General features: G+C 43.4%; 1 long non-coding RNA gene across 1 annotated transcript; it reads right to left on the bottom strand.

The window, feature by feature from the left end:
- Positions 1 to 23,380: 23,380 nt before the first annotated feature.
- Positions 23,381 to 66,783, bottom strand: LOC143984370 (uncharacterized). Its single transcript, XR_013274813.1, has 4 exons — positions 66,616 to 66,783; positions 33,838 to 34,000; positions 32,305 to 32,389; positions 23,381 to 23,639 (listed from the first exon to the last, which is right to left on the bottom strand). It is a non-coding gene; the product is annotated as an uncharacterized LOC143984370 (long non-coding RNA).
- Between the last annotated feature and the right edge of the window lie 5,306 nt (positions 66,784 to 72,089).

Here is a 72,089-nt window from a genome sequence, read left to right as displayed (position 1 = left end):
CTGTAGTCCGGCGGCTCGCCTCTCTCTAATCCCCATGCACTGAACAGACTGAATTGATGGGCACTGATCAGGCTGCATTGATGGTCACTGGTGAGGATGTGCTGATTTGGTGACTCAATGGGCCACTTGACTGGACTTGCCCCATAGGCCTAAGGCTGCCAGCCCTCCCCTGACTGTCTATGGCTGGCCTAAAGAGGCTGTAAAAAAAATAAAATAAAAAAAAACCCATAAAAATACTGTAAGACAAAGGCATAATGAGCTAGTATGCATACTTCCCTTAGAATGAAGCCCTGCAGCTCTGAGAGGGCTGACATCTTCCCCAATGATTCTGCTAGGTTCGTGAGCCCCCCATGCTGTGATTGGTCAGAGCCGCGATGATGTCACTCGCGCGGGAGACCCGCTGTTCACGGCACAGGGCCCTGAAGAAACGTCATGGGCAGCCTTTTAGAGCGCATGCGCCTATGCTGGCAGTGGCAGCATGTATAGTAAATATCTACTAAACGGTGCAAGTTTAGGAGATTTTTACAGTACCTACAGGTAAGCCTCATTATACTTCCTCTTTAAGTTTAATTCTCCTTTCTGCTCCCTTCATAGAAGCTGTACTATAGTTTCTAGCCATGAAAAGTACCCTATGAATAGAGAACAAGTAGATGAAAAGTCCATAGTAGAGATTTTTATGAATGGAGAAGGGGGTTGGAAAGGGTGGGCAAAGTTAGAAGCCTTAAAGAGTTCCGACTATGCCCACCCTTGACAGTGGCTGTATTAACCTTTGTAGCCCTGGAACTATGGGGTGTGGAGGGGAACATCAAACCACACTGCACAGATGCCTAAGTGACCCCTTTGTTGGATGGTGGGTGCATGGCTAAAGGGTGGTGTTGAATATAGTAAAATTTACTGAAGTTCCAAATCAGCAGAACAGATACACTGACATTTCAGGGACTTGGCAACCCCCGTTCTCAAAGTGATAGTTGAGAGTCTCTACTTGTCACATTGAAAAATGGGTTCCCCGTGCCCCTAAAAGGTCTGTATCTGTTCTGCTAATATGAAACTTAAAATGATTGTAAACAATCACCTTGTAAAACCCATTCAGTTTAAATTTCACAATGAAAGTAAAACATTTGTGTATATGTATATGTATATATATATATAAAACATTAAATACCTTTTATTCCCTTTGTTATATGTGATCACTAGGGATGAGCTCAGGTGTGTTCGCGTGGTCCATGTGCTGAGCCCGCCAGGAAGTCGGCGCAGCGCTGCGCTGCGCTAATCACAGGCAGTGAGACATCGCCCGATCTCTGCAGCCACACATCGGGGCTGCAAAGATCAGAGCAGAGGGTTGAGAGTAGATTCTTCCCAATTCACATGGAATTCCCCAAGAGTAATCCAAAATGTCTCTGAAAACATCTAATGCCATATACACACGATCAGAAATTCTGCCAGAAAAAGTTGGATGTGAGCTTTTCGTCAGAAATTCCTAACGTGTGTATGCTCCATCGGACTTTTGCTGGCAGAATTCCAGCCAGCAAAAGATTGAGAGCAGGTTCTCCATTTTTCGGCCTATCCGAAAATGCGTTTGTCTGTATGCAATTAGGTTGCGCAAAAAAAAAAAATCACGCAGGCTCGGAAGCATTGAACTTAATTTTCGCGGCACGTCATAGTGTTGTATGTCACCGTGTTCTTGACGGTCGAAAGTTCAGAGAACTTGTGTGACCGTGTGTACGCAAGCCATGCTTGAGTGGAATGCCGTCGGAAAAACCATCCAAGTTTTTTTTCTTACGGAATTTCTGATCGTGTGTATGGGGCATAAGACATTGTAAAGATTGTAGTCTGAGTCAGCCAAGTATAGAACAGTATTATCTGCACACAGTGGGATACAGTCTTCCAGGGAATTTATACGTAGGCCTTCAAATGGGGAGATATGGACCAGGGGGCCACGGTGTTTCATAGGCAATGCAAAACGTAATGGAGGACAGAGAACAACCCTGTCTTATAGCTCTGAAAATGATGCATGGTTCAGAGACTGAGTAGCTGACCATGATTATGATCAGGAGATAAACATAAGCCTGACCCATAGGGCACACCCAAATCGCCCTGTTGTATGCAGCTTTTGCCTGTTTAACCCCTGGATTTTTCAGCAAAGCCCCCTAATGGGGCTCCTAAATAAAAAAAAACCCCCCACAGTAAAAACTACTGACCTTGTCCACTGCTCTGACACTGCCAGCCTATATACACATGCACACACTTATGTGTTTGAGCTGTGTGGTGCACACCCTAATGCAATAGGCTGTGCACACCTATGGCCTGACCCAACTGATTAGTTTAGGCCCAAAGCCATAGAAGCAAAATCTTTTCAAAAGATAGGGTCACTCCACACTAGAAGGGCACTTTTAAACTGTGGCGGGGGTGTCAGCGGTAAAGCCCCGCTAGCTTGAGCAGCGCTTTTTGGCCACTTTTTTAACCCCCGTTGGTAGCCAAAAAAAGGGTTAAAAGCGCCCGCAAAGCGCTGCTGATTTGATTTCAATGGCAGGGGCTTTGTAGGAGCGGTGTATACACCACTCCTGCACCGCCCCAAAGATGCTGCTTGCAGGACTTTTTTTTCCCCAGTCTTTTCACACTGGGGCTGCAGGGGAGGCGTTTTTTAAGGCGCTTTACAGGCACTATTTTGTGGCCTTTAGCCCCTGAAAAAGGCCTTATAGTGTTAAAGTAGCCAAGAATGATTTATGTGTGTCCAAGGAGACCACCTCACAGTGCCCAGAGTTTTCATGGGACTGCTGTAAATTAGTAAACAACCTACATAAATTGATGAAAGAAGCCCAACTTGCTAGTACTGGGTTGGACCCCCTTTGGCCTTCTGAACTGCCTAATTCTTAGGGGGTATAGATTCAACAAGGTGTTGGAAACATTTCTCAGAGATTTTTTGTCCATATTGACATGAAAGCAACACAAAGTTGCTGCAGATTTGTCAGCTACACATCCATGTTGAAAATCTCCCATTCCACCACATCCCAAAGGTGCTCTATTGGATTGAGATCTGGTGAGTGTGGAGACCATTGAAGTACAGTGACCTCATTGTCATGTTCAAGAAACCAGTGATGAGATGATTTGAGCTTAATGACATGGTGCCTTCTGGAAGGAGCCATCAGAAGATGGGTACACTGTACTCATACAGGGATGGTCTTGGTCAGCAACAATACTCGGGTAGGCCATGGCATTTAATCAATGCTCAATTGGTACTAAGGGATCCCAAGTGTGCTAAGAAAATATCCCTCACACCATTCCACCACTAGGGATGAGCTCAGGCCCGCCAGGAAGTCGGTGCAGCTCTGCGCTAATCACAGGCAATGAGACATTGCCCTGATGTGCGGCTGCAGAGATCGGCCAATGTCTCATTGCCTGTGATTAGCGCAGCGCTGCACCGACTTCCTGGCGGGCTCTGCACGTGTTCCATGCGAAGACGCCTGAGCTCATCCCTATCCACCACCAGCCTAATCCATTGATACAAGGAAGGATGGATCCAGGCTTTCATGCTATTTACGCCTAATTCTGACCTTACCATCTGAATGACACAGCTGATCTGACTCATCAGACAGGCAATGTTTTTCCAATCTTCTATTGTCCCATTTTGGGGAGTCTGAATTATAGCCTCAGTTCCCTGTTCTTAGCTGACAGGAGTGGCACCCAGTGTTGTCTTTTGCTGCTGCAGCCCATCTGCTTCAAGGTTCCATGTGTTGTGCGTTCAGAGATGTTATTCTGCATACCTTGCTTGTAATGAGTGGTTATTTGAGTTACTGTTGCCTTTCTATCATTTTGAACCAGTCTGCCCGTTCTCCCGACATTTTCATCCACACAACTGCCGCTCACTGGATATTTTCTCTTTTTCGGACCACTCTCTGTAAACCTTAGAGATGGTTGTGCATGAAAATCCCAGTAGATCAGCAGTTTTTGAAATACTCAGACCAGCCTGTCTGGCACCAACAATCATGTCGAAGTCACCTAAATCCTCTTTCTCCCCATTTTGATGCTCTGTTTCAACTTCAGAAAGTCATCTTCACCACGTCTAGATGCCTAAATGAATTGAGTTGCTGCCATGTGATTGGCTGATTAGCAGTTTGTGTTACCAAGCAATTGAACAGGTGTACCTAATAAAGTGGCCAATGAGTGTATATTGCTGTGACAGCAGCCTCAAATTCAGCCAAGTATTTTTTAATGTGCCTTGTATGATTTATCCTTATATAATAAACAAATGCAAACTGCAGAAAGACAGATCATAAGGTCTTTATTAATAATAGCAATAAAGTTAATTGGACTAATTTTTTACCAGAGCCACAGTGCAGTCATTATATAGTGACCCGCTGTAGTATAACTGTAATCAAACCAAATGGGTTTGGAGGTCAAGCTATAAAATGATAATGGCCATATGCAGCTATTAGGATATGATAATGGTTTGGTCGGTCTCCCCAAGTAATGTATTACTTGGCGGCTTCATCCCTCAAGAACTCTAGTGGAAAGATCTCACCACTATGATGAGGAAGGGGGATTCTTAACCACTTCAGCCCCAGAAGAATTTACCCCCTTCCATCCTGACCAGAGCACTTTTTGCATTTTGGCATTACATCGCTTTAACTGACAATTGCGCGGTCATGCGACGTGGCTCCCAAACAAATTTGACATACATTTTTTTCCCCACAAATAGAGCTTTCGGTTGGTGGTATTTGATCACCTCTGCGGTTTTTATTTTTTGCACTATAAACAAAAAAAAAGCGTCAATTTAGAAGAAAACGCATTATTTTTTTACATTTTGCTATAATAAATATCCCCCAAAAATATATAAACTTTTTTTTCCCGCAGTTTAGGCCGATATGTATTCTTCATATTTTTGGTAAAAAAAAATTGCAATAAGCGTCTGATTGTATTGCGCAAAAGTTATAGAGTTTACAAAATAGGGGATCGTTTTATGGCATTTTTATTATTATTTTTTTACTAGTAATGGCAGCAATTTTTTTTTTTTTTTTATCGTGTCTGCAACATTATGGGGGACACATCAGACATTTTTGACACATTTTTGGGACCATTGTCATTTATACAGCAATCAGTGCTATACAAATGCACTGATTCCTGTGTAAATGACACCGGCAGTAAAGGGGTTAACCACTAGGGGGCAGGGTAAAGATTAAGTGTGTCCTGGGGCGTGTTTCTAACCGTGTGCACATCACTGATCTCTGCTCCCGATCACAGGGAGCAGAGATCAGTGACACTGTCACTAGGCAGAACGGGGAGATGCTGGTTTACATTAGCATCTCCCCGTTCTTCCTCCCCGTGAGACGATTGCGGGTATCCCCATGGCGATCGAGTCCGTGGGACCTGCAACCTGACTCCCGGAGGTCCCGGCTGGCACGCGTGCGGCACAGCGGAAAACTTAAAGGGATGTACCTGTGCGCCCATTTGCCTGTCCGTGCCATTCTGCCGATCTACATCACTGCGTGCCGGTCGGGAACCGGTTAAAAAATACATTGTAAAATTAACAAGGGACACCAACATAGTTGTATCTTTGATATAAAAAGCTACGGGATAATGGTGTTGTGGTAACTTGACCAAAAAGATAAAATCTAATAATATTATTCTTGATCTCACTAGAAAAAAAGCCTTTTTAAATACGTTTGGCAGAACTCCACCAGTATCACCAGCAAAGCAGCTTCATTATTAACCCATTAAAGAAGAAGAGAATGTACACTGCATTTCGAGATTTCATAATTTGCCACATCACGGATGTTAAAGTGGGGTTGCACACCAAAAAAAAAAAAAAAATCATTAAAATTCATTAAAAAAAAAAAACAATTGTTTTTTTCTTACCTCTAAATGGCTGTTGCTAGGGGGTCCCTTGTAGTCTGCCTCCTTCAGTGCCTGGGCTGGTAACATCACTTCCCCTGAGCACAGGAAGGGCTCAACTCTGCCCCCTCCCTCTTGTCAGTTATCTGGGACACGTAACAGGTCCCAGATGACTGCGTGGCCAATCGCGGCACCGCTCGCGCATGCACAGTGAGTGCCCTGGCTTTGAAGTCACAGCCGGGTGCCCACAGTTATAATGCCGGTGCCGCCTAGCAGAGGGGGGGACGAGTGGGGCTTCATTCCACCGCATTGCTGGACCCTGGGAAGGGGAAGTGTCCGATTATTAAAAGTCAGCAGCTGCAGTATTTGTAGCTGCTGACTTTAAATTTTTTTGCTTTTTGTTTTTATGGAAACGCCTCTTTAATTCTCAATTAGGAACGCTAGTTTACAAAACCGACCGCTTCTGGCTCATCCTTGCTTCTGAGCATGCGGGTTTGTACTTTGGACGTTTGTCCGACGGACTTGTGTACACACGCTCGGAAAATCTGACAACAGACCGTTGTCCAGAAAATTTATAAACCTGCCATCCAACATTTGTCCATGGAAAGTTGGCCAACAATTGCCTAATGGAGCATACATTAGCATCTCCCTGTTCTTCCTCTCCGTGAGGCGATCATGAGTATCCCCGACCCACAGAGCTTGCTGCTGGGTGCCTCTTAAAGAGCCATGTACAGGTACGTTAGTTCGTCTGCACGAGCCCTTCTGCCAATGTATATTGGCGTGAGGCGGTCGGCAAGCGGTTAAGCACCGTACACACGATGCGAAAATCGGAAGTAAAATTTAATCCGATGAATGATCTGACGATTTTTTTGGATTGCTAGTACGGTACGTTCGATTGCCGATTCTGGTTTTTCATATGCCAAAAGCTGGATGTGCAGACTATATAAAATTGTAATCGTACGTGAACACAACGTTCAATTTTTATATAAGTAGTACTTTTTTTTTGTCCGGGAAAAAAAATCGTAAGAGCAAGACTACGCATGATCAGAAACAAAAGAATACATACAAAACTATTCAACACATTAAATCACTTCCGACGCTGTATTCAGTCGTACGAGAATTTTCGTATGGTGAGAAGCCTCTTCACTTTCGACATGAGACTAGCATGCAACAAAAAACGGACAAACGGTCATCCGAAAGTCTGATTGTGTGTACGAGGTTTTACTTGTCTTGCTGCATTCTTCATAACCTAAATGGGAAAAAAATAAACAAAGTGTAACCTGCATGTAAAAGGTTGAAGCAGGGATATACACCTATGTCAGTTAGGCCCCTTTCACATGTCTGTATTTAGCCATCCGCTTGCTCAGCAGGGATCGCTCCATTGATCCCCGCTGAGCCGGTGGATGACAAGTCCGTCTCTGCAGTCTGTGCAGGGATAGACCTGTCAGAGAGTCCGCTCTCCCCTATGGGGGGATCGGATGATTATGGACCGCCTGTCCATTTTCATCCCATCCAATCCGCCAGACTGATGGAAAATAGGGTTTTTCCATCCGTCTGGATTTTGCGGAGCGGACATCCGTCGCTCCATAGAACTGTATGGAGCGACCTTTCAGATCCACTGGAAAAACAGATCTGAACAGTCAAACAACCTAATATGTGGCCCATCGTTTGACACAAATTATACAAACAGAAGTTTTCACTTTTCCATACTTTATGCAAAATAAGAAAAACGTTTTGCCTGCAGCCAAGATTTAATTATGTTAATGTCTATGTTGCAACTACAAGGAGATGTTTCTGTTACACATAAATTACGTAATTGTGTGTGTGTGGATAGATATCTCTCCACACACCATGCGCTATATTACCAAAAGTATTGAGACACCTGCCTTTACACACACTTAGTCCGTAGGGTTCAGTATTGAGTTGGCCCACCCTTTGCAGCTATAACAGCTTCAACTCTTCTGGGAAGGCTGTCCAGAAGGTTTAGGAGTGTGTCTATGGGAATGTTTGACCATTCTTCCAGAAGAGCATTTGTGAGGCCAGGCACTGATGTGGATGAGAAGGCCTGGCTCGCAGTCTTAAAGTCATCCCAAAGGCGTTCTGTCAGTCAGTTCCTCCACCCCAAACTCGCTCATCCATGTCTTTATGGACCTTGCTTTGTACACTGGTCCGGCTCATTTGGTGGAAAGGGGGATTATGGTGTGGGGTTGTTTTTCAGGGGTTGGACTTGACCCCTTAGTTCCAGTGAAGGGCACTTTTAAGGCATCAGCATACCAAGACATTTTGGACAATTTAATGCTCCCAACTTTGTGGGAACAGTTTGGGGATGGCCCCTCCCTGTTCCAACATGACTGCACACCAGTGCACAAAGCAAGGTCCATAGAGACATGGATCAGTGTGTTTGGGGTGGAGGAATTCGACTGGCCTGCACCTTTGGGATGAATTAGAGTGGAGACTGTGAGCCAGGCCTTCTAGTCTACATCAGTGCCTGACCTCACAAATGCACTTTTGCAAGAATGGTCAAACATTCCCATAGACACACTCCTAAATCTTGCGGACTGCCTTCCCAGAAGAGTTGAAGCTGTTATAGCTGCAATATTGAACCCTACGGACTAAGACCCCATTAAAGTTCATGTGCATGTAAATGCATCCCAATACTTTGTGTGTGTGTGTAAAAAATAAATAAATAAATGTGAGCCAGGCCTTCTAGTCTACATCAGTGCCTGACCTCACAAATGCACTTTTGCAAGAATGGTCAAACATTCCCATAGACACACTCCTAAATCTTGCGGACTGCCTTCCCAGAAGAGTTGAAGCTGTTATAGCTGCAATATTGAACCCTACGGACTAAGACCCCATTAAAGTTCATGTGCATGTAAATGCATCCCAATACTTTGTGTGTGTGTGTAAAAAATAAATAAATAAATAAATAAATAAATATATATATATATATATATATATATATATATATATATATATATATATATATATATATATATATATATATATAAAAATGTGTGTGTGATTATAATATATTTTTTTTTTTTACTTGCATAACAGGTTTTGTATCATAAAAAAAAGGAAGCCTATGTGGAATGTGCTCTTAAAACATTCAAATGTTCTTCTGCGTCATCTGCTAAAAAGCCCCGAACGTTTCTTGCATTATTTTGATGACATAAGTCATGACAACACATACTGTACCTTTATAATGATATGCCGATCACTATTTTCAGAAGCCATAGGACGATCCAAGTTGATATGTAAAAGAAACCAATAAATCCATTTCCCAAACAGTGTTTCTGAACAACGGACGGTATGTTTATTAGACTTCAACATTAAAGGTACTCTCCAGTAAAAATGTTAATACTCTGAAATGTAACCAGACTAGCTGCCTGGGGCTTTGTTTTTTTGGTGCACCAGTCCAGTTCTTCCCCCTTTTTTTTTATTTTTATGTTGGTATATATATATATATATATATATATATATATATATATATATATAATATTATATTATATTACTCCTCTCCTTGCTCTCTTGCTACAGGTCTATTTATATGAATATGCGCACTGCGCTCCTAAAATATTCATAAAATAACCTCCTATCTCAGGTCTACTTGGTTATAGCTTACACAAGGCTAAGGACCATTCCACAACTGACAGATTCCAGGCCTGGAAAATTGTTGTTCATGCACCCAGTACTACATCATTGATGGAGGTGGGGGGGGGGGGGGCGAGTCCCATTCTACCATAAATCTGGAAGAACCAGTTATTTATTCTTAACTCCTGGAGATGAACCAAGAACTGGAAACACTTCCAAGGTCAAAAGCTGCAGGGACTGTTCTTAAAGCAGAGCTCCAGCCCCCCCCCACCAAAAAAAGTCAGCAGCTACAAATACTTTAGCTGTTGACTTTTAATATTAGGATGCTTACTTGTTCAGGGATCCCGTGATGTGGCACCCCAGCCAATTTTTCAATGGGCTCTTGGGTGCTGCTGCATCCATTTCTTCTGAGGGAAACCGGCAGCGGAGCCTTACGGCTTCACAGGCAGTTCCCTACTGCACAGGCGCGAAGCACACTTCGCTTTGTGAATGGCCCAGCGGCGATGGAAGGAGACTTCGCCACGGAGAGGTCCCCATGAAGTGGAGACAGGTACCTGTCAAAAACAGGTACCCGCTCCCCCCCGAAAGGTGCCAAGTGTGGCAGAGGAGGGGGAGAGGAAGCAATTTAAGTCAACACATCTGCCACATTTTCCTATATGTAATCTTGGCTTTCCCTGTGTTTCAGTTGGCCTTCTGTTTGCTGCTGCAGCTTGCTGGTTATAGGGCGGCTCCTTTGCCTTATGGGACACTATGAAGCCACCCTTGCCTGCATGTTCCCATCAGGAGCTGTGCACTAGGATGCTGTGCTACTAACTCACTGGCATCAAGAGTATGATGGCAAGCTTTCCTCTGCTCTTCCTTTCTTTAAAGTGGAAGTAAACTCCCCTGTCGTTTTCAGCCAAGGAAGCTGCCATTTTTGCCTCTGTTTAATCTTCAACTGCTATGGTGCTGCACATGTGATTCGTTATGATACCAGCCATTGGATGGTTTGATAGTTTGGCTGAGAGAACAGCCAATGTGCAGTTAGCATTCCCGGCATGTCTTTTTTTTTTTTAACTGTTTAAATCGATGGGTTTACTTCCACTTTAAGCTGGTAGATGAACAGCTACAGGCTTCTGCAACTTGATATTCAGTACACCCGCTTCCCAATTGGAAGTTCAGGGAAGCTGCACTGATGGATCTGGGCTAGTGACAGTCAGCTAGAAAATGTAAGGTTACTTTGACACTTAGGTGTTTTACAGGCGTATTTGCGCTAAAAATAGAGCCTGTAAATTGCCTCTTCTGCAGCCACAATGTGAAAGCCCAAGCACGTTCACACTGGGGCGGTGCGCTCGCAGGACGGGAAAAGTCCTGCAAGCAGCATCTTTCAGGCTGTGCGGGAGTTCCTAAACCGCCCCTGTCATTGAAATCAATGGGCACCGCTGAAGCACCTGTGAAGCATTCGTCAGTGCGCCTTTTGGACACTTTTTTAATCCTTTCCTCGGCTGCTAGCGGGGGTTAAAAGCATCCCGCTAGCAGGCGAAAAGTGACTCTATAACAGCAGTAGACAGCCGCTAAAATTAGAAGCGCTTTACCTCTAATGCCCCCACTGCCTCATTGTAAAAGCAGCCAAGTGTTTGTGCCTACTTATAGATGAAGATATTTGTCAGGAAATCTATACTAGACTGGGAAAATATAATGCTACTTTAAGATCATTTACCAATGTGCCTATGCAGCACACAGTCCTCTGATATTTGGATCTGTATTGCCAGCTGTCGTTTTGTTTTGAAAGAGTATGCAGATGAATCTCTAGGAGTAGATAAAGTCCCTCTTAGCTTAGAGGTGAACATACATCAGTTTTCTATTAAAGCAGTTCAGTTTGTAGGCAGGTGAAGTCTATTTTCTCTACATCAGGTGGCGCTCGGCCATAACGGCACTGTTGCTGGGTCACTGGGGAAGCTATCTTTAGTGGATGCTGCCACCCCATGTGACTCAAGCAGCCATCTTGGGTCAGGCAGAGCCTATTTAAGGCCCTGGCTCTAGAGTTTTTATGCGTTTTGGCAAGTGGACAGAGTAGGGACAGGTACTCCGTCTGAGGGACAGTAATATCGCTAAGAAAAGGTTACAGCTCAGGAGGGTAAACATAGAGCCTTCTCTACTCTGACAGCCTCCCAATTGGAACCAGACAGCCAGGCTGCATTTTGTCCCCTCTCAACAGACGCTGTCATTCCAGCTTGAATCTATTCTGTCATGCTACTGAACTTTGAGTGTGCCCAGCTGGGTGGCTGTCCCACCTGACTTGTTGTAAACTGTTGTTGCATTCCTTCAATACAAGTTCTATTGCACCTGCCCATTAAATGAGTAAATTATTGTCTCTGCACCATGCTGCACCCCACCTACAAGTTTTCCCCATTCTACGTGTAGCGCTACACTTAGAATGGGGAAAACTTGTAAGTGTAGCGCTACCCCCCCCCCGACCCAATGGTTGCCCTGACCTTGCAAGTTTCCCGACACCACCTAACACCCTGGTTTCAGACATTTCATCAATAGTAAATAGAAAGTAGTCTAACCAATAAGAGACTATGATTAAACTCTTCATACAAATGTATAAGACATTTATGGATATAGTCCTCAGGAGAATGAAGAGCAGGAATCAGTAACCTGATCAAGGCCTATGGCTGAAGGTCAGAAAAGGGAAGGAATATGACCAGTTTTATGTCAGACCCTCCCCCCCCGCCATCACAACCCCTTAAACTTGGGGGGGGGGGGGCAAAAGAGTCCTTTTGATGCAGGTGTCTTGTATCTTGAGCTAGGTCAAGTGAAGGGGCCCAATGTAACTTTTGGGTAATGACATCTGGACAGTGCAATTCGCAGCTTAGCTCGACTAGTGATGAAAGTGATAAAGTCGACCTCCCGATGGTCACCAGACCGACTGGACACTGCTGATGACGGATACGTCCACACTCACCCACTGAAGGCTCTCCTTTGCTTCCTAGGCCACAGCACCGTCTCACTGTCTAGGTCACTGCTTCCAGATGAAGGCCGTGGTCACAAGAGGCCTCCTCCTTCTCAACACATATCACCTCTCCCAGCGTTCTGTCCTCTCCATCCAGCAAGCTGGAACTTGTAGTCTACGACGATCGGTCCCCAATGTAGATTTGGGCTCTTTGGACTACATGTCCCAAAATCCGTCACTCCTCTGTAAGTTCTCACTCACTCTGCATTCAGGATGTAACAAGGCAGATCCCAGGCTGAGCACTAGAGAAACTGCCCTCACTATGGCTGCTGCTGCAGAGTGCCCTCTGATAATAAAGGCAAATTAGCCAGCTCCTGGCTACATAAGAAAGGACACGTTAGGCACCACAGTAAATTTTACTGACCTGTGAAAAAACGGGACAACAATTCTGTTCTAGACTACATTTTCTGAACCTTTAAGTTTTGTTTAATTTGCTGAACAGCAAGCATGTGTTGAAATTGGTGTTCAATGAAATTTTACACATAGATGTGTGAATGACCTTCTATTGTAATATAATTTACAAATTCAGTCCTGGTATAAACTGAAAAGCCATGGTGTAAATTACTTTTTTGTAGATCTGCACCACAGAGTTCTGGAGATTTTACCGTTGCACAAGAAGGCTCATTCACTAAGGTATCAGTCTGTTCAAAAATGATTCTAATGTGCAAAGATGCAGACGAGAAGTGTACATACACCGCATGTTTTTATCTTGAATAAGGACTCTGTAGTCCCCTAATCACATTATTAGTCACAGTGCTGTTATAAGAAACAATGCATCAGTCAACATCCCTGTAGGCATAGGACATTCTACAAGTATCTCACAAAAGTCAAAACCCTCAATACCCTTTGGCCATGCTGGATAGGTCATATTTCGTATTCCTGTAGGGGCAAAGTTTTTTTTTTAGGAGAGGAGAGTTAGTAGTAGGAACATGAGGATCCTTACCACAAATTGAAACTCTTTTCATGGTTGTCAGGAAAATAAATATTTTTTTTTTAGCAGTTTTAAAAAATCCTAACTGTTTGCACTCTAAAACAAAAAGTACAAAATAGATTGTATCATAAATTTTGTATTAATGGTTGCATTATTTATTTTTATGTTGTTGATAACAAAATATGTTGTCCCCCTTAAAGTCCAACTCCAAGAAATGATAAAATTGTCCCTTGTAGTGAGGCTGTGTTCGCACTGCAAGAGTTAATTGCTTATTTAGGCTTAGGGAACACAGAAAAGTAGATTTACTTACTCTATTCTTCACTCCTCCCCACCACTAAAGCTGTCCCCAAAGCCTCTTCTTCCCTAGCTCCACTGGTCTAAGGTTCTGAGGTCATCAAGAGCATTGCAGGGTCTGTGAGGATGCCAAGGGACAGTCCACCACTGAAGCGTGGGTGAGCGCCATCTCCTGGAGGAGTGGAAGATCAGATTAGTAAAGCACTTCTATCCATAAACAAAACTTGCAGTGGGCCGCAGCCTCACTGCAAGGCATCACTTTATAGTTTCCCAGAGTTGAAATAAACTTTAACAGTAAGTGAAACATTTTACATGAATAGAATGATGAGACATTCTAAAAATGAGGATTTGTATTAGTTTAGGGTTAGCCATTGGGGATCTGTAAAAGGAAAAATGTATTGCACGGGAGCTTTTCATTTTGCTATTGTGTAACAGCTCTATTTTGCTAGAATGGGCAATGTTAGGATTTTTGTAGTGTAAAATGTTTTGGCTTGGCTAGCAGCCAAGCCTGTGTTGAATCTGGGTCGGGTGAGTGATCCAGGGAGGCTGGTATGACACATCAGACAGCATCTCTAGTACCTCTCCCTACTTTTGGAACTTGCTGTTAACTTCCAGAAGAATGGGAGAGAGGTTAGGAGGTGCTGCCTGGAGTATTAATGAGGGCCCTGACCAATCCCCAACAGACGGGTTGGCAGGGGGCAGGCCCCCTCAAATACTCAGGGTCAGCCCAGCTGGGCAGGAGAGTTTGGGTGGAAGTTGGAGATGGAGTGCCAGGAGGCTGTCGGTGGGCCCTTGAAGGTAACCCACTAGTGAGGAGGAAGAGGGTGGCCTCGGGCCTGGGAGCTTGGGTGCATGAGGGACCTCTGATATTCCAAGGAGGTATCCTGTCCAGTGGCACGGGAACAGGCGTGAGGACAGCAGGAGCCAGTGAGAATGCCCAGTAGATCTCCAAGGAGAAGACAGCCAGAAGGGCTGGTGAGTGAGACAGTCAGGGAGGACTGAGAGGACTGGATGAGAGCAGTCTGAGATGGATGAAAAGTCAGTCTGGGGGGATTGTGGAAGATTAGCCAGGAGGGCTAGAGAAAGGGGCAGCTGCAGCCAGGTGGGCTGGCAGTGCCTGAAAAGGTGGTGCTGGGATCAGTAGCCACAGAAGGACAGCTGGGCACTAGGACTTCACTACACGACCAAAGGGGGCCGTGGTCCTTGCCTATAATGAGCATTTGCTACATCTGACTGAGCCCTATTGTCAGATCACATAACAGTATGCCAGCTGGTCTTGAGAGATTTTTGTGCTACAGGCAAGTGCTGTGCTGAAGGAGCTGAGGATTGAGCAAATGGTCAGTGCAGAAGAAGTTGTCCCTGAAGAGTTCTGCCTAAACAAGTGGGCATCTCATAATACCCCTATCCCCATCCAAGTCCAATACCCCTGATTAAAAATACAAAAAACAAAGCTGCAGGGACTGTTTCTTGACTCAAGAGTGCTTTGGAAAATTCTGTGTGCCTGGCTGTGCAGGGTGGGGGATCCCTTATTCATTAGTGGCTCCTGCGGAGGTAGCACTCTATATTTGACCTTGATTGTCACTTTGATTAATGATTTGCATTATGGATGAAGTCAAAATTAAGAGGGGAAATAGCATACAATTTATAACCATTCCCTCATTCTATAAGTAGATACAGCACTGGCTGTGACTAACCCTCATCTATAGTGTGAACTTCAGAACAAGGGTATATCTCCTACACAAGTAAATACAATTCCAAGGACAATATTATACAGGCAAAGTTCTGTTTCATTTATTACACAAACTTGTATCCTTGATCAGAAGATCACATTTTATATTATGCATATTTTAGATGAGACAGCCTTCCTGAAATACATAGACATTTGCTATAAATTCAGGCGAAAGGCTTTATATATAAACTGATAACCCCCAGAGGAGCAGCTGGATTGTTTGGTTTCCTCCTGCCTTGCACCTGTGATGACCCGCCGTTCTTACCTGGACCAGAGACGACAGTTTAACCACTTGCTTACTGGGCACTTAAACCCCCCTCAGTCCCAGACCAATTTTCAGCTTTCAGCGCTGATGCACTTTGAATGACAATTGCGCGGGCATACAACACTGTACCCAAATGAAATTTTTATCATTTTTTTCCCACAAATAGAGCTTTCTTTTGGTGGTATTTAGTTACAGCTCGGAGTTTTATTTTTTGCTAAACAAACAAAAAAAGATGCAAAAAAATAAAAATAAATAAATCATGTTTTAATAGTTTGTTATAAAATTTTGCAAACGGGTCATTTTTCTCCTTCATTGAAGTGCGCTGATTAGGCGGCACTGATGGCTGCGTTAGTGGGCACTGATGGGCTGCATTGGTGGGCACTGATGGGCTGCATTGGTGGGCACTGATGGGCTGCACTGGTGGGCACTGATAGGCATAGTTAAGGCGGCACTAATAGGCACAGATAAGGCGGCACCGATGGGCACAGATAAGGCGGCACTGATGAGCAACGATGGGCACAGATAAGATGGCATGGATGGGTGGCACGGATAAGTGGCACGGATGGGTGGAACGGATGGGCACTGATAGGTACCACTGATAGATGGGACTGATGGGCACTGATAGGTGGCACTGATAGGTGGCTCTGATAGGTGGCACTGCTGGGCACTGATGGGCGGCACTGCTGGGCACTGATGGGCGGCACTGCTGGGCACTGATGGGCGGCACTGGGTCGCAGCACCTTTGAGGCAGATTGTGGGCACTGTGGGTGGCACTGTTGGTGGCACTGCTGGATGGCACTGTGGGTGGCATTGTGGGTGGCACTGTAGGTGGCACTGTGGGCACTATGGGCACTGATGGGGGGCACTGATGGGGGCACTTACTTTTATTCAGGATGGCACGGCGGTGGGCGGGTGGGCACTGGCAGGGGGCAGGTGGTCAGCTGTATTGCTGGCCGTGATCGGGACTGATGTCCCGATCACGGCCGCCGGTGATCGGCTTTTTTTTTCTCTCCTCGCGCTGTCAGCGCGAGGAGGAATAATAGCCGATTGCCGGCTCCGTTCTATCACATGATCAGCTGTCATTGGCTGACAGCTGATCACGTGATAAGGGGTTGGGATCGACCCCTTGCACGGATCGGTGATCAGGCGAGTCTCACGGACTCGCCGATCACAGAGCGCGCCGCGCGCGCCCCTCAGGGGGCGCGCAGGCCGCTCGTATCCGGGACGACGTCAATAGACGTAGTCCCGGAAATGTAGGTCCGCGCTGATGCCGTCATTTGGCAATAGCGCGGATCTGTAGTGGTTAAATAGGCTTTATTAACCAGCATAAAGCCCTGTAAGTAAAAGGGTTAGTTAGAATACTGTTTCCATGGCAATACAGTTTCAATACCGCAGCAATGCAAGTACCTTGTTACATAGCGCAGGGTGTCACTGATTGTTTCCCACAGCCTCACAGCTGCCCTTGAAACATTCGGTAGATAACACGCACTAGGCCGGCATGAGGGAACTTTGGCAATACAATTCTCAATATCGAACAACAGCATTAAAGTTAAAGGGTAAGTTCACCTTTATAAAAAAATTAATAATAAATGCCCATGTTATTGCAGGTAAAAAAATTTGCATTTATTTTATTAATTAGGGGCCTGCAAAGCATTGAAGGAATAATCAATGAACTACCAAGAGAGCTCATCAGACCTGGTAGTTCACTGAGAACCACTAGCCATCAGCTGCAATGGCTGATGGTAGTTCTTATTATCCCATTCACAGAACTAATAATGCGGCAGGTGGGCAAAGCCACACACGGCTGCATTTTTTAAAAATTATGACAGCAGATGGGAGGAGAAGATCCCCTAGCCTGCTGTCACAGTGGGAACTTGGGGGTGTAACATGTTACTAAAGGTGACCATGTCCTTTTAAGTCCCTAGTAGCAGTACCAATAATCTTTAGCAACCACAGTGTAGCCAACTTACTGCAGAGATGCCCTACCTAACCATTGGCCAGTTGGACAATGTAAATAGTCTGCTGGCATAGAGGTCCATGGATTTATTTTAAAGGCAAGCTCACTGTCCGAAAGAAGGTATCCTAACATACAAGCAACACAATCCTCTTTAGGCAGACATTTTTTGGTGGATAGTAGCCGTGGGAACGATAGCAAAGAAAACTCTTCAAGGCACTCTCGACATCCACAAAAAGTCCCGATGTATTGATGCTCCAAGGTGCTCTCTCAAACTTATAAAGATTCGGCTGTCTGCATTGGGATAGCAAGTTCAGGACAGAGTCTCTGGAATAACAGCAGGGATACATGGCCTCGGGGCTTTGTTTTTGTTGTGTGTTTTTTTTTTTTTTTTTATATGTCATTTTTATTTAGAAATTTTGGATAAAATAACATATATAGGAACGCAAGACAAAACAGAACATACAAATAGTAATAAAAACTTACTCAGAGAGTTCTCATGTGAGCTCTACATATTAGTCCTTTTTAGGTCGTTTCGGGACATTCTATATTTAGTACACAGAGGGAAGTTGTAGGAACACCCACCAGATGAGGAGGCGGATTCCTTTGTGTAGCATAGGCTACAACACTAAATTAAAGATTAACCATCGGCCACACCAATGGCATCAGGATCATTGGTTAGAGCCAAGCTGGCACAAAGTAAGTTTATATTGTATTACCATTCCTGGAGTTCATCTTTAATAACAGAGGGATGGGTTTATAAATCAAGCTTCAATCACACAGTAAATCTGCCCCATAATCTGTCCTGTTTTGCAGTGTTTTATTCTGGGGAAGTACTGAAAAATCTCCCCCATTGGCCATTATTACTGCATTGCACTAATCAATCCCTCTGCAACCGATTATTGACAGTTAAAGAACCAAAGCTTAGTGATCATCCTACCTGAATTGGTAGTATTATCACTGTGCAGTATATACACTCACCGGCCACTTTATTAGGTACAACTTGCTAGTACCGGATTGGACCCCCCTTTTGCCTTCTGAACTGCCTAATTCTTAGTAGTATAGATTCAACAAGGTGTTGGAAACATTCCTTAGAGATTTTTGGTCCATATTGACGTGATAGCATCACGCAGTTGCTGCAGATTTGTCTATTGGATTGAGATCTGGTGAGTGTGGAGACCATTGGAGTAGAGTGACTTCATTCTCATGTTCAAAAAACCAGTGATGAGATGATTTGAGCTTTATGACATGGTGAATTATCCTACTGGAAGGAGCCATCAGAAGATGGGTACACTGTAGTCATAAAGGGATGGACATGGTCAGCAACAATCCTCAGGTAGGCCGTGGAGTTTAATTGATGCTCAATTGGTACTGAGGGATCCACAGTATGCTAAGAAAATAAGAAAATCCCTCACACCATTACACTACCACCACCATCAGCCAGATCCATTGATACAAGACAGGATGGATCCAGGCTTTCGTGTTATTTACGCCAAATTCTGACCCTACCATCTGAAAGTCCTCAGACCAGGCAACATTTTTCCAATCTTCTATTGTCCCATTTTGGTGAGCCTGTGCGGATTATAGCCCCAGTTTCCTGTTCTTGGCTGACAGGAGTGGCACCCTGTGTTGTCTTTTGCTGCTGCAGCCCATCTGCTTCAAGGTTGTTGTGCATTCAGAGATGGTATTCTGCATACCTTGCTTGTAAAGAGTGGTTATTTGAGTTCCTTTCTATCATCTTGAACCAGTCTGCCCATTCTCCTGACATCAACAAGGCATTTTCGTCCATACAACTGCCGCTCACTGGATATTTTCTCTTTTTTGGACCACTCTCTGTAAACCTTAGAGATGGTGGTGTGTGAAAATCCCAGTAGATCAGCAGTTTTTTAAATACTCAGACCAGCCCATCTGGCACCAACAACCATGCCACGTTAAAAGTCACCTAAATCCGCTTTCTCCCCATTCTGATGGTCAGTTTCAACTTCAGCAAGTAGTCTTCACTGTGTCTAGATGCCTAAATGAATTGAGTTGCTGCCATGTGATTGGCTGATTAGCAGTTTGTGTTACCAAGTAATTGAACAGGTGTACCTAATAAAGTGGCCGGTGAGTGTATATTGCTGTGACAGCAGCCTCAAATTCAGCCAAGTATTTTTAATGTGCCTTGAAGGATTTATCCTTATATAATAAACAAATGCAAACTGAACCATAACTGCAGAAAGACAGATCATAAGGTCTTTATTATTAATAATAGCAATAAAGTTAATTAGCCTAACTTTTTATCAGAGCCACAGAGCAATCATTATATAGTGACCCGCTGTAGTATAACTGTAATCAAACCAAATGGGTTTGGAGGTCAAGCTATAAAATGATAATTGCCATATGTAACTACTGGGATATGATCAGGGCCGTCTTTAAGGCAGGTCAAAAGGGGCAGCTGCCCTGGGCCCTGTCATTGTTGTGGGGCCCAAAACAGCTGCCACATACTTACCAACTATCCTGGTTTAAATTCCCTTGTCCCATGAGTTTTTTGTCCGGTGCTGTGTCCCGATATCTCAGTGTGAAGTGCTGCTACTAATGCTGCCCAGCTCTCCTTATTGTTGTGTACAGATGACTCACCTGCAGACCTGTGTTTACATGTAAATACCTGCAGCCAGTGGCTTTGATATGTAATAAAGGCGACATTTATTTGTATATCATGCTCCCCTGCAGTGAGGAGATGATGTGCTGTAACCTCTAGCAACTAATCGGTGAGCTGTAATGTGTGCTGTAACCTCTAGCAACCAGTCAGTAAGCAGTAATGAAATGCTGTAACTGCTGGCAACCAATCGCAATTTCTGCCTGATCTGATACAGTAAACGGATTTGAAGTTTAGCTGCTATTTATTATATGTCTCAGAGCAGGTGGAGAGTGAAATTGCAAGGGGGGTGGGCAAGAAAATTTTTGCCCAGGGTCCAGTCAATATTAAAGATGGCCCTGGATATGATTATGGTTTGGTCAGTCTCCCCAGGGTCTAGGCACACACAGTCTCACCTGGACACTGACATGGAAATGTATAGATAGGCAACTCCTATCCTTGTATTGATTAGTGGTTCCAAATTATTAACTACTGCATTAGGGAACAGACACAAAAGATACACTCCTCCTCTTTCCAAATAACTGTTCTGCCTTATTATGATGCTATTGAAGGTTTTTATACACATGATTGCGTAGGTAGCACATTAATATTACAATTGTATGTTTATGGTAACAAGGGGCGTAACATACTAATTCTAATCAGAACTCGAAGGAATGCAAACATGTACTGAAAACATTATTAGTGCCGTGTGCACAGTGAGGGCATTGTGCAATACATATAAAATAGAATACAATTATATACAGAACCTACAAATTTCCTTTACAGTCTCCTCTCTTTTGATCAATATTTTGATCACTAACGATACCTGCTATCACCTTTACCCTGGAACCTCCACATGCTTAGGTGGAGGTAGTCCTGGCATAAGAGGCAAAAACTCCATTGTGGAGAATATAATAGCTGAGCAGCTTTTTCATTACAAAATGACTTTTCATTGTGAAAAACAAATGATTGATAAGACATATTTACAGTACTGACTGTACCCTCCTATGGCCTTCTAGCTTAATTGTTGGCATGCTGACTTTATCAGCATATGTAAACACAGACAATTCTACATAAAATGGAAGATGGACAAAAGACAAATATGACTGACTTCAATATGGCGCCATCTCGAGTTTGGAGAGGCCCAGCAACTCTACATGCAACCGGGGGAGGACTCTTCAGTAAGAGGGCCACGGGCGAGGCTGGCTGCTCGGTAAGAACCTGGAAGCTGAGCTGCCATGAGTTTATTCAACTGTCTTATGCAAAATAAAAATCCTAACAAGGAATCCAAGTGTCGGTCTCTATAGTTAGTGGGTCATCAACCCTGGGAACACCCTAGACAAGGACAACGAGTTACGAGCTGGTGGAGGTAATCGGTAAGCCCAGAAAAATTCAGCCGCTCTTTCGGGGGTAAGTGCTACACTCACTAGCATAACAAACTCTACTAACCTTAGCCAAAACTCTTACTGCTAATTTCAGAAGGAAATGGGTGTTTGTTAAAGACCACACAGCTTGTCACGTGACAGGTAGAGATGAAAAGAAGGAGAAGCAGGTTCCCACACTGGGCCATGCCTTTTATACAAACAGTAATTCACAGGAAGTGCCACAGAAACTTGATATAAGAAATTCTTCAAGTAGACACAGTATTAACATATTAGACCACTATATTATCTTTTAAAATGTGAATTTTATGTAACTAGCACACTACATGAAAGTTTGCTAGCTGCATACATCTTCCCAATATTATCATACATTTGCAATTTAATCTACAGTAGTAGTTTTATACAAACCTTTATAAAATCCTGGCATATATTAAACCTTGCACTTTGATAACTTCTACAGCTTCCCTTACTGCAGGACAATGCTGACATCTCATATGTAAAACTTGGGGAATTTGTTAGAGATTAGAATATGCAAGTCAGTACATTGTGCCCTTTTAACTCACTTATCTGTAGGTACCAAAAGGGGAAACGACAAAGGGACTTTCACAAAAAAGAACAGAAAGAGAAACTGAAATAAAGACTGACTACTAACATTGAACTGTAGGCACACGTTGCCATGGACAATCATTAAACTGTAAACGATACAGTGTAAGCCCTGGTACACACTAATGCAATTTTGGATGCATTTCAGAACACACGGATGGTGCGATACAGTACGTTTTAGAGCCCCATAGACTTGAATGGAAATTGCAATCAAATCACAGAGGTGTTCAAATTCACTGTGATTTCAGTGCGTTTTCTAGGACTGTGCTGTATATATGAGGTTTTATGCCATGTACACCTGGTCGGACATTCCGACCACAAAATCCGTCGGACAAAGTTGTTGGAAAATCCGATCGTTTGGAACGTGGTGACGTTCGTTGTGTACAACGGGACTACATAGAGGCTAGTAGCCAATAGCTTTGGTCTTGTAATTTGATCTGAGCATGCGTGCCACTTTGTACCTCGGAATTCTCTACAAACGATCGGAAAAAGTCAGATCGGATTTTTTTGTTGGAAAATTTTAGATCCTGCTCTCAAATTTTTTCCGGCAGAATCTCCGACGGAAAAAGTCCGCTAGAGCCCACACACGATCTGTTTTTCCGACAATATAATCCGATCTGATCTTTTCTGTTGGAATTTCCAACCGTGTGTACGGGGCTTTAGAGAGATTTTGGCCAGAACAGAAATCACAGCTGTGTCCAATCACATCAACATTACAGCAGAATTGCACCGCAACTGCTCCTTGAAATTGAAATTGCATCAGTATGAACCACAACCAAAGAAAACTTTTTTACACTGAAAACCATTTCAGTCTTTATATCACTACACAAATTCCGAATCCCCAGTACACTCTCCAGCTAGTCAGCACAAACAGCCTGCTAAGTATGCTTTAAAGCTTCTTTTGGCCATACTTCTCTTGTGGGTCACAGGAGTGTACTTACTTCTGCTCACCTATGACCCAGAATAGTTGGCTGTAAGCTGACGTGGCAGACCAGCCGACTGTGTCCAGATTTGAGAGAGATTCCGAATTTAACGTGTATTCTCATAGGGGGACATTGTGGATACACATATAGCAGTGTGCCAATGTCCAACAATGGGTATATAGAAACTGAAGGGCAGAAAAGTGGACTTTAAAGGCACACTGGTAAACCATATAAAAGTAGTTTTCATTTTTTTATTTTGTAAAAAAAAAAAAGGGGAATTATAACATATATATATTCATGAAACTAATATTGTATAACCCACACAGATTCTGACACCACTTGCAAGATGAAGAATTACACTGATACATCCTAAGGTGCAATGGTTGATGTTCCAATAGTAGTAACCAAATAGGGATGTAGACATAGAATAATATGGGTCAGAATGTGAATCCAGGCTCAAAATATTCGCTTATTTGTGCTACATGTTGCGCGTAGGGATACTCTTCTTCAGGAGAACAAAGATCTATTTAAGTGTATAAATAAAAAACAAAGTGTACAATTTATTAACATAACATAAAAAATTGAATAATCAACAATAAGTACAAAAATGCTCTGATGGAGTCAATAGTTCACAAACATCCCCCACAGAAAAGTGAGCCACCTGAAGGCAAAAAGCAGAGCCCCTCAGTTGGGGGGTATATATGTATATATGTGTGTGTGTGTATATATATATATTGTTTATCTGTACATAATATATATATATATATATATATATATATATATATATATATATATATATATATATATATATATATAATATGTACAGATAAACAACGCAGTATATAGAGATTGTTAGATTGTTTCTATAATGACTTTGTTTCTATTAATGTTGTTAATGGATACTATCTAACAATCTCTATATACTGCGTTGTTTATCTGTACATGTGCATATATATATATATATATATATATACACAAAGTCAGGCGGAACTTTTTATCAGATATTCCGATTTGTGTGTGTGGGCCTCATCTGACTTTTTTTTTAACAAAAATTCTGAAGGACCTAGAAATAGAACACGTTTTAAGTCTTTCCGACGGAAACCAATTCCTATCGGAAAACCGCTCATCTGTATGCTGTTCCGACGGACCAAAAACAAGATCAGCCATCTCCTCCAATCACCGCACATCCAGCCCATAGAGAAGACAGGATGTGTGGCGCTGTGTGGTCGAACATGATAGGCCAAATGCTTCAATGCCAGCAGGTGGACCGGCAGGGTGGGAGTGTGCTACCATAGACCGTATCAGAGCCAAAAAACAGGAATTGTTTAAAAAACCTAAACATATGCAAAGTTATATTAATACAACAAACATTGAAATCTAGATAAATAGAACATTGTATATAATATAATCATACCCACATAACTGGTTCTAGAGAGATATCAATAATTATATGTATTATATTGTTAATTGAGGTGGTTAGGGTAGAGATGATTTATTATTGTATTTTTTTATTTTTAAATTGGGCTAGGAAGGTTTGTTTTGGGAGAGAACAAGATTAGTATTGATTGGAATTGTTATTATAAAGTGATATTATAACAAAAATACAGATATAGGCATAATATGAAAAGGAATAGCTTATCAATTAGATGTTTATAGTGGAATGCCCACATGGCAACTAGATTGCATAGACTGACCAATGCAAGAATGGCAACAAGAGAAAGAAATGAGTCACAGCATTGCCATACGTGGTGTTCGGATGGAATTGAAAATCAAGAAGGACAAGAATCAAATGGTAAGGGCATGGAGTAATAACGACAAACTACAGAAATGGTTTATAAGATTGAGTTTCATATAACCCCGGCGTCCGAGTAGCGTTAAGTCGATCTATCCAAAGAGTTTCCTTTTGAAGGATAAATTTATCCCATTAACCCCCTCTGGGGCTTTTAGGGACAATGGGCAGAACAACAAACGAGACAGAGGAAGTATCAAAACGATGATAGAAATTAAGATGTCGGCTAATAGGCGTGAGCATTTTGCCATTACCCGAATAGTATACATGATCGTTGATTCTCTGTCTCAGTTGTCTGGCTGTCTTTCCCACATAGAAAGCCCCACATTTGCACATCATATACTATAAGACATCACTGAACAATATGTCTTTAATTTACACATTCGTACCTCCCTCCTCTATTCATAGATTTTCTACCCTGGACTGATTGTTTTTTTTTTATTTACCTTCCAATAAGTCTGTCATTTATGTTTATATAAAGTACCCTACTTGTGAGTATCGCTGACTCTTTATTCTGCTATACATGCTCAGTTTACGCTATGGTCTGCTATACATGCTCAGTCTGCTATATGTGCTCTACTGGCTTAGTTGGATACTATAAGTCATTATAGAAACAATCTCTATATACTGCGTTGTTTATCTGTACATTATATTTCTCTATACATATGCGTCCCAACTGAGGGGCTCTGCTTTTTGCCTTCAGGTGGCCCACTTTCCTGTGGGGGTTGTTTGCGACATATTTACTCTATCAGGGTATGTTTGTACTTATTGTTGATTATTACGTTTTTTTTTTGTTATGTTAAAGTGGTTGTATAGTCATTTTTATAACTTTTACCTACAGGAAAGCCTATAATGAGGCTTACCTGTAGGTAAAAAAAATAAAAAATCTCCTAAATCGTACAGGTTTAGGAGATTCTTATTCCCCTTGCAGACGCCGGACCCTGCCGGAAAGAAATCTCCCGCGCGCATGCACGGGAGTGACCATATCGCGGCTCCGGCCACTCACAGCGCCGGAGCCGCGATACCCGGAAGAAACGCTGATGGAACATGTCAGTTCCCTTGGCGTGGATCGGGCCAGATGTCGGTGCCTTGTTCTAAGGTATTTCATAATGAGCTAGTATGCGGTGCATACTAGCTCATTATGCCTTTTCCTTTGCAGGTCAAAAAAAAAAAAACTTCAGCGGGTTTACTACCGCTTTAATAAATTGTACACTTACTTTATGTTTTTTATATATACTTAAATAGATCTTTGTGCTCCTGAATAAGCGATTATGTTTGTGCCTGGATTCACATTCTGACCCATACTATTCTATACCTACATCCCTATTTGGTTAGTACTTTTGGAACTTCAACCATTGCACCTTTTGGATGTATCAGTGTAATTCTTTATCTTGCAAGTGGTGTCAGAATCTGTGTGTGGGTTATACAATATTAGTTTCATGAATTGTATATGTATACTTAATAACTCCACTTTTTTAAAATATTTTTCAAAAAATAAAAAATTATAATTACTTTTATATGGTCTACCCGTGTGCCTTTTGAAGACCACTTTTCTAGCCTTCAGTTTCTATGTGACCAGATTTGGACATCCATCTATAACCTTAGCTATCCACTCTGTGTGCGGCTACATGGAAACAGCAGCAGGCGCCTTTGTTTAACCACTTCCCGCCCAGCCTATTGCAAAATGATGGCGGAGTGGTGGTTCAGTTATCGTGACTGGACGTCATATGACGTCTTTCAGCATAACTGCCGGCGCACGTCATCAGCCGTGTCCAATCACGCCTGATCACAGTATAAACAAGAAAAGCCGCGTATTGGCTTTTCCTCACTCGTGTCTGACAGACGCAAGTAGAGGAGACACGATCGCCTGCATTGCTGACTGGGGGGGGGGGTCTGCGCTGATTATCAGCGCAGCCCCCCCCCATGGATGCCCACACTTGACCACCAGGGGTGTAACCAGGACCACCGGGGATGGCACACAATGGATGGATGACCAGGTGTGCCACCCATGGCAACCAGGGATGACAGTGCCCAAAATATGCCAATCAGTGCCCACAAATGGTGCCAGTCAATGCCCATTACCAATCCCTGCCAGATGTCTCCCTATCAGTGATGTACCTCAGTGCCCAGCTATCAGTGCCCATCCATACCACTTATCAGTGCCACCCATAAGTACCCATCACTGCAGCCTTTCAGTTCTGCATACCAGTCCTGCCTATCCATGTCCATTATCAGTGCAGCCTCATCAGTGCCCACCAGTGAAGGAGAAAACTTACTTACTTACAGAATTTTATAACAGAAACAAAGAAAATCTCTTTTTTTTTATTTCAGTATTTTAAATTTGTTGCGCAAAAAATAAAAACCTCATCAGTGATCAAATGCCACAAAAAGAAAGCTCTAATTGTGGGAACAAAATGATCAAAAATTTGTTTGGGTACAGTGTAGCATAACCGCGCCATTGTCTGTCATTCATAGTGCGACAGCACTGAAAGCTGAAAATTGGCCTGGGCAGGAAGGGAGTGTACAGTAAGTGCCTGGCATTGACGTGGGTAAATAGGTTGAGCAGCTGCTGCTATTCGTATACCCTGGTCATTCCGATCCTTGCCTCTGGAATCCGGTGGTCTCATATAACTGGCCATGTACAATACATGTGGCCTTAATCCCTCGGTGACAATGACACTGTTCTCGCTAATATTTACAAAGAATATGATTTGATAATCCAGATCTTAAGTACAGTTATATTAAACTCTGTACTGACAGTTTGTTCACTGTACAATGAAAATAGCTATCAATAATTATGTAACTGAGAGACAGATGTAATGGGGGAGTCTTGAAAAGAGTGACAAGAGAATGTGTAGCACATTTTTACTGCAGTGTTCGGATGGTATGATTAAGCTTCCACTTAACCATTTTATGACGGAGGGATCACCTCTCTACAGAACCAAACCAGAGTTAATGGAGTTGCTACAAGTTACGTACAGAATTGCACGTTAGGATTATTCTATGCAACTCAGATTTAGTCGGCTCTCTTGTGATTTTTCTAAAACGGTCAAAAAACTCAAATGTCACTTCCTTCTGAAAAACCTGGTGGTGGGGGGTGTTTATGTGAACCCCTCTCAGAAATCATACTTCCTGCATGTGTGATTGCCTATATGTTTTTCTTCAACATTTTACTCAACTACAAGTCAAATTATAGGTAGCCCTGAAGGACACATATAGCGGGATACTTTTTAATGCTGTGTACACACGACCGGACTTTCCGGCAGACTAGGTCTGACAGGATCAATCCGTCGGACAATCCGATCGTGTGTGGGCTAGTCCGACCGTTTAAAAAATAAAATCCAATGGACCTAGAAATAGAACATGTTTCAAATCTATCCGACGGACTAAAAATCAGCAAAACCGTTCGTCTATGTGCTAGTCCGACAGACCAAATACGAGGCAATTGCAGGTAATGGCTACTGGCTATTGAACTTGTTTAGTCCCATCTTACATCATCACGTTCAAAAAGAACAGACTTTCGAATGGACTTGGTCTGTTCATGTGTGGCCAAGTCCGTTCGTTCAAAAAGTCAGTCAGACCTCCGCCGAAAGTCCGTCGGGAAGACCGCTGGACCTAGTCTGTCGGAAAGTCCGGTCGTGTGTACGGCGCATAAGTCTTTTTGCTTACTTAACATAGAACTATAGGCACAACATTTTTTCTTTTTTGTTTTTTTTTGTTTTGTTTTTTTCCATTTTTTGGATAGAGTAAGGGAGGGTTATAACCTCAGTTTTTTTTTATTTTTGCCATCTGTGTCCCACTGGGGAAATTCCCCCTTCACTTCCTGTCTCATAGCCAAAACGGAAAGTGAGAGGAAATCCCTGCAAATTAAGGGAATCCATTGGGGTCACCAGAACTAGTGTCCCCATTTTAAGATTTCCCTTATATTACTGTTCTAGGGAAAACCAAAAGTTTTGAATTTTGTTTTACTTTCATTTTTGTTGATAACAGTAAACAGGACAAATTGAGAGGTAGGGTAGAGGTAGCTATAAAACCTGACAGGGCCTCTAACCCATCTCCACTCTAGCTACAACAAAACAAAAAAAAGCATTGCCTTTAATTATACTTTAAAGACATATGTGATCTTTAACATCAGATTACTTATGTCAAGCACAAGGCCCAAAAGCCAACCCAGATGGTGGCTGAACACCATTTCTCCAGCTCTGGCTCTCACCCTCCGCTTCCAGGCACAGCTTTGCTTTCAGCGGCTTCTGGATGTAACAGATCCCTCATGGTGGGACACGGCAGGGACAGCTCTCCACAATCTTCCTGCAAGACAGTGCAGCCTACAGAGCCAAATACACAGCCAGTAGCGACAACTGCATATACAAAGTGGTACTAGAGCCGCTAACATAGGGAGAGGTAGGAGAGAGTAGACATACAAGGCCGAGGGTAGGTGTTGCACACTGTACGTAGAGCACCCTTAAACCCTGCATTCTGTACATAAAACACTCCTGAACTTTGCACTCTGTATGTAGCGTGCCCCTAAACTCTGCACTGTGTGCATAACACACCCCTAAATCCTGCACTCTGTACACAGTGCACCCCTGAACTCTGTACTCATAGCCTGAACTCAGCACTCTGTACGTAGCACACCCTTAAACCCTGCACTCTGTATATAACACACTCCTGAACTCTGCACTCTGTATGTAGCGCACCTGTAAACTGTGCACTGTGTGCATAACACACCTCTAAACCTTGCACTCTGTACACAGCACACCATTAAACTCTGCACCCTGTATGCACCGTACTCCTAAAGTCTGCACACTCTATGTAACGCACTCCTGTTTTAACAAAATACTAGATACAGTCTTATAGATACAACTGGCCCTTTGAGGGCAAACTCATTGCTAATGCGGCCCATGATGAAATTGAGTTTGACACCCCTGCTACAGATACTCACTGCTAAACTCTTAGCAACCCACTTTTACATACTGTTAATTGCAATGCTTCTTACGATAAAGATGTATGGATGTGTTGAGTTTTACAATGCACACGTTTACTACAACCACCCTCTTTTCAATGCATACATATTATATGATATTTAATGACTGTCAACCATTTGAGGACCTAATGGTATGAGCTATGTCCTGCTAAACGTCAACGTTTATAGGGCATATCTCCTATGCCCTGCTCCTCTTTCCCCGATGCTGGCATTTTTTCAGCTGTTTTTAAACTCATTGCCTGCAACACACGTCAACATATAAAAAAATAGTTGCTGTTTACATTTTATAGCAGCCAATGCTCAGGATAACATGCATTGTGCTGCAGTGCACATGCGTTTTGGAGCTGTGTTAGTGTGCCATTTACAGTGAATGACACTGCAGGGCAGCAACACATTGCTTAGCAATCATTACTGTAATGGCATAGTTTACATCAGCCTTCCTCAACCTTATCACCACAAAGGGAACTCCTGAAACAATTTTTAGGCCTCAGGGAATTCCACTAAAATAATTGGACCTACAGCTTATGGTACATTAATGTGATCAGTGAGTTGTTGGGCGTTTTAACCACTTGACCTCCAGAAGGTTTTACCCCCTTCATGACCAGAGCATTTTTTTGCTATTCAGCACTGTGCTAATTTAACTGGCAATTGCATGGTAATGCAACACTGTACCCAACTTAAATGTATATATTTTTTCACACAAATAGAGCTTTCTTTTGGTGGTATTTGATCACCACTGGGTTTTTGCATTTGTATTATAAAAATGAAAAAAAAAATACAGAAAAATATTTTCTGCTACATGCCTTTTGTAAAAACCAAACTGTGTTTTTGGGGATACTATACTATTGGGGACACTAGTGGTAGTTCTGATCAAGATACTGATCCATATAGACACTATACTGATAATGGTGATGTTAAGCAACTTTATAGTGTGACTGTGATAGCGTGGTGGAAAATCTAGCACTAACTGACACTGGCTGTGAGAGACATTAACTGACTAACTGATATTGCTAGTGACACTAATACAGTGATCAGTGATAATACTGTACACTGTACTAATGACACTGGCCGGGAAGGGGTTAACATCAAGGGGTTAACTGGGTGCCTAACAAGCGTAATGTGTGCTGCTTTTACTCATGCCGCATACACACTACCTGTTTTCCCGTTGGAATAAACGCTGAAGGTTTTTCCAACGGAGTTCTGCTGAATGGGTCTTGTGTACACACGATCACACCAAAGTCCGATGGTTAAGAACGCTGTGACATACAATACGTACGACGGCACTAGAAAAAGGAAGTTCAATAGCCTCTGTCTCGTACTTGCTTCAGAGCATGCATTGTTCGGAACAGCATACAGACGAGCGGTTTTCTTGATAGGAATTGGTTCAGTCGAAAATATTTAAAACATGTTCTATTTCTAGGTCCGTCAGAATTTTCCTAAAAAAAATAAATAAAAAAAAAAGAGTCAGATGAGGCATACACATGATTGGAATATACGATGAAAAGCTTCCGTCTGATATTCCGCTCGTGTGTATGCAGCATAACAGATCTGTCTGCTTTTTCTTCCTGAAATTAGAGTTGATTTCAGGAAGAAGAAACAGACAGATCGCTGTCTGTGCACAGAGTTCTGTGTGTTTGTCAACTCTGTGCTGTGATTGGCCACAGCTGATCAGCAGGTTTCAGCCAAAATCATTTGGCTGAAATCTGCTGAAAAACTCGTGCTGTATCCATTTATCAAACCAGGAAGTACACTGTGACATGCGGGTACGTCACAGTGCCTGGCTGTGCCGCCAGCTCGCAATAAACCTACTGTGACCAGGTTGGAAAGAAGTTAAATGAAAGAATAGAGAATGAGGTTTACCTAATCTAGAACTGAAACTAATAATAATAATAATGGCCATTGGTGGTTAGCATAAATGTGACCCCTTACTTTGGTGATCAGTGTAGGAAGGAAACCCTTGTAAAACCCCTGGGAAAATTTTGAGGAACTCCAAGTTCCTGGGATCCCTGGCTGATGAAGGGTGGTTTACACTATAGATTGCCATTTGTTAGCAACAGATAGCTAACCATAGCAGGTTAACTCTAATGGCATAGTAGAATAATTTAAAGATGGCCTGAGTGCTTCTGCCATATGACAAGGTTCACATTTTTATATATGACATCCATGTGAAAAGGTGATCTTTTTTGTGCCTGGTGCATTTAAAGGCATCTTTGTAGCATGGCTTTCATGAGACTTTTCATCTTACATGCCAATTAGCATTTGGCCAATTCTTTTAGGACGGAGGTGCGAATATTGTCAGCATGCCCTTGCCAAAAGGATCAACCCAATGCTGAATTGGAACTGGGCACTTTTGTACCTTTGTGTCCCTGATAGAGGTCTTGGAAGTTGGAAGTAGTTGAATCATATGAAACTTACTTTATTTCTATCTGTCCGATCTGGTAAACTTGTACCTTTTCCGTTCAATACATTGTTAATGAGTTTATTAAGGAGAAACCGGTACCTTTTGAGTGAAACATAAAATAAAGGGTTAACATTTAACACAGACCATACTCAATGCTCATTTACTTCTTTGTTAAAAGTCTAAACCTTTACCCTCAGGAGTGTTTTCTGATGTCTCAAGGCTTGCAGGCCTTGTCTTTTTTTGTGAGCCAATCTATGGAATGACCCTGAGAATACACAAAGACATCAGAGGTTGAAAATAGCATGGGTATGGTTAATTTTCTAAACCATGCCTAAAAGCATACTAGCCCAAACGCTAGCAGTTTTTTATTGGTTTCAAATGCAAATTTCCTGGCTGTCGCGTATTACAGTACTTTGTGAGCCGTGACCTAGAAACTAATTTACAGTCTCAGGATTGGCCACTTAATATCAACCACTGTGTTATAGAGGGTGTGGACCGGTAAGAACCTATTTCCACACATGGCAGACATGTCCTATAGTACAACAATTCTGGCTAAAAGTGTTTCACTTGGTCTCTGAACTCTTGGACTCCCTGTACCCTTTCTTGTCCCAACATGCTCTATTGAATCTACTGAAACCCCCAGGTCATTCAAAAAAATTGTTATAAACTCCTCCTCCATGTCCTAACAGCGACAAACAATATCAAAAGCCTTGCAATCATCTACTGTCTTCTTGCCGGAAACTTAAAAGAGAGCCAACACAGTTCTGCAAATTTTTGATCATCTGGCAACCTTGGCGCTCTAAATTTCTTTCTCGTGGCTTCAACCAAGACCTTCTTGTACTTTACGGGAGGGTGTGTTCATTGGACTTCAAATTCTCAGGCTGGCACACCATATCATTTTCCCCCATCCCCTCTCCCAATCCTTCTGTAATTTTTTTTCCATTCCAGAGGTTCTCCCCCATCCCTTTTTTTTTTTTCCCATCTTTGTCCCCCACCCCAAACTTCACCCTCCTTCCCATGCCTTCCCTCTATTCCTATTATTTCCCCTCTTATTATGTATGAATACTTTTGTATCTCACGACTTTACTGGAATCCTTGCCCCCAGTACTTATTAGTAGTAGTTTTACTCCCTACTAATTAAAACCTACAGTTTCTACCCCTATTCAAGCCATGGTAACCATTGGTTTTATTCAAGCCATGGTAAGTGCTGCTTTCCTTTTCTATGTCTGGGACCGTATGCAACAATGTAACTCTTAAATTATTCAATATGTACACGTAGTTCTATACCTTTTAATCTCTGTACATCGTTAAACTTACCTTACAAAAAAAAAACAACAATGAATATAAACACGTATACAGACTGTAAAGGCAGAGTAAAGTATGTAGGCACAATTCATTTAGCTGTTTTATGTATGTTTTATTTAGTGAAAAACAATCTTTATTTTCAGCTTCATTGTTTACTTTAACTATCTGTTTTTACACTATATTGCTTATTTCACTCCATGCAGTGTTAAATTCAGAGTCTGTACTTTTTGAACGCCCCTTACCGCTTCACTGTGTTGTTTTCAAACTTATTTTGAGCTGATGGTTTCATAATACTTGTGACGATTACAGAAGGGAATTTTGATGCACGTCTTCCTGTGTTGCGCTGGTAATTACTGGTATTGCAACATTCCCAGCCCTGCCTGGATATATTTGCTGATACTCGAGCTGTGAGAGGAGAGGTGAAAGTACTATCATGGGAATGATATGCTGCATGTGGATGAATTTTTTCCAAAGCATGCTCAGCTAGATAAACCCTAAACATTAGGCAGCAGCGAATGTGACAGTTGATAGGATGTGGTTAGAAGCCATTACAATATGAAGGTGCTAGAGCAGCAATCATTTTCTCACACTCATATACTATAACCACATATTCATTCTCTAAGTAAGTTTTCACAGCAATGCTTAACACTTTTTATATACACATATATATACATATATATATATACACACATATATATATATATATATATATATATATATACCTATATCTATATATAAATATTAATTATTACACAATACACATACAGAGTATATACAATGGCTCTAATTTTCATATTCTTATTCTACTAGATTGCTTAAAGATGATTTCATGACTCATTCAATAAAATTTTCATATATATATATATAAAAAAATAAACATGTCTCCAATACTTATTCACATTAAAATCCTAAAGGCCTGTACACACGATACGAAAATCAGATTCAAAAATTCATATGACGAGCTGTCTGACGATTTTCGAATTGTTAGTACGATGCTTTCGACAGCCGATTTCGCTTTTCTGTCAAAGGCCGGATGTGCAGACTATAACGTTTTTGCCGGATGCGAACTCAACGTCCGATCTTATGTTAGTATGGTTTTCGTACGAAAAAAAATCATAAGAGCAAGACTACGCATGCTCAGAAACAAAAGAATACATACAAAACTATTCAACACATTACCTCACTTCTGACGTTGTATTCTGTCGTACAACAATTTTCGTGTTGTGAGTAACCTCTTCACTTTCGACATGAGACTAGCATGCCACAAAAAATGGCCGTTCGGTCATCCGAAAATCTAAGCGCGGCTTTAGGTGTATGTAAACCCCAACAATTAAAGTGTATCTATAGTCAAAATGTAAAATCATATATTCACTTCCACCCTTATTTCAATTATTTCTAGCCTACTCCTTTTAAATCTGAATGAATTTAAAGTCTGTAAACTTCCTTGCTCTGTGTCAAGTGAACGTAGCCATAGCCAAAAACCTGGATAGCTAAAATGCTGGCTTCATAAACTTCTTGTATTGCCATGTAAATAGCAACATTGCTGCACATTAAACTGAGAAAATGTACCATTTTAAGAAACAATTAAGGTAATTTTGAAATTTATGGCAGCAACACATCTCAAAAAAGTTAAGACATGACTAGAGATGGGCACTGTTCAAAATTGCACATGCCCGATGCTGCCAGAAAGCCAACACTGCACATGGCTAATCATAGGCAGTGAGACGTTTCCCAGCCCGCAGCTGCACAGATTGGGAAATATCTCACTGCCTGTGATTAGCCGTGTGCAGTGTCGGCTTCCAGGCAGGATCTCGCACGTGGGATTTCGAACACGCCGGGCCCATATCTAGACAAGACCATGTTTAACGTCCCCTCTTCTTTTAACAACACTCTGTAAATGTCTGGGAACTGAAGAGCCCAGTTGCTGGTTTTTCAGGAAAGGAATGTTTTTACACAGCATTCCAACTTTTTTGGGACAGACGCTGTACTGTTGGGTATTCTGACAGCCACAAATGCTGGCTGTCAGAAAACAATAGCAGGCGGTGGGAAATTAGGCCATCCACGCTGTTTACAAATACATGTATGTGGCCAGCTTACAGTAAATAGGCCAGCTCCAGTCTCCTGTGTAAAAATTATAAGTCAGCAGCTACAAAAACTGGAGCTGCTGCCTTTAATAAACAGACACTCACCTCTCCCAGGATCCAGTGGCATCCGCACTCGAGGTAGTTATTCACTAGCCTTCGGGTTCCCGATGCCAGCATCCTAACTGTAGCATTCTAGCTGTGACAGCTTGTGGCTTCACAGCCGGTTGCCCACTGCGCGTGTGCAAGCCGCTCTGCGCATTGTGAATGGGTCCGCAGTCTTCTGGGACCTGTAACGTGTCACAGCAGACTTGAAGGAGGGGGAGGGGGGGGGGAACTACTGCTCAGATCGACTTGGTCGTTAGAGCGAAAGTGGGAGTGGGTAACTGTCAAAATCAGGTACCCGCTCCCACCCGCCCTCCCCAAAAAATGCCATTCTTGAAAAAGGAGAGGGGAGCCTTAAAGCAGAACTTCCACTTTTGGGTGGAGTTCCACTTTAAATCCTTCAACCCTTTTTGATACTTTTCGTTTACCCACCAAGAATGTTACAATAACTTCATGTTACATTTTAATATTGGTACGTTTTCACAAAATACAGTATATGAATGCACAAAGTTTAATGTGGGTGTGTGTGCACCAAAGCATCATAGCAATAATGAGCATCAAGAATACAAAATTTACAGTCTTTCACCATACTGTCAATAAATTAGACATAGACTTATATAAGTCCTGAAACGTGTTTTCTCTTAAATGAATCCTATTTTACTGTTTAGTTCCTGGTTTGTTATGTAATACGTATCCTTTTATTGCAAGTATAAGACCATGCCCATTGCTAACATGCCAATTGCTTTGACTTTCTATGGCAGCTGTGCGTTCAGACTGAAACTTCACCATCTGTTCTCTCCCACTGTCATCTTTCAGTAGTTGGATTTGTTTTGTGATTTCATTGTAGAGCTAGCAAGAATTCAGCACAGACAAAGAGGCAACTGTCATTTAGGTCAGCTAGAGAAATGCCCTACCTCATTGATTTAACAGGGTGTAGTGAAAAGCAAATATTCCCATGCCCAGTACTATGCTACAATATAGACCTTTCTTCTCAAGATAGTCATGGAGAAGCACGGAAAAAATACAAATGCTTTCTTGGCTTACTCCAGTATTCTCAACAAAAACTCTGGCTCATCAGCCTAACATGATTCAAGTTTGTCTCATCATGAAGATCACTCATCCTGAGATGTTGCACAGATAAGATTGCTGCAACATACTGTACATACATAGTTCATCGGCAGTTTCCTCACATCCTGTGTAGAGACTGCTCTGAGTACTCCTGAACAATAAAAATGGGTTTAGAAGTAGACAAAAGGAGCTAAAATTTCTCCAAAAATAGTCCAGGGATATAGAACATTTTGTCAATTATCAGAAGAGTATTTAAACAGTATGACATAGGGCAGGAGCTTCTAAAATAAGGGTAGTGAAGAATGTTTCTTCCTCTTAACCCTTGTACACACGGTCGGACATTCCCACAACAAAATCCGGATTTTGTCCGAAACTGGTGTTGCATACACACGATCGGACAAAGTTGTCGGAAAATCCAATCGTACGTAACGTGATGACGTTATTTCGTTACAATGGAACTACGTTCAGGCTAGTAGCCAATAGCTTTGGTCTAGAAATTTGATCTGAGCATGCGTGGCACTTTGTCCGATTTGAATTCTCTACACATAATCGGACAAAGTCTGATCGGATCATGTTGTCGGAAAGTTTTATAGCCCAGCTCTAAAACTTTGTCCGTCGGATATTCCGACGGAAACAGTCCGATGGAGCCCACACACAGTCGGATTATCCGACAACACGGTGGGATCGGACATTTTCCGTCGGAATGTCCGACTGTGTGTACAAGGGCTTAAACTGGGTTCACACTAGTGCAAATTGGATGTGGCTTTCTCTGTATCCAATTCGCATAACAGGAGATTGTGACCAAGTCTCTATGAAGCTGGTTCACACATCTCCGGGGTAGCTACGGAGCAGCTTGCACAGGAGTCCTGTGCGTCTTTGGCTCCGTTTCAGGGCTGAATTCAGGCACAAATTCAGCTCTGATACGTCCCTGAAATAGAACAGGGACCCACCAGACCCCTGCTGCAAGCCACATCCGTCTTAGATGTGAACCCAGCCTTAAGAAAATGTTTTTGTATATTAAAAAGAACATGAAGGTTGTGGCTGGCAATTGACCAAGATGCCCATGTAATCCCTGTCCTCCTCCATCTGCGCTCCATCTGAGCACAATCACCGTGACACTAGAACCTGTATCAAAGGTACATCTGCTACCGCGGACTCCCGACAACAAGTAGACATGACTATAGCTCCATTGTCCCTGATTTCAAGGGATTGTCCCTGATTTGGAACAAAGCCCCTCTGTCCCTCCTTCCTCCTCATTTGTCTCTCATTTTGGTCTGATCTATATAGTTGTATATAAAATTCAGTATTTATCTTTCAAAAAGTGTTTCCCAGTGCTAAACGTTTCATCCGATTTCTAAATTGTTGTAAATTTCACAATCCAGTAAGAAAGAACAATGTGCCTATATGACTTTTTTTTCACAAAAATAGAGCTTTCTTTTGGTGGTATTTAATCACCACTGGGGTTATTTATTTCTTGCTAAACAACCAAAAAAATCCACAAAATTTTGAAAAAAAACCCAAAACTGTTTTTATAGCTTGTTATAAAATTTTGCAAACAGGTATTTTTTCTCCTTCACTGATGTGTGCTGATGAGGCTGGACGGGTGGGCACTAAAATGCAATAAAAAAACAAAACAATATTTTGTAATTTAAAAGGGGGGGGGGGGCCCTTTTAAGAGCTATGGGCAGAAGTGTCGTTTTGACATCTTCCCCTCACTCGTCTCCATGCACGGCCACGGGAAGGATCCGATTGCCTCCAACTCTGCCGATGGCTCCGGTAAGCGGCGGAGGGAACTGGATTGACCGATAAAAGTGATCTTGCGGTGAATCTGCCGCAGAGACCACTTTTATCTTGTACCAGACCGCCGGCCGAACACGGGGATTCCGGGGTTATGGCAGCTAGCTACTGCCATAACAACAAAATCCGTCCTCAAAGTAAGGATGTACATTGGCATGCGGCGGTCCGGGAGTGGTTAAATTGAGCATGTGCAGCTTGCCCCAAGTTTTTTTTCTATCTGTAGATGGATTGGGGGCTATAAAAGAAGGGGAGAATCAGAGAAGAAAGGATCAAACAGCCTTTTTACACAATGTTTAAGATTAACTCCTTAGGTTCCACCTTGAGTATAACAAGCATGCTTTACTGCATATACAGTCTGATTTGACTGATGTGGGTTTAGTAACACTTTATTGGTCCAACAAACATATCTTGAAGTTCTCGTAGAACTCTGGAATGAATACCATCAGGACCCCTTGCTTATTAGTCTTTGAGACCTAATGGCATTCATCCCAGAGCTCGAATGCTGTAGAGTTGGGAGAAGGAGCAGCTGGCAGAAACCTCCTGTGCTGTGTAGTATAAGAAAACAATAACTATTGTTTCAACAGGAACAGTTGTTATTCCCCCATGATATAGGATGGGAGTGATCTATAGAATGGGAATGTCTGGCAGCATCTCATATTGCCTATAAGTCTTCCACAGGCCTAATGCTGTGTACACAAGATCTGAAATTCTGATCGTGTGTATGCAATTCCAACACGCAAAAACTCACGCTTGCTCAGATTCAACTACATGACGGAAACTATTGGCTACTGGCTATTGAACTTCCTTTTTCTAGTCCCGTCGTATGTGTTGTACGTTACCACCATGTTCCTGATGGTTGGAATTTGGGGGGCCCATGTGAAGGCCAGACAGTTTGAGCAGAATTTCATCAGGAAAACCATCAGACCTTTTTCCCGACCATAATTCTGATCATGTGTACGCGACATTAGAGGGCAGTTGGACATGCAGGATTGACTGCTTTTAGGCATACACATACTCTATGAGCATGACTTGCATTTTAAGAAAACTAAGAGAATTAGTGTATGTAAACTGCTATTGGTGACATGTCCTTCTAAAATATTAGTAGCCTGGATATAATGCACTGGGTTTAATATTTTTGTTTAATTACATATCTGGGACAAATATGCAAATCAAGAGTTCTAAGTTTTACTGTGCCTTTTTTGTTGTACGCTTGTCAGTGTCTCAGAGTATTAATGCAAGAACCAGCCAGGAAACTGGCATTTTCAAAGGAAGGCCACCAATGGAAGACTCCATATTTCTCTTAGCACAGGTTGCCTTTAAATCCTAAGTTTTATAAGTAACTAGTACCCCCCCAGGTCGTATACTCACCTGTCCCCAAGCTATCAAGATCTTGACTTCTACTGCATTACAATTTTCCCCACTGGACCTGTGGATGCATACCACAATCTCCAGTTAATCTTATGAAAAGACAGGAGGATATGCAGTCTCGGGAAGCCAACGCAACAAAGATCTTGGTGATCAGTACTGCACTGAAAAAGTAGTTTCACTGTAAAAGAAGAGGGGAGAGGGCAGGAGAAGGAAGATCAGAATGTTGAACCTGACTTGGGTAGGCCATACATGGTGCAAATTTATTTTCTGCAACCACAAGTTGCAGGAAAGAAGTTCTCACGATTCCCCCATCAACACAGAAAGTGTTGACGTGGGAATCTGCAATTGTCTTCTCTCGGCAGGGGAGCAGGCGGGGGAGCCACACCCACCAGGAGAAGACTGTGATTATAGCCAGCTGCTAGAGCAGCCACCGGCGATAATAGCTAGAAAATCTGGCAGGCTGGTTGTTCCCAAGTTGTGTAATCAATCACCTTGGTACATTCAGCTTAGTTCCAAACTCTGCCAGTCCTACTGAACCAGCCGAGATTTAAACAGTGTAAGGCCAGCTTTATCTGCAGGATAATATTGAAATTGAACTAGGTTTTCTAATCAGATCTCACACAGAACCACTTTAACCTTCTTTTCCCACAAAATTCCCTTATATTTTGGTGATGCTCAGTACTGCTCATTACTTGTTTTAGCATTTGTAGTCTACCCTGACATGCATTATACAGTATATTGTTTTTTTGGGTTTTTTTTCTCGTTTTTTTTTTTTGGAACAGATAGGGCTTTAATTTGGTAGCAAATTTGAATACAAATACTTTTATTTCCTGCATTTTCCTGTAATTTTTTCCAAATGGAACTATTACATAATTTGCACATCGCCATATATTTACCAGAAAATCTAATCAACAAAGTTTGCTGATTAAAATAATATCACATAAGCTCAAAGGGAATATATGTGTTTTATTTTACAGGAGAGTTAATCTACTTTCAATGCTAGATTGTGATGCAGAAGTGAGAAAGGAAAAAAAGTTAATTGTTAGTGTAAATTAACAGAATATTAGGTAACAAATTAGCACAACAGCGACTTTTTCACAGACCTGGGTTCACTAAAAATTCAATATAGCCTTCACTAACTTTAACATTGTTGGGACCTGGGGAGAAATCTAGAGGTAGATAAAAAAAAAAAAAAAAAAAATTTTTGTTTACATTTTCTTTTTGTTTATAGGGTTTATGGATCTGATCAGTAGAGATCTGATGCAGACCCCCATGCAGCTGTGCAGCAGCAGATCACTTCTATGGGTCAGTTCATACTGGTCCGACATGCGCTCTGACTTCGAGAGCCGTCTTAACTGGTCTGACTTGTGACAGTCTGACTTTGAAAAAGGTTCTTGCACTACTTTTGTCCAACTTGGGCACGATTTCAATAAATTGATTCAAATGGAAGTCTCATCCAAGTTGGATCATCATCTTAACTGATCCAACTTGTGGCATGTGATTTGGGCTCTGAAGATCTTGAGGGGGGAACCTCGTGCCAAAATGTACACAAAAAATGGTGTGGGAGTCCCCCCCAAGAAAAAAGGGAGGGACAAGTGAGGATTCCCTTCCCTCCTGAACTTTACCAGGCCACATGCCCTCAACATGGCAGGGCTCTGCCCATCCACCCCAAAGCACCATGTTGTTGGGGACAAGGGCCTCTTCCCAACAAACCCTGGCCAGTGGTTGTGGGCAGTGGCATAGCTAGCACATCTGGTACCCGGGGCTGGACATTTTTTTTTTTGCACAGGTATGTGGCAATATAGCGGCGCCACGCCAAAACTGTGTTTGTGGTCAGATTGCATCAGCAGTGGGGGGGGGGGGGGACTTTAGGCTATATTCTTTAATGACTGTGCACAAGCGAGTATGTAACAGACAGTACAAACATCAGTACAATAATTTTAATAAAATAAAATTGTTCTATTGCATATCCTTTTCTACAGTGGTTTTCAACTCGGTCCGCAAGTACCCCCATGGCATGTTGGGGGTACTTGAGGAAGGGTTGAGAACCATTAATTTACTACAAACAGCTGACCTTAAAGTTATATTAAAGTCTTGTTTTTTTTGTGTTTTTTTTCTTTCTAAATAATAAACATGTTATAAATACAAAGAATTACTGCTCTAAGGTAATTACTTCTCCTAAAACAGCTGTCTCCACAATCCTACAGGGTGCTGGCTCTGTTTGCAACAGGAACTGAAGTAGAAAAGATGTAGCTGGATAACCGCACTCCGAATTATTCAACTTTATTTAAAAAATTTAATTAAAATCATAGCATCTAGGCTGGTAAACAGACTAACTGCACAGCCGCTGACATGTTTCACACCGTACTATGAGCTATGACTATGCACCATGTTCGGTGTGAAACATGTCAGCGGCTGTGCAGTTAGTCTGTTTACCAGCCTAGATGCTATGATTTTAATGACATTTTTGAAATAAAGTTGAATAATTTGGAGTGCGGCTATCCAGCTACATCTTTTCTACTTCAATAAACATGTTATACTTACCTGCTCTGTGTGATTTTGCACAGAGGAGCTTGGATCCTGCTCTTCTAGGGTCCCTCGTTGGCACCCCTGGCCCTCCCTCTTTCTGGGTGCCCCAACAGCAAGAAGCTTGCTATGGGGGCACCCAAGCAGGCACGCTTTTGAGCCATGGCTCTGTGTGTCCATTCACAAACAGAGCCACAGACTTGACTCTGTTCCCTCCGTCTTCTGATTGGCTCACTTCCTGTGATTGACAGCAGTGTGAACCAATGGCTCCTGCCTGCTGCTGCCAAAAGCCAATCAGGAGTGTGAGTTCCCAGATAGCCAAGGCTCTCGTGGACATCGCTGGATCGTGAGGGGGCTTGGGTAAGAATAAGGGGGGGCTGCTGCACACAGAAGGTTGCTGCTGTACCTAGAATGCATGAAGATTAAAAACCTTGTACCTTTACAACCACTTTAACAAAGGATGTGCTGTACTTAGAATGTTGTAGTCAGGAGTAAGAAATGTAAAACACAGTGAGGGGCATTTATCAAAACTGGTACAGTCAGAATCTGGAACGGCTGTGCATGACAACCAACCAGCTTCTATCTTCAGCTTGTTCAGCTTTAAAAATGAAAACTATGAGCTGATTGCAGCTTATGCATGTATTTGCAAATGTGTTCTTAATGCATATTGTTAGACAGGTCAATTCGGTTGTTCGCTGGCTGGTCGGTAAGTTTGAGCTTGGAAATCACTTTATATTTGTTTGACATACGTTGCCCTTCCATTGCTCCTTGCTACAAAGACCAGTTATAGGTGGGGGCAGTGACCACTTTTTTGTACCATGAATATATTGGTCAGGCAACGCACTGACACTCTTGCTGCCCTAGTGCTATGTGCTGGGTGTTCAGTGTGACCCTGTACCTTTAAGGAGGGGTGGCTCCATCCAGGCTCACCTGTTCCCTACCTATCCATTATAAATGCATGTGCTTCCAAGGTGGAGACTTTTAGTAGTTAGGAACTGCATGTTCCATTATTTTTTATGGTAGGAGCGGTAAATACACCGCTCCTACAGCGCTCCAAAGATGCGGGTTGCAGGACATTTTTGACCATCCTGCAAGCGCACCGCTCCAGTGTTAAAGCCCATGGGGCTTTCACACTGGAGAGACAGCAGCGGCTGTTTCAGGGCACTTTGCAGGCGCTATTTTTAGCACTGTAGCGCCTGCAAAGTGCCCCAGTGTGAAAGGGGCCTAACACATATTTTTAGACAGGTCAATTCATTTGGTTGCTGGTTGGTAAGATGCCTGAAGTTGTTAAGTTACTGCCTATAAGTGTATACTTACTGTTCTGTAACTCCTTTGTAATATATACATTATCTCACAAAAGTAAGTACACCCTTCACATTTTTGTAAATATTTTATTATATATATATATATATATATATATATATATCATGTGACAACACTGAAGAAATTGCACTTTGCTACAATGTAAAGTAGTGAGTGTACAATTTGTATAACAGTGTAAATTTGCTGTCCCCTCAAAAAACTCAACACACAGCCATTAGTGTCTAAACAGCTGGCAAAAAAAAATTGGTACTCCCCTAAGTGAAAATGTCCAAATTGGGCCCAATTAGCCATTTTCCCTCCCCGATGTCATGTGACTCGTCGGTGTTACAAGGTCTCAGGTGTGAATGGGGAGCAGGTGTGTTAAATTTGGTGTTATCGCTCTCACTCTCATATTGGTCACTGGAAGTTCAACATGTCACCTCATGGCAAAGAACTCTTTGAGGATCTGAAAAAAAGAATGGTTGCTCTACAAAAGATGGCCTAGGCTATAAGAAGATTGCTAAGACCCTGAAACTGAGCTGCAATGCGGTTGCCAAGACCATACAGCGATTTACCAGGACAGGTTCCACTCAGAACAGGCCTCGCTATGGTCAACCAAAGTAATTGAGTGCATGTTCTGACTGTCTTATCCAGAGGTTGTCTTTGGGAAATAGACATATGAGTGCTGCCAGCATTGCTGCAGAGGTTGAAGTGGCGGGGGGGGGGGGGTTTTAGGGCTCAGACCATACGCCGCACACTGCATCAAATTGGTCTGCATGGCTGTCATCCCAGAAGGAAGCCTCTTCTAAAGATGATGCACAAGAAAGCCTGCAAACAGTTTGCTGAAGACAAGCAGACTAAGGGCATGGATTACTGGAGCCATATCCTGTGGTCTGATGAGACCAAGATAAACTCATTTAGTTTTTATGGTGTCAAGCGTGTGTGGTGGCAACCATGTAAGGAGTACAAAGACAAGTATGTCTTGCCTATAGTCAAGTACAGTGGTGGGAGTGTCATGGTTTGGGGCTGCATGAGTGCTGTCAGCATTATGGAACTACAGTTCATTGAAGGAATGTACTGTTACATGCTGAAGCAGAGCATGATCCCCCTCCCTTTGGAGCTTTGGTTGCAGGGAAGTTTTCCAACATAATGACCCCAAACACATCTCCAAGACAACCATTGCCTTGCTAAAGAAGATGAGGATAAAGGTGATGGACTGGCCAAGCATGTCTCCAGACCTAAACCCTATTGAGCATCTGTGGGGCATCCTCAAACGGAAGGTGGAGGAGCGCAAGGTTTCTAACATCTACCAGCTCCATGACGTTGTCATAGAGGAGTGGAAGAGGACTCCAGTGGCAACCTGTGAAGCTTTGGTGAGCTCCATGCCCAAGAGGGTTAAGGCAGTGCTGGAAAATAATTGTGGCCACACAAAATATTAACACTTTGGGCCCAATTTGCACTTAGGAGTGTACTCACTTTTGTTGTTAGTGGTTTAGACATTAATTGGCTGTGTGTTGAGTGATTTTGAGGGGACAGCAAATTTACACTGTTATACAAGCTGTACACTCACTAACATATATATAATATGTGTATGTATATGTAGCAGCGGGCTCCTAAAGAGCACACACCATGTGTTTTTCAAAATTAAACTTTGCCTAAACTGCCGTTTGGTTTGGGTTTATTTGTCTAAATTTGACATCTGTATCAGTCTGACTGGACTGTGAGATGTTCAGCCTGGCCACAGGGGGCACTGTCTCTTGTGGCAGGTGTAGAACTATGGTCTGGTCAGGCACTTAAGTTACTCTCTCTCTGAGCCAGGTCAGTGGGAGTGGCCCTCTCGCTGTGCCCTCTGGGAGAGGGTATTTAAGATGCGGATGTCACGTGGTTCGGGGTTTCCAGTCCAGTATGATGTGCTGATTACATGGTCCTGGTCCTCCTGACCAGCCCCCAGGAAGGCTATGGCCTGGGGTGCGGATCCACCCGACTTTAACGCCTCGGGCTGGCTAGCCCAAGGCGGGGAAACTAAAGGAGGATTCTGAGGGGGATGTGTGCCGTCTCTGGTTCCGGAGAGACCCAGTGTACTTCGAGCATTCCAGGGGAGGACTCTTTAGAAAACACCACGCACGGGTTGGCTTTCTTAACAAGAGCCTGGAAGGGCTGAAGTTACCGAAAGAATCCAGTCTTGTGGATATCGCCAAGCAGGCTGAAAGATCCAGGTTTCCCACAAGTGTTCTACAGCTTAGTTTCCCCACGTGTTCTGCAACAACGTCTGTGACAAAGACTTTGTTCCTGAGTAAGCACCTTGTTGGCTGCTAGGCCTTGTGAGAGAGGGACTGTCCAACCTGAGTGTTCATCCAGCTGCGAATGGCTATTCTCTGAATGCAGTCAAAGTAAGCCATTTCTTTAATGTTTTTGGACTTTGACATTGAGAGTACCTGAACTTTCCTTTCCAACTTTTGCAAATAAAATCCATTCAACTGGATCTATTGTCAGTCTCAAGTTACTGGGTCATCTACCACATGACATCCTCCTAGACGTGCAACAAGGAGAGCGGAAGGTAACGGTAAGCCCAAAAATAACTAGCAGCTCCTTCGGGGGTTAGTGCTATATATATATATATATATATATATATATATATACATATATATATATATATATATTAGTGGGGGTGTGGAATTTTGCTCTAGGCTTTAAATCGTGCATTTTATTTCATCATTCATTTCATAATTTTTGAATTAAAGTGATGCTGTTCCTGAAGTGTTATTGATCTTTATAGTGTGTTTAGATTACTCATTTTCAATATAATACAATAGAAATAATAATAGTGGAGACCGCACAAACAGAGTTTTCCTATTCTTCTAATTACCTATCCAGATCCTACACTACAATCCTCATATAAAATAACAGCAACAGTTTAATATGTTGGTGTTAACCATGTTGCGTTACACAGTTACGGGTAGATTTTTCTCGTTATAACCTGTATACCCTTTTTTTGCCTGTGGAATGACATTAATGGCAAACAATGTATTAAAAATACAGTCTCTAAGGATCGCTCATTTCCATGGTTACCAGCACTTAACTGCACTGTACCATATCAGTCAACTGTAAATCACCTTATTCAGGAATTCAAACTGCATTCATTACTCATGGGGTAAAACCAGACATTTATTTTTCTGAATAGAAAAGGTGTGTAAACAGCTGGCTGAGGTTTACCTGACATATAAAACTGGAGGAAGAGTGTTTCTTATATAAAAAAAAATGCAAAGCTGCTTTATTTAAAGTATTGTTCTACAAAAGTGGTAAAATGTAATATCAGAAGGACAATTTTGGAAGAAAAAAAGATCAAACAACATTACATGCTCTGCAATTGTATATGTTATATCCATGAAAAATTGCATTGTAATTGCGGGCCTCATGAGAACTGAAAGGGACCCAATGGCATCTTTACCCCTGGGGTAATACCATCAAAGCAAATCTCAATGAGAGTTCTGATTTTATTGATAAAATAACATCCCTGTATTTTCATGGGTTTCCTCTTAGTGCTCTGGAAACTCAATGGGCATAGGGGTTGGGTAATAGGCTTTTGGTCGAATTGGCCCTAAAATGTGTGTTGTGTCTATACTAGATGAATTAATTAGACTGAAAACTCTCTAAAGCTAGCTATAGATGGTTTGAATCTATGACCCGGCCAAGATTCGATCCATGTGTGGGCAGGCTGATTGTGCCCAAGTTAATCAACTTGAGTACAACCAGCATGTCAGCTTTGTCATGCGATTATTGCCAGCGGCTATATCCCCTAGCAATAATTATTACAGGTACTTATATGGCACCAACAATTTACAGTGTTTTACATTTACATCAGTCACTGCCCTCAAGGAGCTTACAATCTAGGGTCCCTAACTCACATTTACACAAACAAATACTAGGGCCAATTTACTTACCAGCATGTCTTTGGAGTTTGGGAGTAAACCAGAGTGCCCTGAGTAAACCCACTCAAGCACAGGGAGAATATGCAAACTCTAGGCAGGTAGTGCCGTGGTTGGGATTTAAACTGACGACCATAGTGCTACCAGGCAGAAGTGCTAACCACTTAGCCACTTTGCTGCCCAACAATCACTGTGTGTTCTACTGCCGAGAGAACACAATAAGTCCATGGAAGGCATTCTCCCATCAACACAGTCAGTGTCTCAAGCGATTCTTTCCTTCAGCTTGTGGATGCAGGAAAATAATTTGATCCATCTATGGCCAGCTTAAGGGTCAGAAACTAATGTGAATTAATAAATATATAAAGAGGTGATGGTCCCCTTGATTGTGGATTGGCAAATATGTTTTGGAGGGCTTTCCTTCAGCTGTGTGAGTAATTTGTGTTTGGCAGCAGGAGGCTCTGCAGGGGTGCAAAAAAGAGTGAACAGTTGATGCTAGTAAGTGAGAATGAGAGAGGCATCCTTGTATAGTTTGCAAATAGAAGAAACCGAGAGACCCATGTGTCCCCCCTTTAGAATGCCTAAAGAAGTGCTTCCAAGGTTCAATGGGAGTTTAGGGCCTAGCCAGTAGTGGGCAAGCTTGCTATGATGCCAAAGGTTCCTTCAGATTCATCATATGTTGAGAAATAGATGAATTGACCACCTATGATGACCATCTTAGTTGTTCTAACAGCTCTAGGAGTGCAGCTTGTAACATGCCTAATTCCAGCAGTGACTGGGTTGTAAATATTGGCTTCTAAAAGAATGTGGGGAGAGTTAAATAAACAGTATTGTAGAAACAGGTACATGAATTTGTCGGAGGTCGGCACTGTAGTCGCAGTGTCCATTCGGCTTCAGTCTTACCTCAATGTGCTACTCCCCCTGGGAGATGGACGGCGGTGATCACCTCCCCCAAGGGAGACTGACGGAGATGACTTACATTATTGAGGCAGAGGAAGGAAAAGCCGGGGCCACTCTGACCGATTCTCCCGGGGAGCACACAGGCAGACATTCTCCTCCTGGCCGAACAGCAACAGGAAGCGTGTCCTGAGACACGATTGGCCAAAGAATACTAAGCCTCTCTGGCCAATAGGGGTGTCCTGATTGGCCAGGAGGAGAATGAGGAAGACAATAGCGAATATTTATTTGCTATTGTCACTCAAGTGGGAGTGCTGGGGGCACAGTACTCTACGCCCAAGCCCACCCTTTTTTGAAGCCTATAAGAGCTATTAAAATGTATTAAAAACAACCTCCACTGGAATCCATGCGTCCGGTGCCCTGCATGTAGATTAGAGGGCCTGAGGCATGGATGGGGGGCTTCATCCCTAATGGATGGGCCGCCACTGCTAAATAGATTAGTAAAGTGATGGGCAGAATCTGACGGAAGTAAATGACCATTAGGTCCGCCTTCCTTTTAAAAGATGGTGCATGGCAGTGGGAGATCCATAGCAGCTATTTAGTCCAATAGCAGCTTTAAAATCCGTCAGAGATCTTAAAGACCCCTGATATCTCAAGAGAGCCTGCTTTAACAATACTATATCACTTAGGGGACTTTTTGTCCCCAATTCAATATAAGTAAAGTTTTAGTGATCTTAGCACCTTTGAGCCCACACTGACCTCACGTGTGTACACACACACACACACACACACACACACACACATACATACTTGCAAACACACCCGTTTCCATACATAGGCACACCCAACTTTTAATACACACCACAGCAAGAGCAATAATTCTAGGCCCATTGTTCAAGGTTATTGCTAAACTAATGACCTATAGGGGTTTTTAAAGCGTCGCCTATGGAAAATAGGTTTGCAATTGTTTTATGGGCATGCATAAATTTAATGGTTGACATGTTGGGTGTCTATTTGCTCCATGCATCCTCATCTTTATTTCACCAAAAATTTAGTAATATTCAGGGCATGTTTGTGCCCTGAAATTAACCGTTATTGCTGTCTGTGCCCCCATTAGGGAGATTTAGCCTCTCTATTCATTGTTTACCACTATTGTAAAAAACAAAACAAACAAACAAAAAACTGGCAGGTGTTATAACCCTCCACCCAAAATTTCACTTAGCTACACTTTAAATGTATTTTTTACTGAAACTTAATACATTATTGCACAAATATCAGGTGACCTAAAACAATGGAACTATCCCTTTTTTATTTTCCAAGGTCTCTGTTTTCAAAAAATATATAATGTTTGGGGATTATAACTAATCTTCAGGCCTAAAAAAAAGTATTCGATCCCCTGCTGATTTTGTACGTTTGCTGACTAACAAAGAAATGATAAGGTTATCATTTTAATGATAGGTTTATTTTAAGTGAGAGATAGAATAACAACAAAAATATCCAGAAAAATGCATTTCAAAAAAGTTATAAATTGATTTGCATTTTAATTAGTAAAATAAGTATTTGACCCCTTTGCAAAACATAACTCAGTACTTGGTGGCAAAACCCTTGTTGGCAATCACAGAGGTCAGACGTTTCTTGTAGTTGGCCACCAGGTTTGCACACATCTCAGGAGTAGGGATGAGGCCGATGTTCATGTCGAACGCTATGGGGAAGCCATAGACATGTCCCCATGTGGCAGAGGGGGAGCGGGGTCACCCAGCAACATCACCGTGTGGCCCCACCCTCAGTTATAAAAGAAATGTCAAAGCGCAGGAGCGTCATACGGCGGGAAGCCTCCCACGGAGGCGCGTTGGTCGCATGTTTTTTTGTTTTGTTTTTTGGTCTGTTGGTGGAGCGTTCTTGGGGACATAGGTAGGATTCCTCCTCCTCCAAACACGGTAAGTTGAGTTGATGCCAAAGAGCTTGATTTTGGTCTCATCTGACCACAACACTTTGACTTGGTTCTCCTCTGAATCATTCAGATGTTCATTAGCAAATTTTGGATGGGCCTGTAAATGTACTTTCTTGTGCAGGAAGACCTTGCTGGCACTGCAGGATTTCAGTCCTTCATGGCATAGTGTGTTACCTGTTTCCTTGGTGACTATGGTACAAGCTGCCTTGAGATCATTGACAAGATTCTCCCGTGTAGTTCTGGGCTGATTCCTCACCGTTCTCATGATCATTGATACTCCAAAAGATGAGATCTCCCCAGACCAAGGGAGATTAACAGTTATTTTGTGTTTCTTCCATTTGTGAATAATCGCACCAACTGTTGTCACCCTCTCACATAGCTGCTTGGTGATGGTCTTGTAGCCCATTCCAGCCATGGTGGAGAGATTGGAATCTGATTGATTGCTTCTGTGGACAGGTGTCTTTTATACAGGTAACAAGCTGAGATTAGGAGCACTCCCTTTAAGAGTGCTCCTAATCTCAGCTCCTTACCTGTATAGAAGACACCTGGTAGCAAGAAATCTTGCTGATTGATAGGGGATCAAATACCTATTTCACTCATTAGCCACTTCAGCCCCGCAAGGTTTCACCTCCCCCCTTAACCACTTTCAGAGCGGACCAATTTGCTGGTCAAAGACCAGACCACTTTTTGCGATTCGGCACTGCGTCGCTTTAACTGACAATTGCGCGGTCGTGCGACGTGGCTCCCAAACAAAATTGACGTCCTTTTTTTCCCACAAATAGAGCTTTCTTTTGGTGGTATTTGATCACCCCTGCGGTTTTTATTTTTTGCGCTATAAACAAAAATAGAGCGACAATTTTGAAAAAAACACATTATTTTTTACTTTTTGTTTTAATAAATATCCCCCAAAAATATATAAAAAAACATTTTTTTCCCTCAGTTTAGGCCGATACGTATTCTTCTACATATTTTTGGTAAAAAAAATCGCAATAAGCGATTATTGATTGGTTTGCGCAAAAGTTATGCCGCGTACACACGAGCGGACTGTATGGCGTACTCAGTCCGTCGAAACACATTTCAGCGGACAATCCGCTCGTGTGTGGGCTTCAGCGGACTTTTTCAGCGTGCAGTCCGGAGTACTAAGTATTTCATTTTTTTCGAAATTCTGTCCGTCGTACTTTGGTTTCAGCGGACAATACGGTCGTCAGTATGCTAGTTCGACGGACTAACAATGGCGCATGCCCAGAAAGGATTTACACGGCGGAAGGGTGCTTTGCTGTGTCTTGGACTTCCTATTTCTAGTCCCGTCGTACGTGCTGTACACGTCATCGCGCAAGCTTTCGATGGACTGTTTGTGCATCCGTGTGTGGTCAAGTCCGTTCAGTGGAAAGTACGACGGATTGTCCGTCGGATTGTATGACGGACTAAGTACGCCATACAATCCGCTCGTGTGTACGCGGCATTATAGCGTTTACAAAATAGGGATAGTTTTATAGCATTTTTATTAATAATTTTTTATTATTTTTTTTTTACTAGTAATGGCGGCGATCAGCGATTTTTATTGTGACTGCGACATTGTGGGGGACCCATCGGACATTTTTGACACATTTTTGGGACCATTGTCATTTATACAGTAATCACTGCTATATAAATGCAGTGATTCCTGTGTAAATGACACTGGCAGTGAAGGGGTTAACCAGTGGGTGGCAGTGTAGGGGTTAAGTGTTCCTAGGGGTGTGTTACTAACTGTGGGGGGGTTGGGCTTTCATTTAGTGAACACTGATCTCTGCTCCAATCACATGGAGCAGAGATCAGGGTCACTAGTTGCTAGGCAGAATGGAGAAATGCTGTTTACAACGGCATTTCTTCATTTGGCCGATCCATGAGACGGTCGCGGGGATGCCCGCGGCGATCGAGTCCGCGGGTCCCGTGACCGGACTCACGGGGGTCCTGACCAGCGCGGGAGCGCGCCGCCGGCGGCGCACTCCCGATGGCAGGGCGGCAAATTTAAAGGGACGTACATGTACGCCCATTTGCCTGCCCGTGCCATTCTGTCGACGTACATCGTCGTGCGCTGGTCGGCAAGTGGTTAATGACCAGGCCATTTTTTGCTATACGGCACTGCATTGCTTTAACTGGCAATTGAGTGGTCGTGCATCGCTGTACCCAAACGGCTATCTTTTGGTGGTATTTGGTCACCTCTACCGTTTTTTTTCTTTTTTGCGCTATCAACTAAAAAAAGACCAGCCATTTTAAAAATAAAACAATATTTTTTACTTTCTGCTATAAAACACATCCAATAAAAAAAAAATCAACAAAATCTAATTTCTTCATGAATTTAGGCCAATATGTATTCTGCTACATATTTTTGGTTAAAAAAAATCCTAAAAAAGGCCACTATAGAACTATAGATTGTAAATGCAATAGCTTCTGCGCAAAACAAAATAAGGGATAGATTTATGGCATTTTCAGTTATTTATTTTTTACTAGTAATGGCGTTCATCAGAGATTTCTTTTTTTTTAGCGGGACTGCGACATTGTGGCAGACAAATTAAACACTAAGTGAGACATTTTGGGGACCAATGACCCTAATACAGTGGTCAGTGCTAAAAAAGAAAATGCACTGTCGCTGTATTCATTTAACAAATGGGCAGGGAAGGGGTTAACACCAGGGGCGATCAAAAGGGTAAGTGTGCTCCTAGAGATTGATTTCTAACTGTGTGGAGGGTGGACTGACTGAAGGAAGAGAGAGATCGGTGTTCCTGATCAGCAGGAACACAGATCTCTCTCTCTCTCTTTCTCTCTCGCTCTCTGAGAAAATGACAGTCTGCCTTGTTTACACAGGCAGACTGCCGTTCTGTCTCTCCAGTCGGTGGGTCTCAATGACCATCGCGGCCGCTGGACCCGCTGAATGGCTCTCGCTATGTCCAATCACAGAGGCAGTGGGTTGCTGGCGGCACGGGTGTGCGCTCCAGACCCAGAAGAGGAAACAGCGTACAGGTGTTGTTTCGCACAGCCGGGCCGCCCTGCCGCAGTAAATATGTGGTGGGCGGTCCGGAAGCAGTTAAAATGCAAATAAATTTTTACTTTTTTTGAAATGCGTTTTTCTGGACATTTTTGTTTTTATTCTGTCTCTCGCTGTTAAAATAAACCTGCTATTCAAATTATAAACTGATCATGTCAGTGGGCGAACATACAAAATCAGCGGGGGAGCAAATACTTTTTTTCCCCTCAGGCCGCGTACACACGGGCGGACTGTTCGCCCAACCTTGTTCGGCAAACAGTTTCATCAAACAGTCCGCTCAAAATTTGCATGAGCGGACTTGCCCACACACGAGCGGACTGTTTGACGAACAAGGTTGGGCAAACAGTTCGCTCAACTTTTGAAATGAACGGACTCGCCCACGTAAGGCGGAGGCAAATCCGCCCATTTCGAGCGCGTGTACAGGTAGGCGGGGCCCGCGAAGGAGACGTCGCGGGCTCCGCCGCCTGGAATGGGCTTAAAGGGGAACCCCAACGCCGAAAAAAATCGGCGTGGGGGTTCCCCCCAAGTCCACACCAGACCCTTGTCCGAGCACGCTACCCGGCCGGCCAGGAAAGGGGGGCGAGCGAGCGCGCCCCCCCCTCCTGAGCCGTACCAGGCCGCGTGCCCTCAACATGGGGGGTGCCTTGGGGAAGGGGGGGCCGCGCGGCCCCCCCACCCCAAAGCACCTTGTCCCCATGTTGATGAGGACAAGGGCCTCTTCCCGACAACCCTGGCCGTTGGTTGTCGGGGTCTGCGGGCGGGGGGCTTATCGGAATCCGGGAGCCCCCTTTAAGAAGGGGGCCCCCGGATACCGGCCCCCCACCCTATGTGAATGAGTATGGGGTACAATGTACCCCTACCCATTCACCTGTAAACTAAAGTACAATAAAAAACACAACACAGAGAAAAAATATTTTATTGCACAGCTCCGGGGGTCTTCGGGGGTCTTCTCGCCGGACTCCTCCGCTATGTGTGTGTAGCTCTTTTGCTAGCGGAGGAGTCCGGCTTTCTTCCTCCCCGCCGCCGGCCTCTTCTCCCGACTTCGGGGGTCTTGTCCCCCTCTTCGGTTCTTCTGCCGGGCCACCGCGCCTGGTCCGGTGGCCCGGTCTTCTGTCGCCGTCTTCCGTTCTTCTGTCGCCGCCTTCGGTTCTTCTGCCGGGCCACCGCGCCTTCTTCTAGCTCTTTTACAGGCGGTGGCCCGGTCTTCTGTCGCCGCTGTCGTCGCCGCCGCCGCCGCCGCCTTCCGTTCTTGTTCTTCTTCTTGTTCTTCTTCTTCTTCTCCTGGAGATGTTGACTCGACGATCTCTCCGGCCGGAATGCCAGGGACACGCTCCGCTGCCACTTATATAGTGACAATGGGGCGGTGTCACATGGTATATGTCACATGGGTTGGTCACATGGGTTGATGTCACATGGGGACTATGACATCGTAAGGGGGCGGGGTCACCATGTGACCAACCCATGTGACATATACCATGTGACACCGCCCCATTGTCACTATATAAGTGACCGCACAGCGCGGCTCTGGCATTCCGGCCGGAGAGATCGTCGAGTCAACATCTCCAGGAGAAGAAGAAGAAGAACAAGAAGAAGAACAAGAACGGAAGGCGGCGGCGGCGGCGGCGGCGGCGACGACAGCGGCGACAGAAGACCGGGCCACCGCCTGTAAAAGAGCTAGAAGAAGGCGCGGTGGCCCGGCAGAAGAACCGAAGGCGGCGACAGAAGAACGGAAGACGGCGACAGAAGACCGGGCCACCGGACCAGGCGCGGTGGCCCGGCAGAAGAACCGAAGAGGGGGACAAGACCCCCGAAGTCGGGAGAAGAGGCCGGCGGCGGGGAGGAAGAAAGCCGGACTCCTCCGCTAGCAAAAGAGCTACACACACATAGCGGAGGAGTCCGGCGAGAAGACCCCCGAAGACCCCCGGAGCTGTGCAATAAAATATTTTTTCTCTGTGTTGTGTTTTTTATTGTACTTTAGTTTACAGGTGAATGGGTAGGGGTACATTGTACCCCATACTCATTCACATAGGGTGGGGGGCCGGTATCCGGGGGCCCCCTTCTTAAAGGGGGCTCCCGGATTCCGATAAGCCCCCCGCCCGCAGACCCCGACAACCAACGGCCAGGGTTGTCGGGAAGAGGCCCTTGTCCTCATCAACATGGGGACAAGGTGCTTTGGGGTGGGGGGGCCGCGCGGCCCCCCCTTCCCCAAGGCACCCCCCATGTTGAGGGCACGCGGCCTGGTACGGCTCAGGAGGGGGGGGCGCGCTCGCTCGCCCCCCTTTCCTGGCCGGCCGGGTAGCGTGCTCGGACAAGGGTCTGGTGTGGACTTGGGGGAACCCCCACGCCGATTTTTTTCGGCGTTGGGGTTCCCCTTTAAGCCCATTCCAGGCGGCGGAGCCCGCGACGTCTCCTTCGCGGGCCCCGCCTACCTGTACACGTGCTCGAAATGGGCGGACTTTCCGAGCGGGAACAGTCCGCTCATTTCGAAAGTACAGCGGACAAGCCCACACACGGGCGGACTGTCCGCTCAAACACAGTTTCAGCGGACAGTTTTTCGGAATTTCCGAAAGACTTTGTCCGTCCAACTGTCCGCTGAAACTGTCCGCTGAAAGCCCACACACGAGCGGACTGTCCGCCCAAACACTGTTCAGCGGACAAGGTTGGGCGAACAGTCCGCCCGTGTGTACGCGGCCTCACTGTAGTAGCTGTTTAGCCAGATGTTTGCATAGGGATGACTAAATTCTGCTTGTTAGTACCAGAGCAAACCACGGTTTTACAGTTTGTCCTCTGGCTATGATGGAAACTGCAATCTGATAACAGCTATAGAACAGCTGTTTTTCTGTAAGGGAAGACAACTGCACTGCCTTACAAGTCCCCGGAAGCAAAGCAGTGACTGCCCCCCTCCACACAAAGCGCCTTCCTCCACCCAGCTATGCTATGCTTGCCTTCCCCTATGAGTCACCTCCTTCCAGTAAAGCTTGGCATCCCTCCAGTCTCTGCTCATGACCCTTCTGGATAACTTTCATTACTTCTGCCCGCACGCACGGAATGTTTTTAGCTACTGTACTGTACTTTACAAAAGCAAACACGTCAATCAGCTTTTTATAAATATTAAAAAAGAACACATTTGTGTATTTTTAGTGAGCACATATTTGGAGTTGTTATTGCACTGTTATTTTATTAAGGGGTCATGCACAATTAGAACCATACACCGCTCAGAACCAGGAGTTTCCATCTGCAGTAACAGTGGGCATGGCTTAAAGGGGTATCGGTAACTAAAATCCAAGCTTGTGCCGCTGTGGGTCAAGAAAATGTAAATTGGAGAATTAGAGGGTCTGGATGTGTACAGGGGTTAGGATTAAAAAAAAAAAAAAAAAAAAAACAGTTTAATATTATTGCCTCAAAAGTCCTAATTCACACATTATTAAAACAAATCTACAAATTGTTTTTATCATCCGATTATTTTATACCCGCAAACCACTGATCCATTGGCGGAGCTGCCAGGGTCGCACTTGCGACTGGGCCCTGGTGTTCCGCCACTGTGAAGGGGGGGCCCACTGAAGTCTCCTTTAGTTACGTTCGGGTCGGGACAATCGCTGCACACGCAACACAGTGGACCCCCCCCCCACAGTATCTCTGTTGGGTCCACCCATTCAATTTGCAGCAGCAGGCAGATGATGGGGCATCTGTCGGGGAGCAGAAACCAAGTCACCTGACCCTGTACTGTAAAGAGGGAGGAGCTGGAGCAGATCGCAGTGTGTGAGAAGAAGCATCTCCTAATAGGTGTCAGTGGAGCAGAGAGAGCGGAGAGCTGAAGAGCATTGCAGGGGGAACCGTGTGAACACTGGCAACAATTAAATGTCACTGATCCTGGCACCCAGCGCTGCCTCTGAATCCAATCCTCACCACCACAGCTGCTACTGATCACACTCCCCCTCAGTACTGCCACTGATCCCATTCCACCACCAGCACTGCCACTCCTCTCACCCCCCCCCCCCCAAGCACTGCCCCTCATCGCATCACCCCAAGCACTGCCACTCATCTCACCCCCCCAGCACTGCCACTGATCACACACTTCCAGCACTGGTACTGATCACACCCCCCAGCACTGCCACTCGTCCCATCCCCCCACCAGCACTGCCACAACCCACAATAATTATATTTACATAATTGCATATTTAAGGGCTAACTCCACCTTTTACACCATGTAATACACCTGTATTTAGGGGGTAACCAGTAACATGGTGCAACAGTGACCCCTCACCCACAAAGCTCCCACCACTCGGGTGTGCAATGCCTTTAGCCCACTATCGTCTGAATTTGGGACAGTGGAGTGTAGAACTAAATTTATTCCTGTGATACCCTGGAGAAGTAGGGCCAAGAAAGCTTTGGAAATACTTCTCCTATAACATATATAGCCAGCTTTTAAAGTGGTTGTAACCCTAAAAAAAAAAAAAATAATAATAATAATGATCCTGTTCCTTTAAAGCATGTTAAACCGCATAGTGTTTGTGCAATGTCATTTTTCCTTTTCTAAACTGTAAAAAAACTGTTTGATCCTGACAGTTCCTGTGTCCCCCTGTGTGTCCTGACCACGGTAATCATGGCTGCTGTGTCCTGATTACCGTGGTCAGTTTACGTGCCTCTGTCATTCCACAGCTCTCCTCTCTCCCCCTCCCTCCCCCTCCCTCCCTGCCTGTCAGCTCCTGTGTGAGCCGTCTCTCCCCTCCCCTTCTATCGCTGTTCCGAGTGGCAGTAAAGTTACTGCTGAAAATTGCTGCCAGCCCCCCTCTGTTAGGACAAAATGTACTATACAGTGTATGCGCTTTTTTAAAATTCTTCTAAATGCCTTATTTCACTTTGCGGATCTGCGGTCACATGACCGCCCGGCAGATATCAGAGGGAGATCTCAGCCCCTCTCTCTGTAGTACATACATCGGAGAAAGAAAGCGGCGGGTCATGTGACTGCTGATCGGTGAGTTGAAATAAGGCATTTAGAAGAAGAATTTTTAAAAAGCACATACACTGTTTAGTACATTTTGTCCTAGCAGAGGGACTGGCAGTGAATGTGAGCACTGCCTTTACAACCACTTTAAAACTTTGCTGAGCGTTTGTAAAAAAAAAAAAAAAAAAAAAAAAATACATCCAAGTGATATATTAATTTATTAATGTGGATTTTTGCTGCATTTAGCCACCACAAACCAAAAACACTATTTAATTAATTTTTAATATTCAACACCCCCATCCATCCATGTCTCCATGCTTTATTTTGTTGAGAAATCACTTTGAAAAACACCCCTTAGCATTTCTGGCAGTGGACATCCTGAGTAAGGGCATATGATTCATGTAGCATTTACTTCCTGGTATCCATCTGCCTTTAGCTCAGGCGTGCATGTAGGAGAGTGTGCTTATCTAAGAAAACCCCTCCTCCTCTCATTTCCATCTGAACACTCCTGGGATGTATGACATAATTTGCTTAGGCAAGAAACCAGGAAGTAACTAAAGAAATGTAAAAAAAAAAAAAAAAAAGTTTATGTTTATGCTATTGGCTACTAGCTTCTACGTAGCCCTGTCATACGCAACAAACTTCACCGCGTTTCGAACGATTGGATTGTCCAACAACTTTGTCCAACCATGTGTATGCAAGACAAGTTTGGCACAAAACCTGTCGGAAAAAATCTGACGGATTTTGTTGTCGGAATGTCCGGCCGTGTGTACAAGGCATTACAAAGACTGTTGAATGGTCACATCCTAAAAGATGTAGACATGCTCTCAGAACTACATCGTTTCCTACACACTGTCAATACACAAAAAAAGTTTAAAATGAGTAAATTTGATATACCAGTACTTTTTCTATCTATTTACAAATGCTAGCAGAAGGAGGATTAAAAATAATCAGTGTTGATTGGGAGAGTGGTATTCCACTTTAATATATTAAGAAATATAACAGTTTCTATATTCAACTGCTTTGTGTATTGTGTGATTTTTGGAATCTCCCTTTTCTGTGTTTGTTTCTATCTCCCTTTCAGTTTCTTGCTGGTAAAATAATTTGCTACACTATTGCCCCCTGCTGGCGACCTACTTTCCCTAATGACTATTTCGGGATGTTGAGCGGTATCACGTGATAAGCTTTTTCCATCTGCTTAGCCTTAGTCAAAGACAAACTATGTTCAGTGTCTGACTGCATCATGGATGGGAAATTCCATAAACACGTTGCAGTCTAGGAACTGCTGCGTCTCTTCAGCTCAGATACTTCTTTCAAACTATTCCTGACTCTCTACCAAGAGAATGTACAACCGATGACAGGTTTACAGATTTAAATCTACATTTATTTATTTTTTAAACAATTTTTATTATGATTATGTAATTAAAATAAAACGTATACAATCTTAATACAGCACAATATTGATACAGAAAGTTGACAATAAACAATCAACCTGAGAAGAAGAAACAAGCTATAGCCTCAGAGCATTGTTAACACTACATTTCTGGATGTGAATCTGATAAGGCAATGTTAGTTCTTTATAGTGATCCTCACACTAGGACACCCCAACTGGGATCTCGCTGTGTCTTCATATGAGTTAAAGGGGTTGTAAAGGTAAATGTTTTTTCACCTTAATGCATTCTATGCATTAAGGTGAAAAAACATCTCACACTGCTGGCGCCCCCAGTCCCCCCGTTTTACTTACCTGACCCCTCGAAAATCCCGCGCTCGCCCCCGCCGTCCTCTTCGCCGCTCAGCCTGGCCACTGATTGGCTGGAGTGGATGGATTGAAAGCAGCGCAGCCATTGGCTCGCGCTGCTGTCAATCACATCCAATGACGCAGCGCGCCGGAGGGCGGGGCCTTGTGATACAGCGAGCGGCTATAGCCGCCGGCTGTATCACGGGAGCGCGCCCGCAGTGCTTTTCACCAATGCGAGGGAGCTCGCATTAACGTGAGAAGCACCTGCGGGAGGAAGCAGAGACAGCCGCCGAGGGACCCCAGAAGAGCAGGTTCGGGGCCACTCTGTGCAAAACGAGCTGCACAGTGGAGGTAAGTATGACATGTTTGTTATTTAAAAAAAATAAAAAATTTTACTTTACAACCCCTTTAATTAAGAACTAGAAAGGTACATCTCTTCTGAGTATAGGGACATCAGAAGATAAGAGAGAGATGAGCTATAGAAAGAACCAACATTGAAAGGAATGAAATACATCATCCAAACAAGGAGCAAAGAAGAAAAAATAAATAAAAAATAAATAAAAATAATATATATATATATATATATATATATATATATATATATATATATATATACACATATATACACACACATATATATATATATATATATATATATATATATATATATATATATATATATATATATATATATATATATATATATATATATATATATATAAACTTAGTATAAAAGTAGTACATCCCAAGACTGGGTCTAGGTTGGAGTATTGTGGGTATAAAAGTGGGTTAGGTCCCATAGAGAGGGGTGTAATCGTATCCATAAGTCTTAGACCAAGGCGAGTAACTAATAGATGTGTTCAAGTCTCCCAGGTCCCGCCCAGGAGAAATGTTTTTATGAGTCATAAAATCTGATGAGTAGTGAATGAGTAGCTAAGTGGTAACCTTCTACCTAAGGGAATGGTAAGTTATGATATAATTGTACAGTATTTCCAATGATGTTAATATAGTGCAGCAGGAAGGTATGTGAGGGCTAAGTCGTCAAGGTAAAATTGTGAGAAGGGGGGGTCGCCTATACATTATCAGTAAGTGATCAACCTCTTGCCTGATAAGGGGATGTTAGTATCTATACTTTAAAGTAATTGTGGTATTCCACTGTGGTTAGGAAATGAGTCCAGCAGGACCACGTCTGTATGTATTTAGAATATGTCTCTTTCGTTTGATGGATCAATTCTTCCATTTCAGCAATGCGTTTAATGCGGTTAAAACACTCTAATATGTTCGGTGGATCTGATGAGCGCCATTTGCGTGGTATACACATGTTAGCGGCCGAGATTAAATGCATAGTCAAGGAGTGGAGATACTTGTGCTGTGGCTTAGGAGAATAATGGAGTAGGAATTGCTCTGGTGTAAAAGGAAGTTGATACGTAGTGATTTTTTGTATTAGGGTATGCACCTCGGACCAGAAGGGTTGCAATTTAGTACAAGACCACCAGATGTGGATTAATAAACCTATCTCTGTTCCACATCTCCAACATAGTTGGGGAATTTGCGATCGCACGCGATGTAGTATTTGTGGTGTCCTGTACCATCTGGATATTAATTTGTATGCAGTTTCCTGTGTCGAAACGTTCTGTGAGCCCTTGTGAGCGACCCTATAGATTTCTTCCCATTCTTTGTCCGAGAGGCAGAAACCTAAAGCCCCATACACACGAGAGGACTTATGTCCGACAGACTTCCGAAGGAGTTCTGCCGGAGTTCCGACAGAGTTCTGACGGACTTTTCGACTGAGCGGACTTGGCCACACACAATCACACTAAACTCCGACGGATTCGAACGTGATGACGTACGACTGGACTCGAATAAGGAAGTTAATAGCCAGTAGCCAATAGCTGCCCTAGCGTCGGTTTTAGTCCGTCGGAATAGCATACACACGAGCGAATTTTTCGAAGGGACCGGGTCCGGCGGAGTTCCGTCGGAAAAATTTGAAGCATGTTCCATATTCTAAAGTCCGTCAGACTTTGGTGAATCAAAAGTCCGTTGCAGCCCACACACGATCGAATAGTCTGACGGAATCAGTCCGTCGGACTTTGGATGTTGAAAAGTCCGCTCGTGTGTATGCGGCATAAGTCTTTATTCCAATATTTAGCGGACCAATGATCAGATATGTGGGTGGAAGAGAACAATAGAGAGTAAGTGAAAGATATAAGGTGTTTTTGGGGTTCTGTTTTCAAGCACATGTCTTCAAAAGGAGTAACAGGTCTTGTCCAATCTGAAACCCTTCCCTCCGTGTCTAAAAAGTGTCTAATTTGTAGGTATGACCAAAAGGGGAGAGATTGTGGGTGTAATATATTTTTTAGGTCAGTATATGATATGTATTTGCCGTTTTGGAATAATTGAGGAACCCGTAGTGGAAAGTGGGTAATATTTTGTGTCATTAGGGAAGTATGCATTCCTGGTGGAAATGCTGGGTTCAGTCTAAGTGGGGTTAGGGGGCCTATGACTGAGGATAATTTATGTTTAGAGCACGCCTTTTGGCAAGAGAGTAGAGTGGGGCCAATGAGAGGGTGAGTTTTGAATTTGGGCGGTAAATGGCGCACCTGTATCCACGGAGATTGGGCGATAGGGGTATGTGAAAAGGAATTTTCTAGTTGCACCCAATCCTTGATGTCGGAATGGATATTCCAGTCAATGACTCTGGATAAGTGGCATGCTTGCTGATATTTCCCAATATCCGGCAATCCTATTCCCCCCTGGTGTTTTGGGGAAGTAAGTCTAGAGTAAGATAGTCGGGGACGTATTTTGCCCCAAATGAATCTCGTTACTATTCTTCTATATGTGGTTAAAAAGGAGGGGGGAAGTTTGATTGGAATGGTTTGGAGGATATAAAGTAACGGTGGTAGGACATTCATTTTAACTATCGCCACCCTTCCAAACCAAGAAAAGATACCTGCTGACCATTTCTCAAGATCTTTCGTAATTGAAGATAAAATTGGTTGGTAATTTTCTGCATACAGGTCAGAAAGGGAGGTGGTGAGCTTTATACCTAAATAGGTTAAGGTCCGGGAGGCCCAAGTGAAAGAGAAATTGAGTTGACAATGTTGGTATTGAGCCACTGGAAGCAAGATATTTAAGGCTGTGGATTTGGTAAAATTGATTTGCAAGTTAGACAGGTATTTGAATTGTTCGAGTGTGCTAAGGAGGTTTGGGATTGTTGTGATTGGTTCGGAAAGAAACAGGAGGATATCATCGGCAAAAGCGGCCGTTTTATAAGTGCGATCCTTCAGTTGGATGCCTTTGATATCTACATTTTCTCTAATGCAATTCAGTAAAGGTTCCATTGTTAAAATATAGATTAAGGGGGATAAGGGGCATCCTTGACGGGTCCCATTTGTGATGGAGAAGGCGTTTGATAGGTGGCCATTAACCCTAACTCTTGCAGTAGGAGTGGAATATAGTGTAAAAATGTAGTGAATCATACGTGGAGGAAGACCGATGGTTTGTAAAACTTTCGTCATGTAATCCCAGGCCACTCTATCAAACGCCTTCTCAGTATCCAATGATAGGAAAAAACCGGGTTGTTTATTTTTTTGGATCCAATATTGAATGTTAATGGCTTTGAGAGTGTTATCCCTTGCCTCTCGGCCGGGGACGAAACCCACCTGATCTAGGTGGATCAATGAAGGGAAAAGAGGGAGCAAGCAATTGGCCAGAATTTTTGCGTACCATTTGAGGTCAACATTTAATAGAGAGATGGGCCTATAATTGGTAGAGAGTTGAGGGTCCTTTCCGGGTTTAGGGATGACTGTTATATGGGCCGGTAAAAGGTCCCGAGGGGGGTCTTGAGGTGTATCATATACGTTAAATGTCGATAAGAATCTGGGAGCTAAGGTGTTCAGGAAGCATTTATAATAGCCTACAGTGAGGCCATCTGGCCCTGGACTTTTACCTCTTTTAAGCATACTCAGAGCATGAGTTGCCTCCTCTAACGTGATGGGCATATCTAAATCATGGAAAACAGAGTTTGAGATAGGCGTTGGGCTATATCGTTGTAGAAATTCTGAAATCAGCTCTGTCTAAGGTTGAAGGTGGAGAGATAGAGGAGGAAAGGTTATAAAGTTGAGAATAGTAAGCCCTAAAGTGTTTGGCTATAGCAGGCGACTCGTGGATGCTGTTGCCCCTGTTATCTTTGAGAGAGTGTATCGTAGTGCTAGCTCTTCTGGCTTGTAGAGCTTTTGCTAGCAACTTCCCGGCTTTGTTGCCAAACTCATAATAGCGTTTTTTGGACAAAATATATTTGAGTCTGGTCTGTTTGCCTAATAGCTCTAATAATTCTTGTCTAGCAGAAGTTAAAAGGGTCAAAGTATTAAGTACTAACGTACGTTTGTGTGTACCTTCCAGTGTACAAAAACGCAGGGTGAGTGCTTTAATGTGGTCCCGCGTGAGCTTTCGCCGTTTAGCCGCGGCCGAAATGAAAATGCCCCGGATAACACATTTGTGTGCTTCCCATGAGATGGGACGAGAGGTAGATATCTCGTCATTTTCTGCAAAAAATTTTTTTAGACTGAGCTCTACTTCTGTTACAACGGTGGGATCTGTAAGTAAAGCAGGGTCTAATGTCCATGTACGAGTTGGGGGGGAAGTTTGAGAAAGTAGAAAAGTCATAGAGATAGGATGGTGGTCGGAAAGATACATGGGGTCAATTGAAGCCTTGTGGAGGGACGGGAGATCTTCCTGGGAGATAAATATATAATCAATTCTTGAATATTTACTATGTGGTGGGGAATAAAAGGTGTAGTCTTTACAATCTGGATGTAATGTTCGCCATGTATCATGTAAGAGCAGGGTCTGGAGTTCCTTTTTAATCGCTTTCAGCGCTGAGAATGGGATGGAGGCAGAGCCAGTGGACATATCCAAGAGTGGATTAAGAGGAATGTTAAAATCACCCCCTAGGATTAAGGTACCTTCTTGAAAATCGGTCAAAAGAGACGTTATCTGTCTGAAAAAAGGTACTTGGCCTTTATTCGGGGCATATATGTTCGCAAGGGTGATTTTCTTTCCCTTACATGTACCTTTTATAAAAAGGAATCTACCGAGATTATCTGTCTTAGTGTCTGTGATTATAATAGGACAAGATTTTCTAATTAAAATAGAAACACCTTTTGTTTTGGAATCTTTAGAGGTAGAGTGGTACGAAATAGGGTAATGCAAGTTGTGAAGGTTAGGGGTAGAACCCTCTCGAAAGTGCGTCTCTTGGAGGTAAATAATATCAGCCTGATTCTGTTTCATGGTAGAGAGAAGTTGCAACCTTTTTTCCGGTACATTTAGCCCTTTGACGTTTAAGGAAATCAGCTTGATATGAACCGAGGAAGACTGGGCGGTTTTAGAGGTCATTATGATCTATAGAGTGTGGGAGTTACGGGAGACCGGTATGAGTCTTTTTCACTAATTAGAAAAAGTGAGGAGAAATTACTTAGGAGGAAGGATATGTCTTATGTCTTATGTAAGGGACCTGAACCCGATCCTGGGATGTATCGTAGCTTAATAAAAAAATAAAAATAAATAAAAAAGGAGTAGCACCAGATGATAGCGGGAAGAGTAGGTAAATGAAAAGATTCCGGCGACAGGTGAGAACCTGCTCACCTGTGACAAAGACGTATCAGTATAGCCGGAGTGAGTCAGTGGTATTAGCTAGAGAGAAATTATTCGGATAAGGCACCTTTCTGAGACCACTGTGTGGTTAGTGGGAAGCCTAGGGAGAAGAATCTGTTGTGAAGAGGGATGACTAAAAATCAGTAGTCATAGTCGAACCAAAGGAACTACAGCCATTGTAGACAACATGTGTAGTAAGCAGAGATGTAAGCGTTATAGGGGGGCGGAGGTCTGCCTCCACAGTATTGGAGGGGATGGAGGCATATACGGGGTGGAAAGCAAAGAGTATCTATACCTAATGAGAGTGACAGTCTCAGATGAATGAGGTAGGAATAAAAACTACTTGGGGAGGTTTATGAGTAATGTGTCTGTATGATATGAACTCTGGCATAATGTGATAAATGGACAATCAACCATGAAACCTTACTTGAGAAGGGAGCATATGTTGCCTGCTCAACTCGACTTTAAAACTAAACAAAAACCTCTATAGATATTTGCGTCGTAGCCACGATAACTAGAGGCTGTTAAATGCCTCATAAAAAAGATACCGTCAGAAGTGAACTCTCTGAGATACCTTGATCTCAGGTAAACCAAGTATTATCTAATAACATCTGGGTAGTAATAAGAGATGCCAGAACTTACCCAACAGAGATGAGGGTCAGGGTGGTAAATAATAACTGCAATTCGGGTTGCAGGTGTAGGGCATACCAACGGCTAAAGGGTGGCTATGTTAAGCCAATTTGGTGGTAAGATCCTAATAGTAAAAAGGAAAGAAAAGGCTTGGGTAAAGTTCTCTGTCCACGGAAAGGCAAACCAATAGTGGAGATAATACATTTGCGAGGGGTAAAGTACACATAAGGAGCCGACTGGAAATTCCTTATGGTGACGCCATACATCTGCAACACCCTTAACATATAGGACTATGGGTAACTAGTCTGGTAAATATTAAACAATTAGCCGAGCCCTGATACCGGCTATGAAGCAGAAAAAAAAAAAACAGTCCTTTCTCGAGATGTCTGGCCAAACTGGACTCTTCTGACAACGGTACATCCGCAGAGGTGTTCCATTCAAGTGGGTCATCATAGTGGACGAATAGCATCCTAAAAGTGGTAAGGAGTCTCGTGAAAACTGTCCAGGGCAGGATGGAGTTGCTCCTCATATGAAAGAGGAAGCGTATAGTCTGGCAGTACTAGAGAGTCAGTGAAAATATAGATGAATATGCTGTACGTAGAGCAGGGCAGAAAGTAAGTAAGGCCCTTAAAGAGGTTTTATAAGTGGTTCCCAGCATCTGGTTAATGTCAAGTTAGCGATCCCTGCGGGCACGTTGCGGCCACGGTGCAGCAGTCGAACTATGCATAGTGGTTTGTGGACCATGCTGCAGACCCGTTCTGGTAATAGAAGGAGAGCGTTGACGCCTAAATGGGGTAGTTTGTACATCCATTTGGTTTTCATAGCAAGGCTTAGGGGTCGCCCCAAGGTGTTTGAATTCTGCATACCAATTAGGTACAGCCGTGAAAGGTATGTCCAGAGTGTAGCAAAAGGAATCCCTCTGGTGATCTGAGAACAGCCGTTCTGCCCTGATGCGTTGCTGAAAGGGCAAAAGGGAATTTCCACCGATATGGAATTCCCTTTGCTTGCAGGACTTCAAGTAAGGGGTGCAGGTCCCTCCTGTGTCGCAGTGTAATGGCAGATAGGTCTTGATAGATAGAGATCTTATTGCCTTCATAGACTGCTGGACCTTTAATCCTAGCCTGTCGCAATATGTCCTCTTTAAGTTTATAGTCATTCATAAAACAGATGACATCCCGCGGGGGGGTCTGTCTCCCTACCCCTCGCCTTCAGAGCTCTATGAATCCGCTCCATTTCTATGGGGACCGAACTATTCCTGTCTAGAAGTTGATTAAAGATGGCGGATACTGTGTCACTCAGCTGCTGATTATCGACGCGTTCAGGGAGGCCTCTTACCCTGCGATTGTGTCTCCGTCCACGGTTGTCGAGGTCCTCCACATGTCGATGAATTTCTCTGAGCTGCAGGCTGTGGGTCTCCGCCGTGTTTGTCAATTTTCTAATGGAGGTCTGTTGCTGGGCAGATTTCTGCTCCACATCCCTGACTCTTCCCGCTATGGCCTGCAGCTCCTGCCTCAGATCTGAGATGGCTGCTGACAGCGTATCTTTTATATCAGATGCAACAGCCCGGAGGTCCTGCAGGGTGGGTTGTTGAGATGGCTGTGGCTGAGAAGAGGGTTGCTGAGAGGTGGGTGGACGGAGGTTCTGTTCTGAACGCTGCGGGATGGTCGGAGCCAGGATTATTTTGGTTCCCTGTTGTGAGGAGACTGGCGCGGACATCGCCATGTTAGCTCTATTATTCCGGAATATCTCCGGTATCCGCTGGTCAATGGAGCCTCGGTTTCCCCTGGGAGATCTTGAGCGTGAGGTGGAAGATGATCTGGAGGCAGTCCCCAAACTCCGGATCGCTGAAAAATCAAAAAGATCCCCGCAGAGCTGAAGAAAGGCTGAGTTCCAACGGAGCAGGAGAGTTAAGCAGCCATCTTCCCTCATGGCCGGCTTAAATATACATTTATATACTCTATGCTGTTCCCTAAATAAAGACATTAAATCTAAGCCGCTGTAGGTATATCTATATGATCATAGCAATAATTGACAGTACTTACCTAACCCATGTATTATAGTGAACCTTATGAAAAGCTTCTTTACAAAAATATCTTACAATAAAGAAAATAACAGAGTTAGTGCAGTGCTAGATATGGTGTGAAATTGATTGATTGTTATATCAATACACGATAAAGAATTGAATAATCAATATATTAATAAACAATAAATTCATTGAAAAAAGTTATTATATATATATAAAAAAAAAATACTTTCAAAAAGAAAAGAGAAAACGAAAGCAACGTCCCATTCAGATAATGATCAGTGAAAAAGTCTGTGCAAAGTTAACCTCCAGAAGGGAAAAGATGAATTGCAGGAAAAAAAAGTCATGACTAGGGATGAGCTCGATGTTTGACTCAAATGCATGTTCAACTCAAACATGGGCCGTCCGCCTGTTCGGTGAATTCAGAGCTTTGTGCACTGTTCGCACCATATTTGTGTGGCGCGAACGGCCCACAATGCACTATGCCATTGCAGTGCATTGCTGGCTCATGACTGTGCACTGTGACCCCCCACATGCTTGGCCAATTGCAGCGTCAGCAGTGAGGAGAGCCATAATTGGCCACAGGCAGGATGCCTGTGGCCAATTATAGCTCAGGGGGGTTTAGTGCACGCCCCACACTATATAAGGCCGCCAGCGCGGCGGCCTTGTGTAGTGTGTTGACGTGCAGGGAAAGAGCAAGATAGGCAGGGACAGTGTCTTTTTGCTTGGGAACCTAGCGCTGTTACAGTAGGTGTTGTGTGCCTCCTGCACAGTATACACCTGAAGATACCCCTTATTGCTGGTGTTGTCTGTTGCATATCTTGCATATTAGCCTTTAAAATGAGCACTTTTGATTTAGAACGTTTGAGTCCCATAGACTTTAATAGGGTTCTAAAGTTCGTACAAATTTTCGGTGCGTTCAAAGGTTCTGGTTCAAACTGAACTGGGGGGTGTTCAGCTCATCCCTAGTTATGACACCAATCTTCCCAAAAATCAAACGTGTATTCAGGTCAACACCGAAGTGTAAGGTAGCCTGCTTACCAAAAAGCCATGAATGCTGATAAGTCTCACCCAGCACAGGGAATTAACGGTCTCCCCAAAACCAATATGGCATCCGGAACAGCCGTTTATGTTCTATTGTTGCTCAAGATAGAAAACAAAAACTCCCATAGTACAGTATATCAATTCAAATAATTGAATAAGATAAGAGTTTGCACTTACAGGACCGAAGTATGGTAACAAGCGATTGTGTTCTATGAAAGCCGCAGCGTTTCTATTAGCTTCTCCCTATTTGCTATGTTGTTCGTCTCACCACCTTCGGGAAGGTTAGCATAATGACATCACCGCCGGAGGCTCCACCCTATGCATTTTATCACGATTGGACATCATCTGGAGATAAAGTGCTTAGTTCAAACAATCATAACTTTCATAATATAGCTCTAAAATGTGCAAAAAGTCAAAGTGCTTATAGATAGCCCCAGATGAAGTCACGTGATGCGACGTAACGCGTAGTGTATGGCCGGAAGTAAGGAGTGGACTGGAAGTGACATGAGAGGCATCTGTAATGCCGCTGTTTTATTCATTGTGCTTTTTTAACCTTTTTAAATGTAAGCTTCCATTTTGTCTTTCAATAAATCTTTGATTGTTTAAATATACTACGCTATGGGAGGCATTTATTTCATTCCCACATGTCATCTGGAATCCTGAGGGAAACATTGAGAGCCGATAGCCAGGAGTCTGGAAGTGGGGGATCAACATCACGGGGGTTATCCTATGATCATTTCTAATAGATAGAGTCTGGTATGGATTGGGCGGGACCCCCACTGTGTTTTTCTTGTCATTCAGCTGTCAGCAGAGAAGCCAGTTGACTGCTGATGACTCATCCGTTTTATGGACATGATGGCCGGCTTCCCGACCCGCTCCTTAACAACCAGCTAATATCGGTTGTTAAGGACGCCCACGACCTCCGCATGACCGATGTTTAGCCGAGTTTAGGAGACTTTAGTAGCATTAAGGAGCTGTCAATGTTTTTTTCCGCCAAAATTCTGCTTCAGAACGTGCTGGCCCTGGGATTTCTTACAGTTCCTAAAAACCTATGTGTGCATGGACACTAGTGGCAGCTGGTGCTCCATCGGCTGGGGGGGGGGGGGGGGCAGCCGGACCTGACCATGGACCCACCATCGCTCCAGCCCACACCTTCCGGTCGCCAGCTCACTCATCCTATGATGCCCCCAGACTGACATGTGGAGGCAGTGTCGGTTTACCCCTGAGTCTCCTCCTTGTCCCAGCTGCGTTGGTCGGGCTTCCCACGCCTCTCCTCGGCATCACAGTGGCCATACGTCTCCTCCCTCCTCCATCCTCCTCATAAGCCAATAGGATGGCTTCTCCATTTGGCCAATCGGGAAACGGGTCTCACCCACTTCCTGATTGGACGGGAGGAGAATCAGTGTGACAATAGTGAATATTCATTCTCTATTGTCTAACAACTGTGTGGGCTCAGGGTGCGGTGCTCTGCGCCCGAGCCCGCCCTTTTTTTTTTTTTTAAGCCTATTAGAGCCTCCGGCTCTAATCACTTGCTTAAAAAAAACAAAAAACATTGGAATCCATGCGTCCGGCGCCCTGTATTTAGATTAGGGTGCTGGACGCATGGAAAGGGTGGCGGCTCCCCTGTGCCCCTAATGGACAGCCGCCACTGATGGACACATTGAATAACATGGAAAGGCATTTTGCAGCTGTAAGAAAAAATGTCTGATGCTGCTAAAAGCGACAGTAAAAATGTCATGTGTGCATTAGACCTTACTCTACCAGAGACTTCAGTTTTTTCACTTGTCCATTGTCCTTCCCATATCTCATCAACAAAAGAATAATAAAGGAAATAAATGCAATAAAACTTTACAAGAGTGTTTTCACAGCATTATGGATCGAGCATTTAGTAAACAGCACAGGTATAATAAGCACTACCATCCACTGATGTCCATAGGTGCTTAGCTTATGTGATAATAGAGCCGGGTAAGCTTAAAATGGGTGAAAGTGTGCCAGTGGGGGCAGTAGTACCTGTGGCCAGTGGGGGAGACAAGGTTGTTGCACCAGTTGCTGCTAGCTCCAAGCGCAACCTACTCCGAGTCCTGGCCGAAGTGTGCTCCACTATCTCCAATTCGGATATCCCATTTGACTGGATCTCTGAACTGTTTTCAGACACTTTGTCGTGGACTGGAAAGTGGAGTGATAGTGAAGAGGAGCAATTATGTGACCTGGAGGAGGATGAAATTCCTTCTGGACCAGCTGCAAGTGATAAGATTTAACTGTCTGCCAGTACAGCTCAAAATATATCACTAAATCCTTTGAGGAGGATCGCTGGGCAAGATGGGTCCCTAAAGTTGTGCCAACCAAACCACTTGACTAAGTTTGATTGCAAACTCGATGTCGCTGCTGGATATCCAGTCCAACGCATCCTGGATGCACA

Source organism: Lithobates pipiens, unplaced genomic scaffold (genome assembly GCF_037356315.1).
Source record: "Lithobates pipiens isolate NorthernLeopardFrog02 unplaced genomic scaffold, aLitPip1_a1.2 Scaffold_16, whole genome shotgun sequence".
NCBI classification, from domain to species: Eukaryota; Metazoa; Chordata; class Amphibia; order Anura; family Ranidae; genus Lithobates; species Lithobates pipiens.
The sequence above is the reverse complement of the archived record's forward strand: the minus strand, read 5'-3'. Positions and strand labels throughout refer to the sequence as shown.